Consider the following 72,089-nt stretch of genomic DNA (forward strand, 5'->3'; position numbering starts at 1 on the left):
CGCGTCGTAATGGCCGGGTGGGGAACAAATACCCATTTGACTCTGAATCTAAAGTGAGGCTGAATAAATCTTTGCATAAATTTTTGATGTTTGATGTAAACCAGCGCAATTGGATTCCAATTGACACCTTGGACATGTGAAATTTTAAACTTTTAACTTTCTCACCAGGCGATTGCTGATAAGAATTAACCCTTTTCTGCTTACTAATTATCATCATACTACTAATTAGATATGATAACACTATACATCAATTCATAAAGAAAAATTATTACAGTCTAATTTTTAGCTCACCTGACCTGAAAGGTCAAGTGAGCTTTTCTCATCACTTGGCGTCCGTCGTCCGTCGTCCTGCGTCCGTCGTCTGTCGTCCGTCGTCCGTCGTCCGTAAACTTTTACAAAAATCTTCTCCTCTGAAACTACTGGGCCAAATTTAACAAAACTTGGCCACAATCATCCTTTGGGTATCTAGTTTTAAAAATGTGTCCGGTGACCTGGCCATCCAACCAAGATGGCCGCCATGGCTAAAAATAGAACACAGGGGTAAAATGTATATTTTGGCTTATATCTTTGAAACCAAAACATTTAGAGCAAATCTGACATGGGGTAAAACTGTTGATCAGGTCAAGATCTATCTGCCCTGAAATTTTCAGACGAATTGGACAACTTGTTGTTGGGTTGCTGCCCCTGAATTGGTTATTTTAAGGAAATTTTGCAGTTTTTGGCTATTATCTTGAATACTATTATAGATAGAGATAAACTGTAAACAGCAATAATGTTCAGCAAAGTAAGACCTACAAATAAGTCAACATGACCAAAATTGTCAGTCAACCCCTCAAGGAGTTATTGCCCTTTATAGTCAATTTTTAACAACTTTTCGTCATTTTTTGTAACTTGTACAGAATCTTCTTCTCTGAAACTACATGGCCAAATTTAACCAAACTTGGCCACAATTATCATTGTGGTATATAGTTTAAAAAATGTGTCCGATGACCCCGCCTACCAAACAAAATGGCCGACATGGCTAAAATTAGAACATAGCGGTAAAATGCAGTTTTTGAATTATATCTTTGAAACTAAGACATTTAGGGCAAATCTTTCAAGATTTAAATGTCCATCAGAATAAGATCTTTCCCCTCACAAATTTTCAGATGAATCCGACAACTCGTTGTTGGGTTGCTGCCCTAAAATTGTTAATTTTAAGGAAATTTTGCAGTTTTTGGTTATTATCTTGAATACTATTATAGATAGAGATAAACTGTAAACAGCAATACTGTTCAGCAAAGTAAGATCTACAAATAAGTCAACATGATCAAAATTATTAGAGGACCCCTTTAGGAGTTATTGCCCTTTATAGTCAATATTGAACAACTTTTCGTCATTTTTGTAACTTGTACAAAAATCTTCCTTTCTGAAACTATGGGCCAAATTTAAACAAACTTGGCCACAATCATTACTAGGGTATCTATTTTAAAAAAGTGTCTAATGACCCCACCTACCAACCAAGATGACCGACATCAGTAAATACAGTAACAGGTGAGCGACACAGGCTCTTGAGAGCCTCTAGTTACTAATTGATGTTAAACAAGAATTGATTGGATACAGATGTAAAACAAACATTGAGGACAAAATTAGTATTAACCAATCATTGACAGGCAGTACATTGATACACGCCTGGCTATACTGAGAAGATTAGCCAGGACCCCAGGCTACCTATTCCCCCCTTCCCCCAAGACTGTACGTTCTTCCCACATGTAGAACTAGATCGGGATGAACAATCGGCTTGCGTCATCGGACCGATCTGATGAAATAAAATGCCCAAATTACATGTCTGTTATTAAACATAAACTGCTAACTGTTGGTCCCACCAACCATGATCAGCCATACTGTTTTTCCGGCCATCTCAGTCACAATTTTGTCTACTGTAGTCTGTATTATACCCCACTACACACAGTAGAGAAGTTTTACATGGCATGATGGTTTGATGTCCGTCCATACTTTCATCTGTAGTACCGTCCCATTAGTGGTATCCAGATGAAAACTTCAGAACGGATCAAAGATTTATATCGTTTGTTCCCATTTGTTTAAGCCCTAGTCCTACTAGACCACGATCGCCCTCCGCTCGCCGCGATCAAAAATAAATTCAGATCGTGGTGAGGTCGCGGTATGAGCGGCTTGAAATGTAAATTTTCGTTGCTTTCACGATATGCTTCTACGTCCTCATTAATACGCTTCTACAACGATCCCGCTACGATTAGACCTCGTTCTCCGCTCATTTTGCGATCTCTTCGCTTATCAAGATCTTTCTACGCTCATCACGTTCTCACTACGACCATACCACGAGTTATGCGATTGCAACACGATCTTACAACGCTTTTACTGCGATTATTACATACGTTCATACCGCGATCTTACTCTGTTATCTGTAATAACGCCAAACTCGTGTTCCATATCAACACCATTCCATTCCTTCTATTTCTGAATAATACATGTACATAGATTTCTTGGAAACAATTATACATTCATGCCACCAAAATGTCAAACTGAAAGAACACATTCAAACGGGAAAACCAACGGTATAATCTATTATATGGTTGAGCCATTAGAAAAAAGGGACAAGAACTACATACAGACAAACAAAACCTGGATATGTAATATTTTTATGTGCAAATGACAATGAGAATGATGGTCGTAGTATGAAAGTAGTCAGGTCGTATGGAGAGTGTGATGAGGACGACAAGGGCGTGCTAGAATCGTACTATGCCTTGTTTCTTAAAAAAGAGAGGATTTTGAAAATAAATAACTCAGCCTTGATAATCACACAAATAAATGGTTTGTTCTGTGGTTGTTTGAAAATAAATTACCTGACTTGCAATGTATTGTAAATAAATAACTCGGCAGGGTTTATCGAAAGTATGAGATGGCACAAGATTCTTCATAAATTCATCTTTTTACCCCAAAAAAAATCGGGAAACACTTCACAATTTTTTTTAACAATAAAAGTATAAATATTTCTTAAATATACTTGAAATGTCTGAAAATTGGTTTCTTTTAACTTGATTGTCTCAGGAAACCTTACCTCACTTTTATTCTAACAGGGCCGTAACTACATTGAGACAAATGCCTCATGTAGGAAATTTCAAAACGAAACGCTTGTCTCCATATCAAATTGTGTTCACGGCGAATGCCTTGCAAGAAGCAAGTTCTGTTTTCACTCAGACATAGCCCTGATTTTTCAGAATCAATGTTTCTTATTTTTTCAGTTTCAGGATCAATGTTTCTTATTTATTTGTCTTTTGTTCGTTGATTGCCCTTCTGCATTCTGTTGCATTCCTTTTTTAATCTAGTAATTTTGTTATGAACTTGATCATGAGTTTAAAAAAATAGCAGCCACAGACTTAACTATGTGAATTCCAATTTTGCTTAATCATGCACCTTGGTCTTTTTGTGTATTCTCTAGAAAGTCACTGAATTTATACATTTTGCTTTGAGACCAAAATATAGTAAAAAAATATTAAAACAAAACTTGCATTTTCAAATTATGAAAGGGTCTTCAGGACACCCAGAAAGCATGAATTTGCATCATTTGTTCTATAGCTTCTTGGGCCTTCAGTGGCTCCAAAACGCCTTAAAATATGTTGCCTCGCTCCGCTCGGCGAAATATCTTGGCCAATACTTTTAAAAGAAGCAAGTTACAACAACAAAAAAATTCTATGTACGTATGAAATACATGCATATGCAGTTGGGAATATAAAAGATTCATTTCTGCAGACGATGATGATTAAATGGTACATAGTGAATTGACTATACATGTATTATTTAATAAATAAATCATTTAAAAATTTGATGTTTTCGAATATTACAAATAAAGTTGTGAAAATGAACCATCAGTTCCTTGCTTTAATGAAAATGAAAAATCTTGCTTCAATAGTGCAGAAAATGAATAAACTTTCCTGTTAGTTTACAAAAAAAAAAATACCCCCCCCCCCCCAGGATATCTAATGGTCGTCCCCTAAGTCGAATCTTCATGAAAATTTGAACCGTACTTTGTATTTATCATAGCATGGCCTGACTAACAACTGTGTAAAAATTGGGGAGTCCAATCTAAAATGGACATGAGTGCCGAGCGGGACACATCTGTCTTCAAGACATTTCCTTGTTGCCATCAGTCTATAGATCGTGTTCAAAGTATCAGTAGGTAAATCCAGCTCTACATCCCCGGTGATTTTGGGAACTTGCTCAATATGAATATTGGTTTGGATTAGTGATATACTGAATGTTTGGTTGAAACTACTGTTCTGAAAAATCGAAAAGTTCAAGTCCTGTTTTTGGTCTCAATATGGAAAAGAACGGATATGGGTTAATGGCACGAAGACATCACATATTAATCATTAAATGCCACACAAAATATAAATCTAGAGCTGACAACACGAACTTCAATAGAGCAGGAGCTTCTCGCTTACAGACGACCATCTCTTGATGGCCTCAAACAAAACAAGAACAACCCAGCCCAAGGGCACATCAATGACTTAAATAGACCCTTTAAATATAAAAACGACCTCCGGCCTCTATGTTGGAAAAAACGACCTGCGACCTGTACATTTCCCTTAAAAACGACCTCGCGACCTTGCGACGAATTTATAAGCGACCTTGCGACCTGAGGGGGGTACCATGTGGGAGCCTCTCTTTTCTGTTCTAATCTATATATAGATTTTGAATTGAGCATGCAGAAAGTAATCGAATTACCTTAGTCGTATGTAATATGAACGGAGTTATTTCTTGAAGTATGTTATTACATCAACGTAATAATACAGACAGACACTTTTTATTTTACCCCGATACGTATACCCTGATACTTGACTTGATAAGTGTCGGACTTATGGGTCGTCGGGGTATTTGGCTTTCGGAGCAATGAGTTGTTGGACTATTGGGTTGTCGGACTAATGAGGTGTCGGACAAATGGGTGTCGGACTAATGGGCTGTCGAAATAATGGCGTGTAACTTCAACGTATATATCCAATTAAAAAAGACTGTTCTATCTTGAATATGAATAATTTGTACGGCGGAAACGGAAAACTGAACGGAGACGGAAACGGAAGAAATATTTATATGAACAGAACATAAGGGGTAAAATGGAAAGAACTATGAAAATGAATAACGACTGAGGTACAAATAAAATCACACAACAACTATCTTGACAATAGAATAGGAGCTATATATCAAAGACAATAGCAAACAGTTTTGGAAATACACAACATTGACAGCTAAAACCCAAAAATGCTATAAAGACCACGTGGCATTCTTCTGCTCTAGGTAGATGTGTTCAACAATGAGAACTCTTCAACATTGTAGACTTAAAAAGTTCATGATAAAAATCTCTCTACCTTCTCTAGTTTCAACCAAAAACACAAGAGAAGATGAAAAGTCGTCCGTCAGTAAAGGTCCATCATTACTCTGAAAAGTCTACTTACATGTATTATATCGGAAATATTAACTTGTTTGTAGATCTTGTCTTGCTGATCATTTTTGTTTGAATAGTTTCTAGAATACTGATCGCAAAAACAACGTAGTTATCTATCCTGGGCTCTTGTGTTTCAAAAACATAGTCTCAGTCAGCCTCTTGCCTTTGGTAGTCTTGTTAGATTTTTTGTTTTTGTTTTAATGGTCCACTTACGGTAAATGGGCATTATGAGTTCTGGACTGTGCGCCCGTCTGTTCGTTCGTTCGTCCGTCCGTCTCTTCGTCCGTTCCTTCCAGGTTAGAGCTTTTGGTCGATGTAGCTTTTGATGGAATAAGTTGATGTCCAATCAACTTGAAACACAGTACACATGTTCCCTGAACAAATCTTTCTAATTTAAATGCCAAATTATAGATCCCCCATTTTCTCGGTCCATTCAACATAGATAATGATAGTGCGGATGGGGCATCCGTGTACTGGGGACACATTCTTATTTGTGTATAATTCGGAGTTTAGTATGACGTCAATCATTACTGTAGTAGTATACATATTTGTTTAAGGGCCAACTGAAGTACGCCTCCGGGTGCGGGAGTTTATTGCTGCTTATAAGATCCATTGGTGGCCTTCGACTGTTGTCTTCTCTATGGTCGGTTTGTTGTCTCTTTGACACTTTCCCCTTGGTCATTTTCATCCATACCCTGCTTAACTTTTTCATTACTTTCTACTGGATGTCAACGAGTACTCGAGTACCAGAGTATTGATTACAAGGACCAAAATGATACTCGACTAAGGCAACAACCATTTTCTTATCGGGGGGGGGGGGGGGGGGGTGGGGGGGGGGGGGGTATGGGCTGGGATTTTTTGGAAACAAATATTTTGATGGCCTAGCTGAAAGAAAAAAAAATGTTTTGCACTGTAGCTGAAAAAAAATGCGTGCTTTCACCTGCTTGAAAAAAAAATGTACACTGCTGAATTTGAGAATAACAACAGTTATAAACATGAAATATGAAAAAAGAAGATGTGGTATGATTGACAATGAGACAACTATCCACAAAAGACTAAAATGACACAGACATTAACAACTATAGGTCACTGTACGGCCTTTAACAATGAGCAAAGCCCATACCGCATAGTCAGCTATAAAATAATGGTCCTTTTGTAACAGGGATAGATAAAGTAAAATAAGCAGTCTTTTAAAGGCCTTCGATTGTGTAGGACACATACTTGTATACCGGTTATTCGTTATACCTCTTTTTTAAATGGAATGTCCATTATCATAGTTGGAAACAGTGGATGTTTATAATTTGGAGCTACTCACTCTTTGCCATTACATATGGCAATGGTGGCCACTTCAATTGCAGTATTAAAATTCAAGGACTGAGGTTCCTGTAAGACGGACTCAGAGAATATCAATATGTAGAAAGTGGGTTAAAAAAACTACAGAGACAACAGCCAATGTCAGGATATAGATAGAGCCATGCACTTTACAATTTATATCAATTAAAAAATTAAAATGAATTCTATGTAAATTTTATGGTTTTGAGAGAAAAAAAATAAGTTTCTGTTCCACATGATAGGAAAAACATGTTTGCTTTCCTTCTCAAAAGAAAAAAATATTTTATCGAACGAAGGTTCTGAATTTTTTTTTATGAAAAAAATAAAAATTCGAATGTTATGTTTACGTAAAGCGATCATTAAAAATTCCTGCGACCAGAGGTACGTGTAGAATATATGGACAAGAGCATATTTCCAACGAATACGATTTCCAGCCCAATTAATCTTAGTCACTCCCCAACTTATGTACCGTTAGAGCATGTAAGTTCACCAGTAAAACTGTAAGTTACCCAATAAATTTTAGAAATTGCTACGTCCAAGAAAAGTTGGCAAGATAATATTTTTTAATTAGTACAAATTCGTTGCACCATGTATCGACCCTCAGAAAATAATCAATGACATTAGTTCTAATCAACCCTTTTTAGTATTTTTAGGGTAGCTGAGGGTGAAACAAACATTTTTTATTTTCAGAATCAAAAACAAATTATTTTTTTTCTCCCAAAACTGGAGAAAAACTTAAAAAATAAAAACCATAGCTCCCCCCCCCCCCCCCCCCCCCCTAGAAAATCAAATGGTTGCTGCCTTAAAATCCGTCACTAATTTTATATGAAAACGGAAACTGCCTTTCGTCATTATAGACTGAGATTTTCACATGCTGGATTTTATCAAGAGCAGATGTCAGTCTTTATTTTCGTTGCGGTTACAACTTCCTGTAATTGTCGCTATTAATCAGAGTATATGTTGACCTTTGATCCTTTTTTATTTTAAGAATGTGTTTACGTCAGCTTTTTTTTAGAAAGGAATGGCAATTGGTGTAATTTGTCATAATATTAGTTCACTGGCTACATATATCTATTTAGTATTTTACATTGTCTTTTCGAAATTGAAATTTCTTAGTGATGAACAAGTTGACAAGGGTTAATTAAGCTTATTGTGGCAATCTAAAACACAATGTATGGTCCCTACAACACATGAATTTGTGTGCTAAACTTATTTGCTTATCAGGTTTATAACCGTGTCTGAAATTAGAAAAAAAGGTTGCATATCAATTAAATTCATCCTTTCGTGCCATAAAAATTAACTTATATGCTCCGCCGATTGCCACTAAAATGCAGCCATTTCGGGATTTTTCATCAGTAAAACTAGTATTTATATATATTTTTTTAGGGGTCAACTGAAGGACGCCTCCGGGTGAGAGAATTTCTCGCTACACTGAAGACCTATTGGTGACCTTCTGCTGTTGTCTGTTCTATTGTTTGGTTGTTGTCTCTTTGACACAACCCCCATTTCCATTCTCAATTCTCTTTCCAACTAAAAAGCGTCCGGAAGCGCCCGAGAGCGCCCAGGAGAAGAAAAACCTCCCGGGGAAAGGAAAAAGCGCCCTTTCTAGTGGAAGGTAATTTGGCACCCGGGGGGGGGGGGGGTTAAAATAATAATATTTTATAACAATAATGTTTTTCCTTAAAAAAAATAATCATTGGTTGTTTTGTCCTTAATATAAATGTGGCCTATGATGCCTAAAATCTAATATGTTCGCAATTGCATGGAGAACACTTTTTTATGCAGATGCTGATATACATTTATTATAATTTTTTTTATGAAACTAAATGTTTCAATGGTATGCATACATTTTTTTTTGTTAAAATTGAAACATTCATACTTGTTTTATTACAAATGTCTATTATCTGAATTTGAAAATTCCTTGTCTAAAATTAATAAAAAATAATGTGCTTAACTTATTTCATCAACACAAAGTTGTCTCATGCCAGTAAAATATCTAAATACTTTTCCCCGGCGCATATTCTTTTCCGGGCGCTATTTTTTATTCCCCGGGCGTTCCCGGGCGCATTTTTGTAGGACCCTCAATTCTATGATTTTAGCATGACAACCGATCTTTCTGTTAGTTCAACATAGCGTATGGTTGATTTTACATTTTCTTCTTTTATTCTGTTCGGCAGCCATTTTCAAAATAAAAAAAAAAATGTTACGTCTATGTATTAGCGTCTAACACTTTTGTAAAGTTTTATGAAGTTTTGAGCATTTTGACATTTTTGCCTTGTGTCTATGGTAGCGGCAGTCATTTTAGAAAGTCGAATGCCACATATGTCACCTAACCTCACCTTTTCTCTTCATGCCGGTCGGCATTTATGGCCATTATACACTTTTCCATTTTACACGGTCTTTAGTGAGTTCATTTACGTTTTTTATTGAGCTAAGGCTTCCAATTGATATTTTTTCGTGTTTTTTTTTTTTATGTTGTGATGTTATAATACTATTGTTTTAGAAAATAAAGGAGAAGGTTTGGTTCCATAATCATTAAAACGTTTAATTCCGCTGCAAATGTTGGTGTGAGCCAAAATTTGTTCCTGTGAAAAAAGTGTCAGTGGAACTTATATCACAGGGAGTTTGTCCTGGGAGAACGTTTTTCATAAATAATTTTAAAATAATTTGTTCCATCTCTATAAAATAAGTTCCACACTTTACCTGGTGAAATAAGTACAGGGTTGGTGAAATTTGTTCCTTGCTTAGTGAAATATGTTCCAGGTTTTTGAGATGTGTTAATTACCTGGTGAAATTAGTTCTGGGTTTGTGAACTCACCTGGTAAAATAAGTTCCTAGTCTGTGAAATATGATCCACTGGTTAAACAGGTTTTGATTTGACGGTCCCAAATCTCCGTTTTACTGTCTCCGCTACGCGTCGCCAGTAAAACTGCATTTGCGATCATCAATATAAAAAATGATGTGGTATGATTGCCAATGAGACAACTATCCACAAAAGACCAAAATGAAACAAACATTAACAACTATAGGTCACCGTACGGCCTTCAACAATGAGCATACTGCATAGTCAGCTATAAAAGGCCCCGATGAGACAATTCAATAAAACAATAAAACAATTCAAACGAGAAAACTAACGGCCTTATTTATGTAAAAAAATGAACGAACAACAAATATGTAACACATAAAAAAACGACAACCACTGAATTACAGGATCCTGACTTGGGACAGGCACATACATTAGTAAATCTACAATTGACGATGGAAACTCTTCAACTACAGTACTGCTATTCCTTAAATGTAAATCGTCCAATTGGGACTGTGGACCTTAGCAAATGTTTCATCATATACGTTAAAAATATCAAAATGACAGTCCCACTTTTGAGACAGAAAAGACAAAAATAAGAAAAATCTTTCAGAAAAAAAAAATATAGTTCAAGATGAACATATGAACTAATTTAAAAGGACAAAATGATTGATCAATTATTCCAAAAGACATGAAGAAAAACAAGACACACTCTTTTGATTTTTTTCCATGACAAGTTTACTAGTATGCCTAAATACAGGGTCATGCCAGTAAACGGGAATGAGGAATATCACATAAAACATAGATACAAATTTTGGTCCATTTCTATCGATTTATCCTGTAGAACTTAACAGTCATGCCTACAATTGCACATGTATCTCATGCCAGTACACTCAATACATCATTTAGCTTGCATTATAAGTTAAGTGTACCAAGAAAATGTTTCGCTGTGCAATATGTTGCAAAGGTAATTATTTCGTGTTTCGTTTTCTTATATAGATAAGATCGTTGGTTTTCCCGTTTGAATAGTTTTAAACACTCGTACTTGTGTGGCCCTTTATAGCTTGTTGTTCGGTTTGAGCCAAGGCTTCGTGTTGAAGGCCGTGCCTTGACCTATAATTAATGGTTTACTTTTATAAATAGTTATTTGGATGGAGAGTTGTCGCATTGCCACTCATACCACAGCTTCCTATATCTATTTAGCTGCTATTCTTTCTTTAGTCCAGCTATTCCATCTGAGTGATGTTCTTTCACTCTCTTCAGTTCGTCTTCAGGGAGTTTTAAAAAAAATGCCACATCTGTATTTGCCAGTATACATTTCTGTAAAGTTTTATACATTTTTGAAGAATATTTATAATTTCGATATTTTTGAACAGTTTCCATGGCAACATTGTAGATCTGAGAATCTCAAAACCATTGTTTTAATTCATCTTTTTTTTTAAAACATGGACAACGACCTGTTCACGAGATGTTCCATTCAAAACAAACCCAGCTTTTAAAACAAATTGATTTTCGCAGCTGAACAACTTGAAGAGATCTTGCATGAAGAGATGACATTTGTCCCTGAATAAAAACTGGAACAAGACATTCCTTGTCTCCCCATCATTTGAGCAATGACGGTGACCTAACAGAGTCTGCACTTTATATAAGTATTCCATGTTTGCTTAAATGCTCTCAGTACATTGTGATGTAATGTTGCTTCGAGAGGTGGTGACTTGGCCATACCTTCTTCTTTTTCTGCTACAAGTCAAATTATCAATTAATTGAGACTAGAGAAATCTGCTGGTTTTGCTATGTATAAGGGCTAACAGCAAACTATTTAATACAAACCACAGTATATTCTACGTTTCTCTCTAAGAAAAACCCAACTTATAATCAAAGTACTGAAGTACTGAACATCGGATGACCACAAGTTCTTGTGGATTGTCAAAAGTAAATGTCACAGAAAAAGATCACATCTCTATACCTGAAATTGAGTTTAATGTACAGAGATACTTTTTTTCTGATACAAGTTCGTGCGTGGAAGATGCATAAATGACAGGAAATTTAACCGCACCGTAATAACTACATGCATGGTATTGTAGTGATACACATTAGTATATTTGGTACTATAATTATACTTATATAATAATAGTCCAAGAGAATTATACACTGGTTTGTTGTTATATACTATAGTAACATAACAGTTACATAGTTACATGTATATATAGTATATATAATTTTCATCCATTTGTATATATATCATTCTATTATACTATTATAACAATTAGTTTGCGTGCAAGTGCAAGTGCACGGTGGCAACTATCCTGAAAAAAAAAATCGATTTTTCAAAACGATTGGATATGATAAACCATTCATTTCCCCCCGAAAAAACAATAACAGAGTTACCGTTCATTACCGGGAGCCAGTTATATTATCTAAATTTCTTACTTTTATATACATTTCTTACGACAAAACATTTTCATATCATTAATTTGTGTTAAAATTTTTTTTTTTATGGGAGTATATCAATTGAAAAAATAAATTTAAAACAAGCGATAAGGAATGTTATTTTTCACTAGATAGGGTCCATGTGGACCCTTTGGCTAAAATGGCCGTATTTTCACATCACAATTCACTCTGTGTGCAGACAAACCTGTACTTCTAGAAAAGTTTTAAGACATAGCATGCCCTAGATAAATAAATTTCAAAAATAAAAACTTAACAGGATTTTGCAGTGCTCTTTTTTCATTTCTCCAGAAGGTACCAAAATAAACTAAGTTGAGAAAGAGATTTAAGATCTTCCCCACAGGTAATTATTGGATTGAACTGTTTTGTTTGAAATGGGCAATAGATGGACAATATATATGTACATTACATGACAATAATTGGTGACTTAACTGTGTACCGGAGTGGACCATATCAAGCAAAAAAAAGTACACTGCAAAATCCAGTTGAGTTATAAATTTTCTGAATTATACAATGCTTTTGAATTCTAGTTATCTAGGCATGCTTTGTATTCAAACTTTTCCAGATGCACAGGTTTGTCTGTACTAGTTCATAGTAAATTTTGAGGTGAAAATGCAGCCATTTTAGCCAAAAGGTCAACATGAACCATAGTGTCCGCATATCTATGATTTTTATAGATCGGTTGAAAACCCCCAAAAATCAGTCAAACTTCTCAGACTTGCTCCTGAGAACCTTATAAACTGTTCTTTCCTATACCGATCACTAACGATGTTGTACCATAAACCGATAAACGATGTGCAGCTTTGTTTGGAAGGGAAGGGGGCTGCTTCAATACTTAATTGATAGAGGGTTTCGCTAGAGCTCTGTTACCCCAACCTTTTTATATAATCTAAAACTGCAAGTTTTGATAATCTAAAATCGATTTTACATATATCCCTATTGGTCAATCAATTTTTCCAAAATTAAGTTAAGAGAGGGGGGTGTGGGGGTCAGTGAAAAAAACTATGTGAATTAAGTTTTTTATTCTTCATTGAACTTTTGATGTCATCCCTAAGACTGATCTACTATAACACATATAGTGTTATAGTAGTCTCATTATAAGACCATAATGAAATATAAATTCGATAAAAATATGAAAGAAGTTTAATAATCAACAAAAGGCATACTGAGAAAACACATATGGGGCGTATATACACTATGATGTATATAAACTGGTTGCGGGTGCAGGAATTTCTCGCTGCATTGAAGACCTGTTTGTGACCTTCTGCTGTTGTCTGTTCTATGGAGTTGTTGTCTCTTCAACACATTCCCCATTTCCATTCTCAATTTTATGGCAATAAGATAATATTTTGGAAAAATAGAGAATTTAATTTAAACTGTCAAATAATGTGTCATGCCTAGTATGCTAGTTTGTTTGTCGCAATGCGCTTCTTTCAGTCCGGAGAAGATTTCTCTTCCAAATATGGTGTCCATGCAGCGTCTTATTATAATTAATATTTTAAAAACTTGTGGTATCAGGTTTGCCACTCCCCGAACGTTTCGTGAATGATTCAGGCCTCATCTTGTTGGAAATAGAGCCAAGAGTTTCAAAAAAATAGGACTTACCTAAAGCTAAAGTCATTTATGCTTTAGTGAAAACTGTTGTCGTGTAACTTCGATTGGCGTGAACGGCGTCAACAATTTTATATAAAAAAGAAGATGTGGTATGATTGCCAATGAGACAACTCTCCACAAGAGACCAAAATGACACAGAAATTAACAATTATATGTAACCGTACGCTCTAAACGGCCCCGGAATGACAATGTAAAACAATTCAAACAAGGAAACTAACGGCCTTATTTATACAAAAAAATGAACGAAAAACAAATATGTAAAACATAAACAAACGACAGGCTCCTGACTTGGGACAGGCCGCACATTTATACATAATGTGGCGGGGTTAAACATGTTAGCGGGATCCCAGCTATCCCGACCTCTTACCTGGGACAGTGGTATAACAATACATCATAAGAACGAACTATAAAATTCAGTTGAAAAAGGCTTAACTCATCAGATGGACAAAAATACACGAGAACGTGGCCGGGTATTTGTACATCCCAACAACAAAAAGACACTAGGAACAGATCTGAAAGTACTCGCAGTTCACTGACAGGAACAGATCTGAGAGTACTCGCAGTTAACTGACAGCTAGTTCAAAGCCACTAACAAACAATAATCTGTTCATACTTTTAGTATCCGAAACAGAGTATCAAATTTACGGGTATAAAACATTTTTAGGAAAGAACCAGGACTATTTGTCCGGCCAGTACAATGCGCATGTCACTATTTGTGTGTGCGTGTAATATTATCTTCAGTAGCACCAGGGGGTAGCATATATGTTTGTAATCTTTATTGTAAGGGCCTTATCTTGTTACTGGTAATTGTAATAGTTTTTTCTTTCTTAATTTATATACTAGTACATAGTCCAATCTGGATTACGAATAATAAAAACAAATCATATATATTCCATATTTATTACTTCATCTATTTTATTTCCGTGATGTGGTCGAGGTGACACGGTGTGCTCTTTTTCCCAAATACCTCTTTTCTTTTTTCTCCAAACCCCACCTTTAATGTCCCCTATATGTCATAACCCACTTTTTATAATTATATATCCAACATCCCCACTTTTTGCACATGTATCCTCAAACCCCTCCCCTTAATATATATCCCATTCCAAGAGCTACTTGCAATATTCATTTTTGGAATATAATTATATTTTATTAAGTTAGACATGCCATTGTTAAGGCCTTTCTCAACAACTAGTACTCTTGATTTGAAAATCATTTCCACCATTCATTCGGCTGATTCGAGTCGAATTATTTAGTAAAACTATAGTTCTACGAGCAATTACATTTTATTTCCCATTTTCCTTGTGATTTCAATTATTTTTGAGTCTCTCTCTTTTTTTTTATAGATTTTATCATTCTTTGAAGTTCATACTTTCGTATGCCGTTGTCAAATTCTGAAAACTGCAAAATTTATCACAAACGTTGATATCGCCGAATTCAGTCGTGATCTTAAAATTGAAAATCAGTGATCGAATTAAGCGCGCCCCTCCTTGTGCTACTGAAGATAATATCACAAATGTCAAACGCACTCCCAAACGCACATAATATGCCATGCGCATTCCAATGGCCGGACAAATAGCCCTGGCATTATTCGTCCGGCTAGCTGGATAAATAGCCACTCCGTTTAGGAAACAATTGCGCTTTTTGGCGCATCTGTTAGTATGATTGACATGAAACTTTACATGAATTGTGGGATTAATATAGTGTTGCGTTATACTTTCTCAAAATGCGCGGAATACGCAAAACAATTTTCTACAAGTGAAAATTCTTCTTATTGTGTACCAAAAAAGGGAAGGGGTATTTTTAGAGATATAGTTTTTAATATTACATCAAATATGAATTTTCTCTACATTAATATCTTCCTTCGTTTATACAACTAATTTTTTGTTTGTATGTTTTTTTTTATCGATAAACAATAAAGTGTTATAGATATGATATTAAATTTTCAACTATAACCACCTACATTTGTATGTTTATATACATTAGGTACCTTCGGAAAACCGAAAATTTCATGAAAGTTGTCTTATTACAACATGTACAAATTGTTTACGACCCTCTCTAATAGAAAATATAGACATCTTCAATAGAGTGAGCATAATTTTATCCATATTATTGCGGTACAATACTCCGAATGTATGCATCTTTCCAGACATCATCCAATCAGGTTTGACATAAAACTCTCATATTACTGCAGTGGTGTTCGCATAACACGTGATATTTGTAACATTCAAAGCTACGTTGTTTTGAACACACGACAGTTAATTATTGATATTTGCTTTTTTGTGAGACTTTTATCCGAATATTTCTGAAATTTGTGTGAAAGTTAGAAGAAAAGGTTTTTGTGAATATCCAAAATGTGAGTATTTATTAATTTATCAATCCATTGTTCATTACTCTTCATTGGTTGCATAGTACACTATAAAACTATTTCACGAAATTGGTGAACCAATGTATCCTGGGCTCATAGATCAAACTGTATCACATTTATGCATTTTATTCTCTTTTGAATTTATTTTTCACTTAGACAAATTAGAGATGTTGTTTGTATGTGCCAATAAATAGCAGCACATGACCTACAAATATATGTTTTCGGATAGTTAAACACGATTCCTGCTTTTTAAAAGTTAACTTTTGAGAGAATTATAAGAACGGGTAGAAAAACATTTATTCAACATTTTAACAAAAGAGGCAGATACCTTTGTAAAGCAAGAAAGGTTCGTTCTATTGATACATGTAGTTGTTCTTAGTAGTGAAAATATAATGCGTAGAAATCTTAAAAGCTAGACACAGGACGCTAACACCACTCCTTTGAATTCTATAAACCACCCTCCAAGGGTGATAAAGAGACGTCAAACCTTAGTGATTCATTCACCATTCTACCATCTAAAATGGACACGACAAGGACGCGACTAGTGACCGTCAAAGGTAGACACGAATAGTCACGTCATATGATATCCTATTCATACCCGGAGCCAGGGGGGTTCGGTTCGTTCGGACGAACCCCCCCTTGAAAACAAATAAGCACTGTTAAAGTCGATGTTCTGTTCGAATTGTGACTGTTAAAGTCGAGTTTGTGAGTCAAACGAACCCCCCTTTGGAAATTCCTGGCTACGGGCCTGCTATTGCTGGAACATCCAAGTTGGGTGGACACCTTTGAAAGTTGACGTAAAAAAAACAAGTCATCGGGAATTTAGATAGCAGCTTCGTGGATTTATGAACTCCCTGACGACATCCCAGTGGTACGAGTTAACTTTTTTGGTACGAGTTAACTTGCTTCTGTTTAACATGTGTTCAGGCTCGTTCATTTCATGATCATTAAAATCGGAAAAAATGCCAGTTCGGATCGACCATCCTTCACGACGTTTGGCTCTGAAATTACGTACCAATTCATCATTTCCGACATCTCCTACCCCGTTGATATGCAAAGCCAAAGGGTCTAAGACCCATCACGCAAGTACTAGATTAGGTAATTCAATATGATGCTCATTAAAACATACGGATCTCCTGTAATTGGTGATCTTCTTCTTCTTCATTTTCTGATATACAGTTACAGCTTCATTATTATTGAAGATTACGAACTGTTGCATGCGCGGAGTATATGATATGAACAAAAAATTATCTTTTACTTAGTAGAATACTTGGTGATATTTACATGAAAGAAAACAACAAGTGATTAAAAATATGTACATTGTTATTTATAGAATTAAATTATGTTGTGGAGAACAGTTGGTGTCAACTGATCTCTGTAAATTTCAATGGTTTGACTTGCTACCACAACTTGTGGCAACATGTTCCATTGAATGATTGTTTGCGGAAAGAATGACCATTTGTAAATGTCTTTAGAGGTGGACATTTGCCGAAATGTTTGAGTATGGAATTTTCTTGTTCTAGTATCTGATGGTATGAGGACTAGTGATGGGATTCAGGGATCTCCATGGATGAAAATTGAACCATGGAGGAACTTTCACCATCATAAATTGTATCTACGCCGTACAGTGTAGCGGTATCGAAAGTATTTCATTCCTCCACATAAGGATAGGTGAACATGCTAATTCATTGCTTATTTAAATTATATTTTCATTATAAATACTATATAGAAGTATATGTATTTTCCATAATTGCCGTTTGTAACTCTTCAAAGGACAAGCCCTCATGCCCCCTCCCTTTCCCTTAGAATGACAAATAACTATCACAAAGGTCACCATGTAGTTTTCTTGCTTTTTTTGGTAATTGGTATGGGGGTAAAAAATCATGTGGAGATTATTTTTCACGGACACTGTCAAATTCAGAAGTCATGAAACCATTACCGGTATGGTTGATTTGCAGCAACGACAAAACGAGTCGTACGGGTTAAAAAAAATGTATTTTTTAACAAACGTTGTCAAATGAAAAGGTTTTTAATGACTTTATTTAGCAAATCCATGCTATGCAACATGCATCTTTCAAGTCTGAATAGAAACCGGAAATGCGGATGTATCATTTTCATTGTAAACTACGAAATGAATTCGGAATTACGATACGATATTTCTTTACAGGAAATATTAAAAGTTTATAATTTTTAACTTTTAAAGTAATTCTATATTATCGTTACAAAACAGCAGTATTCGAGCTATTTGAAATGAAATAATAATTACTGTTTTACGTTTTATTTTGTAAATTTTAAAAAGGGGGATGCTGATTGCGTAAGTCAAAACAAAAGCATGTGTTCGACTTGTTAAAATTTGTAACTGGATTATTAATTTATTTATTTAATCTAAATTATCATAAGCATTTGCAGAAACTTAGTTAAATAATTCGACAAATGAATCGTCTATCTTCAGATAATATTCTCCTTTCTGGTTTGTTGATCTACCTGTACAAGCTCATGTACAAATGATTAGCGATTTTAATCCCGATATCCCCTAGGCGTGAGAACTGTATTGGATTATACTATAAAAAAAAGCCTGAGTGTTATGCAATTACATGCATTTGATTAAAATTGCTACAAAAATGGCGTCAGGCTATAAAAACGACCACAGTTTCGAACGATGGCGGAAGACAATTGAACGATGGAGCAAGTCATTTGACCATGGCGGAAGACATTTGAACGATGGCGGGGCGCCATCGTTAAACAGGTCATGGAGATCCCTGGGATTGCAATGAGTCCATGGATGACCTTGTACAATGTAGAACATGATAAGTCTGGTTTTGAGACGGCGGTCACTGAGTGAGGGCCATTGTAGTTCATTTAACATGGATGTTACACTACTGGTGTTGTGGTAATTGTTACATACATATCGGGCCGCACACCTCTGTACCATTTCTAGCTTATTTTTATAATCTGCTGTGTGTGGATCCTATAGACTACAGGCATATTCAAGTTTTGGTCTCACTATTGATTGGTAAGCACGGGATTTGATACTGGAGTTAGAAATTTTTAAGTTTCGCCTAAGAAAGCCAAGAGATTTATTTGCATTTGATACGATGTTGTTGTAGTGAATGTTCCATTTTAAGTTAGACTGTAGGGTTACGCCAAGATATTTTGCAGATGTTACTAATTCTAAAGTATGGTTATGAAGGATGTAATCGTGTTTAAATGGTTGTTTTTGTTGTGTGATGGTTAAGATAGTGCATTTTCCAGGATGGAAAGCCATGAGCCAATCAGCCTCCCATTTCGCTGCTGCATTAAGATCTTTTTGTAAATTTGTGCAGTCTTGTTGACATGTAATTTCTCGGTATATAATACTGTCATCAGCGAAGAGTCGTAGTTTGCTGTGTTCCAGGTATTCTAGAAAATCATTAATGTATATTAAAAAGAGTATAGGCCCAAGGACAGTTCCTTGGACAGATCGCAATTGTGGTATACCTTGTATAATGTATATATAATATTGGTGCCAGTATCGTAACTTTAAAAAAACCATCTCAGAGCATTGCCAGACATCATTATTATTTCATGTATTTGGTCTAACTCTATCTGTATTTAATCCATACTGAAAATTGTAGTTTTTGGTAAGTACTATTTCTTGATACATTAAAATACATGTAGGTTTGACAGTGATAAACTAAATACTACAAATGAGTAATTACTTTGTAATTTGTAAGAATAGTACATGTATATATAATATTGATGAAAGGCAAGTTTTAATTCATGACATTTGTGGCAGGATTGCTTCCCTTAGAAAACGTAGTAGATACTTAGTCAGCCGTAAGCGGTTGAGCTAAGGAAGTACTTCTTTAGCTCAGTCGGTTAGCGCGCTGCCTTGTACCACAAATGTCCCGGATTCGAGTCCCGATGGAGACAAGCAATTTTGTAATGAAATTCGTGCTCTCCGGTTACACAATCAAAGATGATTTGACAAAGTTATTTTGTCTGTGACATGCTTCAAAAAGATAAGATCTTAATATTGCCTTAGACTATAAAATATATCTTTCAAATTATGAACCAAAGTTTATATTTCCCAGGTATTCATATGTTTTGCACACATTTTTTTTTACCCACCTACACTGTATGATAGAAGAGGGACATTATGTTTTCTCGTCTGTGGGACTGTTTATCCGTCTATTTGTTTGTCTATCCAGCTTAAGCCAAGTTCAGGTTAAAGTCACTGCTTCATACTTTGTTCATATGATGTCTCATGTTAAGAAGTTTCTGTCAGTCACATGTCCAATGTCCTTGACCTCATTTTCAGGATAACTATATTAGGCATGTGTGTACCTTGCAAGGTCCATGTCCATCAGACAGTTTTCACTTGACCTCAACCTCATTTCATGGAGCAGTGAACAAGGTTAAGTTTTGGTGGTCAAGTCTCATATCTCAGATACTTCAAGCAATATTTATAGTGTATTTGGTGTATGGAAGCACTGTAAGATGTACATGTCCAAATGACAGGTGCCATCTGACCTTGACCTCATTTTCATGGTTCAGTGGAATAATAGTTTTTGTGTTTTGGTCTGTTTTTCCTTTATGCAATAGGTCTACTATATTTGGTGAATGGAATGATGGTAAGGTGTACATGTCTAACTAGCAGTTGTCATCTAATCTTGACCTCATTTTCATGATGAAAGCTAAGTTTTAAAAAAAATGTCTTTTTTATAATACTGAAAATTACTATCATATAAAAAAGAAGATGTGGTATTATTGCCAATGAGACAACTATCCTCAAAAGACCAAAATGACACAAACATTAACAACTATAGGTAACTGTATGGCCTTCAACACTGAGCAAAGCCCATACCACATAGTCAGCTATAAAAGGCCCAGATAAGACAATGTAAAACAATTCAAACAAGAAAACTAACGGCACTTCATACTATATATATATCCAATAGGTCAACTGTATTTGGTGTATGGAAATATTTAAAGATCTCTATGTCCATGATGTCAGTCGTGTAGGTTTTATTTGACCTCGACCCCATTTTCACGGTTCATTGCTCATTGTTAAGTTTTTATAGAACTCCAAAAAATTTTTTGGATTGTATAATGGTATGATGTTGTGCGTCTGACTGTGTGGTCGCTGTCCGGAGACACATTGGTTTAATAACTTTAGTTTGAGTGAATAGATCTTCATGAAATTTTTTCAGAAGATTCAATACCACAAAAATATGTTGGAATTAGGGGCCAAAAAGAAGCATGTTTCTGGTTCCAAAACAATCAAGACAATAACTTGTGTTTTAAGTGTATGGATCTCTCTGAAATTGTACTACAAGGTTCAATCCTGCAATGGATTTTTACCATTTTTGAAGGGCTTCCTTTTTTTTAATTTTTTAAAATTTTGAACTTCGTTTTAAGAAGAAATCTTTAATTGTGCACATAGTTTTTTTTTAGATCTTTGACCACATAAATTTTGTGACAAAAACCTATATTATGTCAAAAATTTTATCACAATCCAAATTCAGACAGAATCAAGCTTGAATATTGTGACCAAATTTGCCCCAACTGTACAAGGTTCAACCACTGGGGTCTTATAAAGCTGTGCCCTGCGGAGCACCTGGTTGTCTTTTGGTCTGTTAAACTATAAGTAGTAGGTCAACTATATTTGTTGTTACTTGTATGGAGGAATTGTTAGCTGTAAATGCCTGTCTGGCATGGTTCATTTGACCTTGACCTCATTTTCATGGTTCATTTGTCAATGTTTGATTTTCTTGGTTGATGTTAAGTTTATGTGACAGTTGTAATAAAACCTTTATATTTATGACCATCAACATAATATCAGTGATTAGTTAAGAAGGAGAGACATTTCAATGTGTACATGTGCACTCTTGTATCATTTCATGATGGTCATTTGAGACTTTGAATTACCTATTTTTACAAGAATTGTAAACTTGTACAACACCTGCCCTGGGTGTATTAGTTGCTATAAAAGTCTTCTGAACTTAAAGGTAACTGACAGTGACACTATGTAAAAAGGTAATTGCTGTAAATTGAAACAACAGCTGCTAACATGGCTAATGCAAATATATCAAGAAATTTTCCAGAATTTTTCTTTTGTAATTTACAAAGTTTCATCGTAAGATTAAGCTGGTTATGCTTCATTTGTCATGTTTATATTTCTTTCCTGTAGTCATATAGCATTTAATAGTACCCTTAAGAATACTTGTTTTGATCAAGGAAGGCTGCACTATCATATGTGATGTTTTTTATGTACACCTAAAGGCATTGTAAAGTATTTGGTAATTTATGGGTGTTATTCTTATATCATAAACACAGAACCCAAAAGGCTATAAGCTACCAATGTACCCTATTGTTGCCTACATGAATAATTACTTCACTGTTAACCTAAATTTACTAATCTGTATCAGCTAGAATATTTTCTTTAACCTTTGGTTTAATAGATAAAATACATGAAATCTTTTGTTTTGTTGCCATCTAAGACATCGTTCAGCAGGTTTTGAGCTAATTTGGCACAAACTTAAACCCTCTACAACCCTATTAATGGTCAAAAGGCAAAGATGGAAGAGTCAAAATATTTACACTGTGAACAGAACCCACCTCCTCTTTGTTGAAAACTTTTAAACTAGCAATTACTTATTTTAAACATCAGTTAATTTATACCAAATATATTAAAAAAATCTTATACAAAGTTTCCTTATCTTTTGAGCTTCCAGCTTACCAATCGAAAGATTTTGCAATGTTTTATGACCAGTAAATGAAAATAGCACTCTCCATACAAGTCACAATTGGGCAAAGTAAAAAAAAATGGTTCCTTGCATATATAGCAATATTCATCAGCCATGCTGATAATTTGATTGTATTATTTGATTTCAAATGATGTGGCCTGATGTGTAGAAAATTCCTGCAAAATTTCTTTGGAAAATCTCAAGTATTAAAAAAGTTATGTTAAAAAAAGACGCCAAAATTGTCAGGAGTGCAACACTTTTTTGTGACATTATGAAAAAATACTTTTTTTTCAAGACACAGGAAATTGTTTTATGGAGTGATATGCCATAAATTCTTATTTCTTTGAAAACTGTTATATCTTAGCAATGAATTTAGCTCAAAATGAAGCTTTTCCATTGAACCATATTGATACAGATGTGTTTTGAAAAAAAAGTTGTGCCATGTCAGGAGTGCAACACAAAAATTAGTATTACTGAGGAATAGACTGAATTTTGAACAAATGACTCACACCTAAACATAAACAAAGGTCAATACTGTGAAACAAATATGTCCTTTCTAGAATAAATAGTTTATGTACCTGATTATTGATATAAATAATGTGTCAGAGTCAAGTAAATAAGGCCTCCCTATGAGTGTCAGGAGTGCAACTTCGAAGTTTAAAGACTCACACTTAAAAAATGCAAAAGCAAATATATGGTTCTGCTTTATTTTTCAAAAGATACTATACTAGATACAAGATTGCACCCAAAGAGAAGTCTGATAGACAAGGAACTTTTCTTTTAGAACCATTTCTTTGATGTCAGGAGTGCAACACTTTTAAAATACCATTTTCTTGGACTTACATTTTAAGATAATTTCACCTACTAGTGACTTATATGCATCTAAACATGTTTTCTAACTGTTTAGGTTACATGTTTGAGGTTTAATAAATTCTTAAAGGTAGGTTTCAAAGCAGGACTTAGATCCAAGAATTGTTTTTTGTCACAGACAAACATATTTTTATGCTAAATATTCATATAATTTTCAAATTATGGAAGGTAATTGTCTTAAACTTTGTCATTTGATTAGGAAATAACCATATTTCATTTTACAAGTTTTAGAATGGTTTCATGTAACACTTATTTAATTATTATAATTGATATAACAAACTATTAATTGTGTTGCACTCCTGACATGGATTTACCATAACAAACCATTTATCACATTCTGAGTTCAATTTTAAGACCCAACCTTTCAATGAATGAAAGATTGGAAAGATGGTTGTGAAACTAAGCTTTAGAGTAACATCAGACAGTCTAAGTGCTTACAAAGTCAACAACAACTTCAACTTTGAGGAGTAGAAAATTGAGAAAAACAATGAATTAAGATCCTAATCTGAAGGTTAATCTAGACAAATATAAACAAAGAAAGAATAAAGAAAACAAAACAATGTAACACTTCATTCAAAAGACTTTGACCAGAATTAAAACACATATGAGAAAAGGAAAACAAAACAGAGAAAGTGGTAACAAAAGAGAAGAAGAAACTTGACACAAGCTGAAAAAGTTGCAAACCAACAGAAAATTGTCCAGTCATGTAGCAAAAGTACAGATGGACTAACAATACCTAAAAAAATCAGAAAGAGAAGTCAAAGAAAAAGACATTATCTGCCTGACCATTCCAAATCTTGTGCTAAAACAATTGAGCATATCATATCCAAAGCTACACCAAGGTGGTTGTCAGAGTTAATGAGAACTGATGCCAGCTGAGTACAAGAAATTGATGAGTTTTAAAATGTTGAAGTATAATCAAAGATGAGGAACCCCTTAAATATCTGAAAACTGTTGAAAAGAAAATGACATTTTCAAAGAGTTCCTTTTAAGTTCTAAGTCTAAGTTTTTTTAGGTAGCCTCTATTCTTTTTGAAAATGCCAGTTTCTTTTCAAGTTTCCAAATCTATTAAGGATCTCTCAACTTTGTTTCCACTTCAGCACCCATCAACTTCTAGCACACTTCCATCAGTACTTTAGTTCTTTCTAACTACCTTGGTTTAGCTGTGGCTATGATGTATTCAATTGTTTTACAGGGCAAGATTTGTGTTTGTCAGGACAAATTTTTCCTAAACTAAGTCTTCTCTTTCTGTTTCTCTAGATGGTGTATCTTAACCTGTACTTTTACTTATCAACGGAATATTTTTCTGTGGGTTTGGATTTTTTTTGGATTGTGTAAATTTATTTTTCTCTTCTGTTGCCAATCTCTCTATTTTTTCTTCCATTTATTATAACTATGTTTTTTGATTTCAGGTTAAAGTCTTTGTATTTAAATTAAGTTTTACATTTCTTGTGCTTTCTTTGGTTATATAATGTCTAGTGTGTCCTTTAGGTGGATCTTCTTTCAGATTTTTTTCTCAATTTTCTGCTCATCAAAGTTATAGTCGATGTTGACTTTGATGGTGTGTTTTGGTCCCTTAGTCTGTCTGATTCTATTCTCAAGTAAGTTTAGTAAGTTTAGTTTCATCAACTATCTTTCCCATCTTTTATTTATTTTAAGGTTGGATAAGCAAGATGAACTCAAAATTTGAGAAACTTTCTAAGATAAAAATATTGAATATATATGCAAACACTTTTTGTTGGGGTAAATTCATGTCAGGAGTTCATAAAAATTAACTGTTTGTTATTACAGTTATAATAATTTAATTAGTATTTCATGAAACCATTATAAAACTTTTGAAACTGAAATATGGTTATTTCTCTTAAAAATGCACAGTTTATGAGAATCCTAAATTATATAAAAATTCAAGAATTTTTGATTAGGACAAATATACTTAAAACTAATAAATCTATAAGTCCTGCTTTGAAATTCTAAAAGAACATGTTTGTTATACAGGATTGCTATTTGTTTATATTTAGGTGTGAGCCATTTAAGCAAAATTCATCTTTTCCTCAGTAACATTATTTTTTGTGTTGCACTCCTGACATGGCACGACTCTTTTTCAAAACACATCTGTATCTAAAAGGTTCAATGGATAAGCTCCATTCTGAGCTGAAATCATCCCTATGACATTCTAGTTCTAATATACATAAGAATCTATGGCACATGTCATCATATTACAAGTTGCTGTGTCTTTCAAATAAAACATTTTTTTTCAAATGTCAAGAAAAAGTGTTGCACTCCTGACAATTTTGGCATTTTTTTTTAATGTAATTTGTCTAATGCTCAATATTTTACAAAGATATTTAGCAGGATTAATCTACACATCAAGCCACAACACTCAGCCCATTTTGACATTGCAATCACTGTTATTTAAAAAAATAGTAGAGAAATGTGATGAGATGTGAATTTATTTATACAATAAGTGATATGTATGATATAGCTAATAAAAATATTGTTTAAATGAAAATAAAATGTCAAATCTGAAAGGCACAAATGTATATAAACACTTAATCTAGAAAGCATGGTATGTTTTGATAATGGATAAACTATTTTGTTATGATATATATTGAATGTCAGGAGTGCAACAAGATAGGGTAAAATAAAGTACCTTATATAGGTAATAATTTAAAAAACAATAAGAGTTCAGAAAAATTTTGAAGATTGCAGATCTCTTTTTCAGCTGTCAAACAACAATTCTGATGGATATTTAATGGAATTTAGTTCATAGTTTGGTAACTTACCCTCAATTGTATAAGAATGTGTCAGAAAATCCAATTTAAATATGGTCTGAAGTGCATAAGATGCATAAGGTAAAACAGAAATTACATTCAAATGACAGATTTAGGTCCTTATAAACCATCAATGATTAAAAAATTTAAAAAATCATGAGCATTTTGTTCTAGTTTCTGTATTTTAGTTTGGTGTATAATATGTCAGGAGTGCAACAAAAACAGGGGAAATTGGATGTATTTTCTGTTAGATACATCTTTTTTCTTAAAAGATTTATCTATCATTTTTTTTTGTCATTGAATTTAAAAAAGGGTTAATTTTAATAAGGAGAAGGTTGTTTATCAACTAATTGATGAATTATTTTTTAATTAAAACTTTTTTAATCAACTTTAAATGAATTGATACAAAAAATAGCCAAAAACATTAAAAAAAATTATAATCAAAGATGAGATTATTAATTTTTGCATTTAAAGTAATGTTTGGATTTCTGCAATCAAATGGGGTGAAAAAAATATTAATATTTGATAGAATTTGTTTGAAATCATATTCCCAAAAGGTATACTTGATTTAATTTTTTTCAATTGGTTTATGTCAATAAAGTAACAGAACTTTTTTGTTTCTTTATACTTTTTAATATCCTTTTGGATTTATTAACTTAAATGTATATGTATCAAGATACTGTAAAAGAAAATGGACTAAAACTATGTTGAAATTTGACCAAAAAAAATAAATTTGGACCATTTTTTTTGACTTTGCCCAATTGTATTTGAAGTAAGGTTACCACAGGAAGATCTTCAACACAGAGCCCTGGCTCACATCAACAGTAATTAAGCTATACCAGGGCCCCAAAATGGAAAGTGTAAAAACTAGCTCTTTATGTCTGCTTACTAACAATTAATATATATACAAAATATGTGCCTATACATGAATATACATTGAAGTATTAAGCCTATCAATTAAATTTGTAGATTATGATAACTTATTGATTATTCCAGGGAAAGAAGAAGTACAAGATTAAATAACACAGCAAATCAGAATACTGTAAGTTTGATCATTTCACAATTTCTTTTCTAACTAAAATTGTGCCCACTTTTTGGCAATTCTTTAATTTTCTTATAATTAAAATTGGTTTTCAGCACACTTCCAGCTGACATTTAAGATTATCTGTGAATGAGTTTTTTGTATTCGTTTCTGGATAAAAGTAATGATTATCAAATGTTAAGTTCATTTTTTTCTGCCATTCTTGTCAGACTTTCTATTTGAAAGATATGCACATTGACAAAAAGTTGAACTTTCAAAATCTTTTAATGAATACTTGAAAGATCACTGACATTATGGAATTTCTGTTGATAAAATTGTGATCATGTAATCTTTTTAATGTAAAATTTGGTGCAAATGTCAAAAATAATTGTATTTATAGCATCTATGTCTAGAATCAGTGGAAATACCACATCAGAAAATGAAGAAAGATTAATTGGTTTGACAAATATATATGCCTTTCTAAAGGTGGTTTAACTGTATTTAAAATGTATACTGACATCTGATAAGTTTCAGATACTTATGCATGTTATGATAAAATCGAGCAATGGAAAAATTTCTCACCCTTTTCACAGTGTATCCTAAACTCTGTCAGACCGACAAAATGTCATACAAAAATCATTCGAAATTGCTATGACAATGTATGAGGATGGATATATAAAAAAAATCTTAAAATGCACAAAAGAGCTGCAAGTATTATTATACTTGATAGTACATGTATAGCATTTTCTTGGTTTTCGCACAATGACTTTAGTTTAAGTAAATAGAAATCTATGAAATTTTGACACAAGGTTTATGACCACAAAAGGAAGGTTGGTAGTAATTTGGGGAATTTTTGTCCTAACAGTTTAGGAATAAGGGGCCCAAAGGGTCCAAAATTAGACTTTGTTTGATTTCATCAACATTTGAATAATTGGGGTTGTTTGATATGCCAATTCTAACTGTGTATGTAAAATCTAAATGTTTGGTCCTGTTTTCAAATTGGTCTACATTAAGGTCCAAAGGGTCCAAAATTAAACTTAGTTTGATTTTGACAAAAAATGAAGCCTTGGGGTTCTTTAATATGCTGAAATCAAACATGTACTTAGATTTTTGATTATGGGCCCAGTTTTCAAGTTGGTCCAAATCATGATCCAAAATTATTATATTAAGTATTGTGCAATAGCAAGAAATTTTCAATTGCACAGTATTGCCCAATAGCAAGAAATCTTCAATTGCACAGTATTGTGCAATAGCAAGTATTTTCAATTGCACAGTATTGCGCAATAGCAAGAAATATCTAATTGCACAATATTGTGCAATAACAAGAAACTTCAAATTGAGTTATCTTTCTTTGTCCAGAATAGTAGTTGAATCAACTTAAATCATTGTTTTATACAATATACAATGTATATTCACCTTTACTACCAAATGATAAATTCAAACAATCTTTACCATTCAGTGATAACAAGCACTTTCTTTTACATTTTAATATTTTATGATGTATTTAAATGAGTAATTATTGTTGCAAACTCCATTAGAAATTTGAATTGAGATTGGTTTTGGAATAAAGGAAAGGGGGATGTAAAAAAAAATGGGGGGTCAATTTTACTCATTTGAAATTTCATAAATAAAAAGAAAATTTCTTCAAACATTTTTTTGAAAAGATTAATATTCAACAGCATAGTGAATTGCTCAAAGGTAAAACGAAAATTTTAAGTTCATTAGACCACATTCATTTTGTGTCAGAAACCTATGCTGTGTCAACTATTTAATCACAATCCAAATTTAGAGCTGAAACCTCTTTATTCTAGTGGACCAGTCTATTATGTTTTTTACATAAATGCATGTTAAAAATTATTTCTGTACAACATGTTTGCATTTTTTATCAGTTTTTGTTCTTGAATATTATTACTCACTTTAGTTTCCTGAAATTGACAATGAGCAACCTCAGTCTGATCTGTTTAGGAAATAATGGTTTAATTTCTTCTTTGTTCGTGGACACGATGTAATGCAATGTTTATGATAGCTGAGCAATAATATTTCATCTAAATAAAAATTTAAGAAATGTCATGAATTCAGAATAGCATATCAAACATTTTGTTAGAAAGGTGAAATATATATTTTTTGGAAGATTTTTTTTTCTTTTCTTTTTTGAACTGACCAACCTGAGTTTTTCATAGAAAAAATCTGTAAACCAAAAAATTTAAAAACCCTGGCCTTATTGTGCATTTACATTTGAAATTAGTCCATATGAAGCTTTGAAGAGTTAAAAATTAAACTTTGTTTGAATTCAACTAAATTTCAGGGCTGTAACTAGCCCCTTTTATTACTGAGGCAAAATATATTTGCCAAGCATGGTGAGGCGAAATTTTTTTGGTAAGGGGAAGCTCTGAGAAAAATAACTCAAAATCGTGTATTCTAAGCGTTTCCCTGACTCCTTCTTAAATAGAAATGCAAATCATTTTTAGTAATTTTTTCGACAATATTATGGTCTCAAAGCAAATAAAATAGATTCATTGTTATTCAAGACTTTAAAGTTTTACAGAAATTAAAAAAACATTAAAAGACTGATATGTAGGATAAAGCAAAAATCGTAATTTTCATAATCATTAATACTTTAATTTTATAGAATATTTGTTTTTATTTGAAGGTTGAGGAACAGCTTTGTAGAAATTTCTATTTCTAAACTATCTGATGAATAAAAAGCTTTTAATTCTCTCTCTTTTTATAGGAAACATTTCCTGAAAATCAGGCTGAACAATATATCAGGTTGAAGAAAGACAAAGACGGTTTTGTTGTAAGATATATAGATGATACAATTGGTAAGGATATATATTTTCATTGGTTGTAGTTATTAGCTCACCTTTCGTGAAAGGACTTGTGAGCTTTTTCAATCACTTGGTGTCCGTTGCCCTTGTCCATCATCCGTCCAGTGTTAACAATTTTAAAGACTTTCTCCTTTAAAAACTTCTGAACCAATTTTAACCAAACTTTAGTTAAATGATTCTTAGGGTATCTAGTTTAACTGTTTTGTCAAAAAGCATGGCAGTTATGGCTAAAAATAGAAGATAGGGGTAAAACTGATTTTTTTGGGGTATTGCCTTTGAATTGATAATTTTAGAAAGTTTTGCAGTTTTTAGTTATAATCTTGAATATTATTATAGATAAAGATGAACTGTAAACACCAAACATGTTCAGCAAAGTTAAGATCTACAAATAAGTCAGTATGAAACAAAATTGTTGATTAACATCTTAAGGAGTTATTGTACTTTTAAAGTAGATTATTTTTATGTTGCCTTGATGGAGTCTAAAAGTGAGACATAGGTATGCTGTTTCCAGCGTCAGCGGCGACGTAATGGTGTCAACAATGTATAAGTTTGTGATTTTAGTTTAGTTTATGAAGAACGGCAAGGGTTAGGTCAACCAAATTTGGTATGCAGTTGTATAAGCATTGGCATATCTCATTTCCATGGAGATTATTTGACCCTGCCCCCTCAGTTATGGTTTATTGACTTCAAAACTTTTGCTTATTTTACATGTACAAATGTATTAGTTAGTGATAAGGTCAGTTTATGGGGAACCACAAATGGTAGGTCAATGATATTTGGTATGCAGTTGTATACGCTTTGGCACATCTCATTTCCATGGAGAATATATGGCCTTGCCCCTCAGTCCAAGAATTTTGGAACTTATCTTAGTTTACATGTATTAGTTTGTGATAAGATCAGTTTAAGATACACTGCTGATGGATTTTTTTGCACCAAAGGGAGATAATTTAGAGCTTTTATCATGTTATAACATTTTAAAAGTCATCTAGGTCCAATTGATTCTTTTGGTTAATATTTGTTCCATATCATAAAGTTATTACTAATAGTGTAATAGATAAAATTTGTAATGAAAAAGAAATGTTTAGCTTTTTGCTGCAATTTTTGCACCCGCAAACCTCCTTAAGACAATTTTTCTTAATTTGAAAAAAAATGATGGAGTATAAGAAGGAAAATTAAATGTGAGCAATTCAGGCTCTTGAGAGCCTCTTGATTTCTTTTTACTGTAAGGTTGGTAACGGTTGAGATTTTATATATATTTTGTTAAACACTTGTTACCACTTAGTCATATTACCACCTTTACCTTATTTATCCTGTGTCAGAAACTATGCTGTGTAACTATATTCAGAGATATATCAAGCTTGGACAATTATTAGAGTCTGTACATTTTCTTTTTGTTCATTTATACCTCTAATGCTTAATCATTAAGGAACCTTTTGGATTTCCCTTTCTTAACACCTTTTCAATTCTATGGTTTTTAAACAGGAAAAGGGGTGTTTGCTGAAAGATCTTTTAGCAAAGGTGAATTTCTTTTGGAATATGATGGGGATCTTGTTTCGAACAAAGAGGGAACTAGGAGATTGGAGGAACACAGCAATACCTTTGGCTGCTATGTGTTTTTTTTCAAGTATGGAGGCAAAAGTTTAAGGTAGGTGTTTAGCCTTTTTTACTTTTAGCTTTCCTGAAAGGAAATGTGAGCTTTTGCCATCACTTGGCGTCCATGGAATTTACCTGTCGTCTGTCGAGTGTCAAACATCTCCTCTGCTACATGTGAGTCTACCATGATGAGTTACAGATAAAGTTTATGTTTTGTTCTGCTCTGATAAATTTTGCCAAATATGTAGGCTTTGTTTTGCTTTGAAGATTTTAACAGAAACTATGGGATTTAGACTGAAGTATATTTTGAAAAAATAGTTGTACATCCTTTTCCTGTAGGCCAACATAATTTAATTTGTATAAAGAATATTTCATTACATATTAAAGAAATAGTGTTTATCTGTTAGGTTTATTATTTAGCTAACAATTTGTTTCAATATGCAGTGATCATGGCAATCAGAAAACATAAAAAAACAGTATTTGAATAATGATACTCAGACACTTTATGCATGAAACTAGGGGTAAAAATGAGATTGAAATATTCACAATTTTACCGCAACCATTGTTAATCATGCATATATTTAGGAGCAGTGAAGACACCTTTATTTGAATTTGTTTTTGATTAGTCAGCAGGTCAAATGGTCATGGTCACACTTACTGGATGAAATACAATGTTTCTTTTGAAAATTTGTTTCAGATGCATAAGTTCTTTAAGCCTTTGTTACACAGCAAAATTGTTCTTGAATATTATGACATAAAGAAAACATCCCACTTACTATCATTCTTTTTCTATATAGTTCTTTTATGATATCACTGAATAAACTATGAATTACTTTGGGAAAGTTTAAGTAAACTACATGTAGTATGCTTTGTTCTGAATTCTTGCAATTGTTTTACTAGTCATTTAAGTTCATTCTCTTCATTAAAATGTTAAGCAGTCATAATTTTTTGCTTATCTTATTAGAAATGATTTTAGATACAAAAGTAGAATAGTTTAATTTTCAGTTCTAACAGTCTTCATCATGTTCATGGCTAATAAGAAAATTACATAGGCATGATAGGTGAAGACTTTTAGGTAGGGAAGAGGACTGTTGATTTTTGGATTTTGGTGTCAGTAGTTATATATAGGTCAAAGGTCAATGTCACCCATACTGACATACAAGTAGTCATCTGAAAATTTTGAATTTTACCTTGAAACAAACATTGTCATTTTTGTATCTCAATCATTATTTTAGCATAGATGCTACTTTTTCTAAACAAATGGGAAGGTTTGTTAATGATGGAGTTGGAGCAGATGAGAATGCTTTAATGAAAAGAATTGTTGTGGATGGGAGCCCACATTTAGTTTTATTTGCCAGAAGGGATATATATATAGGAGATGAAATCAGATATGACTATGGTGATGTTAGTCGAAACCTCCCATGGAGAAAGAGACCACTAACAGATGAAAAAAAAAATACGGTAATTTCAATTTAAATTGAAAAAAAACGGTCCCATATAAATATGTTTCTGTTACCGCCAAACAAAGATGAAGACTTACAGTCCTTTTATAATCATTTGTCATTCTTTTTTACATCATAAGTGGTGTAGATATTATATACAAATTGGTACTTAGGTTTCAGTTATAACAGACACACAGTTTTTGTCTACCCTGCAACTGTAGTTGCAAAAGCAAGACATAGCCATCCTACATTCCATTGTTGTCCACAAATATTCACTCTGTGGTGAAAGTTTTTTAAATTAAAATAACTTTTTTCAACTATCCAAGATTTCTACAAATCTTGCAGTAGGTGAGACACAGGGTTCATGGAACCCTTGTGGAACCCTTGTGATTTTTTTTATGAATTTATCTTTCTTTAAGTGTTAACTCTTAGATCGATTGTGATTTTTCTGAGAGTGAAAGTGTTATACTTAGATATAAAAATAAATCTAAATACAGTTGCGTTGGTATATATATTCTTCGAAATGACGGCCTTTTGGGGTTTCATCCATATTCTCAAATAATTTGGCAGAACTTGAAGATAAAAAACAAAGAAATATATTCCATGTTTTCATGTCATTTTTCTGAAAAGATAAATCCTGTTTCCCTTGTCTTCAATCAAAATATTATTTTCACATTTCTTTGGTTAATGACTTGTGACATGTGGGTATTATGTTTTCTGGTCTGTACGTCCGTTCCTCTGTCTGTCTGTTTGTCCGCTTCAGGTTAAAGTTTTTGGTTGAGGTAGTTTTTTATGTAGTTTAAGTCCAATCAACTTGAAACTTAGTACACATGCTCCCTATGATATGATCTTGCTAATGTTAATGCCAAATAAGAAATTTTCCCCTATTTTCACAGTCTGCTGAATATAGAAAATGATAGTGTGGATGGGACATCCTTGTACTGGGGACACATTCTTGTTTGTTATTGAAATTGTTAAACCTATCATTTTAAGATAAAATTGCAATGTTAAGGCACTAGTTCCCGATCTATCTTGATTGTTCAAATTTAAACGCAAGCTGTTTTTTTTAAAGATCAATTCAATTCAGAGCAAGTGATAACAGGCTCTAACATTTCTCCAATATGAATGTGTGTTAAGCAATCATCCATTTATTTATCTGCATTTGCTGTGTGGCAGAGTGATTTCATGTGTATTACAAAGTTACTTAAGTAAGACATAGTTCAATTCTTTACTTATACTCTCAGTTCTGCACTGTTAACAGGATTCTGAAAATGTGTGTTTACATTTTATTATTTCCCTATAATATGTGTCATTCTCATGCAAGCTGGGCTTTTTCAAAGTATGCAGGTATTCACTTGTATGAATTGTGTTATATCCCAACAAATGATACTTTGTTGATATTTACTTTATTTATGTGTAAACTTTGTAAACTTTGTAAAATTAAATGTATATCTTACAGACATTGAAAGAATGTTGTGTTTCAATAAGAAGACTGGAGATTAAAGATGATAGTCATAAAGTGGCATGTATGTTATATGAATTTGTATAGAAGTTCTGAGCTAAAGAATGTACTTGGGTGAAATTTAAAAAGTCTAGAATTTAGAATTGATAATATAAAGCAGAAGAGCATTAAACAAGGAACAAGACAATAGCAATCAAAACCAAGGAGTAAACAAAGACTCACAAAACCAAAGGACATTTAATAATAATTAAGAAAAAACACGATCTCCACTAAAAACGGAGAGTGAAATCAGGTGCTCTGGAAGGGTAGGCATTCCCTGTACCGTATATGGCACCTGTCATGTTATTTCTTTGTTCAGTTCGGTTATGATTGAAGGTTATTATGAAACATTACAATATAACAATATCAATATTTTTTTCCGAAGTACTGGCTACAAGGGTACTGGTGATAAATATTACAAAATGTAAAATTCTAACATACAAGTTTCACTGATGAGAAATCTAAAAGTTAATGAGTTACACATAACACATATTTTGCACATATTATTTATTTTGTTCTTAAAAAGAACTTCTAAGTTTGGTTAGGTTAAATTATATGTTGAGTAAAACAGCATGCATATATTGTTAATTCTTTCATAATCTCAATTATTCATAGGCAATAGAGAGGCATATACTGACAGTGATAGTGATATTGAGAACTTGACAAGGAAACAAAGAGGTATGTCTTTTATTATCATATACTTAGACTAAATAACATATGAATTTTACTGTATGATAATATCATTGAATTACCGTAAATTCCATATTTTTCAAATTGGTCCTTAGCGGGCTGATATGAAAAATAGGAAAATACACTTCAATGCTACGTTTTCATATCGAATGTACTAAATTTGGGGTCTGACGTCCGTGAACTTTTCAATCTTTAAACTTCTATTACAGAACCACGTATAAGGATCAATATACGAATCAGTTATTTTTTCTCCATGGTTGAAGCATATGATCAAAAGGTCATAAAACGTCATTTTGCCAATCGCATGTATTATCAGCCATCGGTCAATATCAGCCCTTGAGCCATGCAACTCTTGGGCTGATATTGAACCTAGGGCTGATAATACATGCGATATGAAAAATGATAAATCTGATAATACCACATTCCTTTTGAAATTGTATTCAATATCAATTCGCTATAGAACCAGGTTTGATCCAGCATTTTTTACATTTGAAAATGTCTGTACCAAGTCAGGAATATGACAGTTAGTGTGAGTTCGTGGTCTAGTGGTTAAGACCGATGGCTACAGTGCTGAAGGTCCCGAGTTCGATTCTCACTCGGGGTGCTAAAAATATCAGTACATTAGAAGGGTAATTTTCACCCTCTCACACACATCTCTGGTACTCAGACAGGAGATTAAACTAGAATGGGTACGTTGGGGGCCTCGGTTTGATGTTGTTGGGTTTCACTGTTTATTTTTCTTCGGAACCCAGCAGGAAAAGTCCTGTTTGCAATATTTTCTTCATACAGTTTACTACTGACCCGTACAAAACCATAGAGGATATTAAATCCGCCTGCCTCATCACCTATTTATTTTACTAACCCTCTTTGGATCTGTAGGGAGTCAGTAACAAACCATATAACTTATAATATTGGGACTGATAAGTGTGCTATCCTTGTTCAAGGCCACATTTATATTTGAATCTGGAGCCATGATTTATCATATGTCATTATATTTCTCCTGTTTAATTTTAGTATTGAATCAACCATCAGAAGATGAGGAAGTTGGTAGTAATATTGGGGTTAGAGAAGGTAATGTGAACTTTGTAAAAATCATGCGCAAATTTTATTTTGGGAACGATGAATTTTGTATTGCTATGCAATACTCTCAGTGTGCTGGATACTAACCATGCCATTCTGTTTCCACCCTGATTATCTTAAACATTATCATAGATGTAGATAAACTGTAAAACGCAAAAATGTTCAGCAAAGTATGATTTACAATTCAGTCAATATAACTTAAATTGTTAATTTGCCTTAAAGAGTTATTAGCGTTTAAAGACAATTTTAAACAATTTGTTCATCATGTTTGTTAACTTTAGATAATCTTCTCCTCTGAAACTACTGAACATATTGCAGCCAAACTTATTTTAAATGATCCTTAGGATGTTTCCTGTTTTATTTTAGTTTTGATACAACCATTAGAAGATGAGGAAGAGGGCAGTAATATTGAGGTTGAAGAAGGTAATGTGAACTGTTGTTCAGGTATATTTCCGATTGCTAATGGGTTTCGGACATTAATTGTCTAAATCAAGCCAGAGCTTTGTCCTTAGTATAAATTTGCTTGGCTGTATTTACTTTTTTTATGACTCTGTCACAAAGTGGTTTGGGCCATATAGTTTACCCTTGTCTGTCTTTCTGTCATTCAAACAGCAAACCATTATACTGGCTTTTAAGCTCAGGGGTCCATAATTTGACGTCTGTCGTCTTTGTCGTCTGTCATCGTAAACTATTTAAAAAATCTTCTTCTCTGGAACTACTGGGCCAAATACCTTCAAACCTTAAATAAATATTCCTTAGGGTATCTTGTTTGTAAATTGTATCCAAAGTTTTGATCCATCGACAAACATGGTTGTCATTGCTAAAAATAGAACATAAGTGTAAAATGCAGTTTTTGACTTATATCTCAAAAAAATTGATTTCACTGGCTGATATATTTTTTGGGGTTTATTTGAAGGAAAGATAAAGTTGGGTATTAAGAGTTGTAGCTCATATATATGGATAACAATAAAAAAAATATACTGGAAGACATGTACTCAAATTCATATGAAAATCAAACTTCAGATAAATTTAACTGCTAGTATACTGTTGACAATATATGCCAAAATTTCAGAACCTCACTTAAAAAACAATGATTGGTACATGTAGAGTTGTAAAGCCAGACTGTACAAAACATCACTTTAATGATCAATTGACATGGTAAAGGACAAATGCATGATGTTAGGTACTCACACTTCAAAGGCACGTGTTATTTTACAGAGTCATTTTACTATGTTTGATTTGTTCTTCATGAATTGAGATTATTCTAAGTGGCATTCCTTATTTTGTTTTCCAAAATTTTGTAAAACAATTATAGAAGCATTATCTATTTTTTCTTTTGTTATTTATTGCAGAAAAATCTGAAGGGGAAACTGAAAAGCTATTTGTATGTGCCCTATGTGATAAAAAACTAAGAAGTAGAGAATCATTTCTGAGCCATATGGGCGTGCATTTCACTGGTAAGAATTTGGTGTATTTAGATTTTTTTTATGCCCCACCTACGATAGTAGAGGGGCATTATGTTTTCTGGTCTGTGTGTCTGTTTGTTCATCAGTCTGTGCGTCCGTCCATCTGTCCCGCTTCAGGTTAAAGTTTTGCGTCAAGGTAGTTTTTGATGAAGTTGAAGTCCAATCAACTTGAAACTTAGTATACATGTGCCCTATGATATGATCTTTCTTATTTAAATGCCAAATTAGATTCTTAACCCCAATTTTACGGTTCACTGAACATAGAAAATGATAGTGCAAATTTCAGGTTAAAGTTTTTGGTCAAGGTAGTTTTTGATAAAGTAGAAGTCCAATCAACTTGAAACTTAGTGTACATGTTCCTTTGATAACATCAGTCAAATTTTAATGCCAAATTAGAGAATTTTTCCAATTTCATGGTCCACTAAACATAGAAAATGATAGTGTACGTGGGGCATACATGTACTGTGGACACATTTTTTTTTAATGTGAAATGAATTAAGAATTTAACGCTAGGTTTACTTTAAGTTGCAACTTGCACTGTCATTGATTTAATGTGAGAGTGGGACATTTATGATTTGAAAAATAAGAATAACTGAATTTTGCAAATTGGAACAAAAATGTATTTGATATTTGAGGTATGTGTGGAAGTTTAATATTTTATTAGAAAAATCAACATATGTTGACACTGGTGACAAAATGGAGGTCAAGTTCAGTATTGATGATTTTCACTATATGGTCAGGAGTTTTGGTTCTTGTGTTATTAAAAAATTTGGGGACTCAAATAAATGTAATAAAAGCCAGTTTATTGTCAGACAGCTCTTGTTTGAACTGTATACAGAACGTTATTCTTTAAAGTTTTTACATCAATAGGTATGAAGTTTTAGCCACTTTTACAAAAGTCTTTAATTTTAGACTCTTGTAAAAGTGACTCAATTAGATAATATTTCATTATGATAAACTAATTTAATACTGCTCATATAGGATATTTTACATTTCTTTGAAGCCCCTGAGGCCAATCTTGGTAAGGGTATAGAGTTAATTAAAGTTTGTAATATTCTTCTGAACATTAAGTCAATTGATATGTTGTGTAATGTCATGGTAACACAAATATTTCACTTCGGAAGCACCAACAAAAATGTATTATTTCCAATATTTGCACTGTTTTTATAGATACCCAACTTAGAGGGCCATGTCAGGAACCTTTAGTTGTATATTGGTATCATGTTGGCGGCGTCCTCGTCCGAAAACATTTGGTTTTCACACTCTAACTTTAGTTAAAGAAAATAGAAATCTATGAAATGTTAACACAAGGTTTATGACCATAAAAGGAAGGTTAGGATTGATTTTGGGTGTTTTGGTCCCAACAGTTTAGGAATTAGAGGCCAAAAACAGGTCCCAAATAAGCATTTTTCTTGGTTTTTGCACAATAACTTTAGTATAAGTCAATAGAAATCTATGAAACTTTAACACAAGGTTTATGACCATGAAAGGAGGGTTTGGATTGATTTTGGGAGTTTTGGTCCCAACGAATTAGGGGCCCAAAGGGTCCAAAATTAAACTTTTTTGTTTGATTTCATCAAAAAAATGAATTATTGGGGTTCTTATATATGCCAAATTTAACTGTGTGTTCAGATTGTTAATTTTTGGGGTTCTTTGTTATGCTAAATCTAAACATGTACTTAGATTTTTTATTATGAGCCCAGTTTTCAAGTTGGTCCAAATCATGGTCCAAAACTAATATGTTAAGTATTGTGCAATAGCAAAAAAAATTCAATTGCACAGTACTCAGCAATAACAAGAAATATCTAATTGCACAATATTGCGCAATAGCAAGAAATTTCTAAGAGCACAGTTTTGCTATATAGTAAGAAATATTCAATTGCACAGTATTGTCTCATTTTCAAATTGGTCTGCATAAGGTCCAAAGGGTAAAAAATTAAACTTTGTTGGATTTCAACAAAAATTGAATATATGGGGTTCTTCAATGTGCTTAATCTAACCATGTATTTAGATTTTTAATATTTGGGCCCAGATCAAATTGGTCCACATTGAGGACCTCAATTTGAGATCATTAGGGTCTAAAATAGAACATTATTTGATTTCATTAAAATTGAATTCTTAGGGTTTTATGATATGCTGAATCCAACCATGTGTTTAGATTTTGGATATTGGACTTAATAGGTAAATGTCCAATTTAAATTTTTTAAGTTTTTAAGTTTAAAGTTCTCAGACCACATTCATTTTGTGTCAGAAACCTATGTTGTGTCAACTTTTTAATCACAATCCAAATTCAGAGCTGTATCAAGCTTAAATGTTATGTTCATACATGCCCAAACTGTTCAGGGTTTTGACCTCTATGGTCGTATCAAGCTGCGCCCTGTGAAGCATCTGAATACTGTTTAGATTAGAGATGTTGTATCTTTGAAACATTTACTGTGGATTCATTTATTTTCGTGGGTACCAATTTTCGTGGATTGAGGAAAACTTTCATGTTCGTGGATATTTGATTTCCTGGTTTTGCCAAAGTCTGCACACAAGCCATAAGAAAATTTGTCATTCGTTGAACATTTAATTTCGTGGTTCAACTGTTCCCACGAAATCCATGGAAATTGGTATCCAACGAATAATAATGAATCCACAGTATCTGATTTCACTTTTTATTCTAAAGATAATAGTTTGTATGACAGCCGCTATCCTGGAAATAAGGCATTCAGCTTAAATCCTTAGCAATAAAGTAACACCTAGGCAGTGAGTTTATTGCCTACAAAATGTTAGGCATTAGTCTTAAATCCTGAAAAATATGTGCAGGCATATAACTCAATTCCTAGGTGTTAGCTTATTGACTAGGATTTAGGCTTCATACTTAAGATCACTTTTTGCCACTACCATATACATGTACAAAACAATAAATAACAATAGCTATTGATTTTATACTTCTATAGATAATGTAAAGAGAATGCTACCCAAATCAAATGATACTACAGAACACATACCTGCTCAAATTGAAATGAATAGTCAAGGGAAAGCCAGTTGCAGTGAAGGACCAAAAAAGGACAGAGGCCCACCACTTAAATCCTCTATGGGTATATTTATTTGAATCATTTTTTTATGTAGGGTTTGTAGAACATTAAGAGTAGATTTTAGTAATTATCTAAACTAGGCTTTTTTATGAAGTTAAGAATGTATTTTTTTCAGTGATCTGAATTTATGAATTTATTTAATGAATAATGTGAACAAGTCCAAATCTTTGTGTTCTTGAAATTTTATAACAAATTGACAACATATTGTTGGGTTACCGACCCTGTAATGATGATTATTTTACAGTTTCAATTATTGTCTTGAATTTATTTTAATACAGGAAAAGTGAAATTGAAAACAGTAAAAAAAAAATAAGCAATTAAAATCTACAAAAAAGTAAGAATGACTGAAATTGTCAACCATCTTTTTTAAGAGTTATTGCCCTTTAAAGAAGATAGTAAGACAATTTTTGGGTGTAATCCTAGTTTTTACAATTATTTGTGTAGCTTATTTGCAAAATTTCAGTGATTTATAATATTTTTTTTATGTCAGTTGGTTTAGATGCAGGAGATGCCAGTCAAAATGAAAGTTACAGTAAAGATGGAGGTAAACAAATTTATGCTTTTTTGTCAATTTTGCTGTGATTTCAATTGTATTGATTAATATTACCAGAGTTCCTTGAAAACTTTTTAGCTCACCTTTCCCTTAATATAATTAGACCGTTGGTTTTCCCTTTTGCATGGTTTTACATCAGTAATTTTGGGGCCCTATATAGCTTTTTGTTTATGTGAGCCAAGGCTCCGTGTTGAAGGCCATACATTGACATATAATGGTTTATTTTTATTAATTGTTATTTGGATGGAGAGTTGTCTCATTGGCACTCACACCACACCATCCTATATCTATTAAGTTTTTGCAATAACTTGGTGTCTTTTGTCGCTTCTGTTGTCCGTCCTTCAGTGTAGACTATTTCAAAGATCTTTTACTATCAAACTACTTTACCAATTAAAGCTGAATAATTTTTAATTGATTCGCTAATAGGGTCTTTGCATCGGAACTTAACACTTTTACTATAATATACCAGTTGTTGGCATGACACGGGTTATGTTCTTCTCATATATGTTATGATGGTATGATAATTGTGTGCAGTGGAAATGCACAAGTTCTTTCAAACTGACATAACATTTATTTTTTATTTTATAGAACATAGAATAAAAAACTGTTCTACTTATTTCAAGCAATCATATTTTCTTTTCTTTTAACTTTGATGTCACATCTATCTCTGAAACAATTTTAAATTGAATAAATCTATTGTTACAAAAAAGAATAGATTTTTACCACAGGGTGTGAAGAGCAGGGTTTCTCGAAACACTTGCTTCTACATCCAGAAAGTACAGTCCATTAATTGTTATTCATAACAATAAATTTTTTTTAATAGCATGAACAGAAGTGATTACTAGGATAGTGTTCATTACAATTGCATAAAACATTCAACAGCTATTTAGATTTGGATATTGGGCTCTGTTTTTAAGTTGATCCACATTAGGGTCCAAAGGGTCAAAATTAATATTGTGAGAGGCTATTTAATTTTGGGCCTGTTTTCAAATTGTCATCTTTGAGGTCCAACATACAAATGTCTTCTTTTAGAGAATCACTGAATGGAATTAAACCAAACATAGCAGGAATGTGCCTTATGAGGGTGACCAGATTATTTTTTTTTTATCTAGGACAATTAAAGTACCCCTTCCCCAAGTCACTTATTCTTAAAAATGTCAAATTGTTTTAAATGACAGTCAATGTCCAAAATATCTGTTTGATATATTTTTATTTTCATACAGATAATATTGAAAGAATATCACCTGCATTCAATGATACTTCAATACGCATACCTGCACAAAATAAGATGAATTGTCAGGAGACAGCCAGTTGCAGTGAAGGACCAAAGAAAGCTAGAGGCAGACCAGTGAAATCATCTACTGGTATATTTATTTCATTAGATTGGATGGTCTGTTTGCGAAGCAATAAATTTGAGATATTTGATATACTACAGAAATGAATTTGAAATTGATTACATATACTTTTATAGCCTATAATATGAACACAAAAAATATGTTGTAATGATGAAACAACCCTCCATCCAAGATCCAAAAGTAGTGAATATAAGCAATATAGATCATACTGACTTGGGACAGGTATAAAAAACCGCACAACAATACGCACAATATGCACAGTAAAACTAGTAAGAGAGGTCTGAATTTGATGTCAGAATATGAAACAAAAGAAAATAAACAAAATGACTTTAATATTTTTCCTTAATCTGTAGACTATCTGCCTTGTGAAATTAGCTTTCGTAATGATTATTTTACTTATCATTTTTTGGACCACAAGGGTTGTCCTGCCATTTTTGAAGTTATAAATGAATACTGTACACAATTGAGTAATTCACTTACAGAAAAAAGAGGGGGATGTCATGAACCATCATTCCAAATTTATATGTTGGGTCATAGTATGATAATTTGAAGTATGTATGTAATCTTTTATAAAAAATCTTCTTCTCTGAAACATCTGTGTCAAATTTATCCACAATTCTCATTAGGTTATTTGGTTTTAAAAATGTGTCGAATGACCCCACCTGTCAACAATAATGGTGGCCATAGCTAAGATCAGAACATAGGGGGAAAATGTAGATTTTAGTTTATCTCCAAAGCATTTAGAGTAAACACTGACCAGTTCTATAACACATTGTTTGGTTGCTGCCCCTGAGCTAGTAATTAACAGTAATTTTGTAGTTTTTTTAGCTCACCTGGCCCAAAATAATCTAAGGTTATCTTTTCCTGAAGGTAGAAAATCCTAAGTTAAACCTATCTTACTGTTAAGTGCAATGTCTTTGTTTTTGGTAAAAAAGCACATGCTCAACAATTATTTTTAAGCTTAGAAACAGTTTTATTTTTGTAGGCAGAATACAGTCCTCAGCACATCTCCTGCTTTCATTATTCCCTAAACAGACAAATTAAATTAAAGTCATGAGTGGCTCTCTTTTATTGAATGAGTTTTTATTAACTTGATTCTTTTAAATGTTTCTTTCAGGAGAAAAAAGCAAATCAACAAGGTCAAAACCTTACAGACCCTGCCCTTTCTGTGGTCTCCTTATGGCTAGATTGTCCAATCACATCCTTCGCAAACACAAAGATATTCCTGAGGTCAAAGTTTTAAAAAGGCTGCCCCATCAAGATCAAGTAAAGCAAATGGCTAACCTGAGGAAAGAAGGTATTTGGAAAGCTAATTTAGAACAGGTGAAAAAAATGGAGGATGAAGGATCTCAAGCAGAAGTAAAATATTTTAAAGAGAGGGAGCATGGAGCAGGTCAACTTGCTTACTGTTCTTTATGTAAAGGTTTTTTAACAAAGTCTTACTATAAGAGACACAGATCCACATGCACTGCAGTTGAATCTACAACAACTACAGCGAAAGCCTTAGATCCAGTGCATATTGCATCTCCAAAGTTTACTTCTTCATTTAACTTTGATGTTCTAGCAAAATTCCATAATTCTGAGGTAGGAAATTTATGTAGAACAGACAATCTTATAACATCATTTGGGCTGCAGATGTATAGAAATGTGGAGGCTAAGAAAAGTAAAAAAGAAGAAAAAAGAAAATCAGTTATGTCAGATATGAGGAGACTGGCCCATTTATTGTTAGAATTTAGAAAACAATGTGAGATAAATGGTGATGCTGAGGCTAAATCAGCTGTAAACATGTTTGACAGAGGCAATTTTCATTCGTTGGAGTCATCCATTTTAGCCCTAACAATAAATGAAGAAACTGGGCACACAAAAGCAGGGCTAAAAATCGGATATGGCTATCTCATAAAGAGAGTTATCAAATATCTCACTGGAGAATTTCTCATCCAAAAAAAAGATGCTGAAGTTGATGAGATTAAGCGCTTCGGAGATCTATTGGAATTTTGCTGGCCAGGTATATTTGGGGATGCAGAATATAAAATAACTGTACTAAGACAGAAAGAATTGAGGATGCCATCTCGCCTTCCAGATGAGGATGATGTTAAGATGTTGAAAGAATGGCTGGAAAATAAAATCAAAGACATTAAAACGAAATTCCAATTTATAACTTCTAATGAATATGCTGAGATTAGAGATTTACTTGTATGCAGATTAACACTATTTAATGCTCGAAGAGGAGGCGAACCTGCTAGGCTTTTACTATCAGAATGGGATGATGCAGAAAATGGGGTCTGGTTTTCGCAAGATTCAGTGGAAAAGGTGGAGGACCCCATTGAGCAAAAATTATTATGTGAATTAAAGATTGCATACCAAGCAGGAAAAAGAAAGCTTGTGTCACTGTTAATACCCCAGGATTGTTGGGATGCCATTAGAATCCTTGCAGATGAAAAAGTTCGAGATGATGCCGGCATTGGGAAAGGAAATAAATTTTTATTTCCCACAACTGCTGGTAAAGATGAACATGTAATTGGATGGAGTTGTGTAAAAAAATGTTGCAAAAAAGCCAGACTTAGCAAGGACATCACTGCTACTGATATGCGACACAGGGCTGCAACTTTATATGCTGCAATGGACATCCCAGAAAAAGAGCGCCGATTATTTTATTTACACATGGGGCACAGTGCAGACATGAATAGAGATGTATACCAGTGCCCTGAATCCGTGAGGATAACAACATCTGTTGGGAAAGCTCTTCAATGTTTAGACAGGGGTAAGTACATTGTTAAGGATCATAACCCTTGGCTAGCAAAGATGTAGTTGAGTTTTTGATGTCATATAATTACAATAGTTTTTATAATAACTCCCCTCCTTCATAAAATCAGTCTTGTCATTCATTCTATCCATGCACTCCATGAAACTTTGCATACAAGATTAGGCGTCGTATGTATAGATATAAGAAGCAAGACAATAATGGGGGTAAGTCCCAACATTAGAGTTTTACATGTTCATAAAAATAAAATGTGATATATTGTCAGTGAGACAACTCTCCATCCAACAACTGAAGTAGTAAATATAAACAATTAAAAGTCACAGTACAACCTTCAGCATGAGTCCTTGACTCACTTTGCTACAAATGGCCCTAAAATAACTTTTATAAAACAATTCAGGCAATACAAACACACAGTCAGATTTATTTAAAACGCCATAATGAAATATTATATGACACAATTAAACATAAGATATATATATATACATAAACTATAAAGGTCTAAAAATCAGAATTAAGAGATACAATATAACTGAAGATGCTGGAGCCAAAACAATCAATTTTAATGAAAACCTACTAGTTACACTTGTCAAATGATGAAGACAAATATATATCCTGAACCAAATTAAACCTATAGATGAAAAATAAGTGTCTTAAGATTTTTGCAAGCAGATGTGGTTCTCAACTCTGATTGAGGTTTGCCTTTGCGTTAAATGTTAATGCTGAAAGTTCAATTTTTTTTGCAGGAAACATGAAAGCTTCCTCATCAAAAGTTGCAGAGACTGGTCCAAAAAATCCAGAAATTACCTTCTCTCTAAAAGGTTAGTCAAATTTAATCAGTTAAATGGTACATACAGTACTGTGAAAGTACTTTAATTCTTGTGGTTTGAGAAACATTTACGTCTTCATTGGTTTTTAGATTCATTGATTTTAGTTTTCAAAAAAAAAAATGAAAAATTTAAGCCATTAGATATGAAGATTACAAATTGTCTGAATTGACAGAAACTGCAAAGTAAACATTGACCCATGTAAATCATAACAAACTCACTTAAACCCTGAGATCATGTGATCAACAGATTAAAGACCATCAAAGGTGTTTAAATTAGGTCACCTAAAGAAAACAGTAACATGAACTTTTGATATAAATGTATCTTGAATTTTAAAATAATTCTCATCAAAAGCAAGCCCAGGATAAAATTACTATTTCCCATATGTACGAGAACTATGAGGATATAAAATTAACACTTTATCGTACTAGCATCTCACTACCAGAAATCTGACTTTCATTTATCAAAATTTTGTTTTTTTAATAATTAAAAGATTAAAAGTTGCACAGTTTAGATTATTAAATATTAAATGGGTATCATTCTGCATGCAGTTGTAGTTCATAGTGTGTTTGCCCTGTGACTTTTTTTTTTATAATATTCTGTACTTTCACAGTTTACTAATTATATATGACCAAAAGTGATTTAGTTATAGTGTAAAGTGGTTTCCTTGCGTAAATTATGTTTTTTTTATTATGGTACATTATCAGAGGAGTGTTTAAATTTTATGTAATTTTCTTTTGTTATTCATATTTTTATATAGTATTTGTATTGTTGTGCTGACTGGTCTTTTCCATTTAGTTGCTCTCTAATATATCCTATTATGTCTTTTACTACTTATTATATATGAATTTCATTCAGTCTGCCTGTAGATGGATGTCTATCTGTTGGTCAATACATTTTTTTAGTGCAACCCTTTCTCACATTAACAATGTTTTGATGAAACTTAACCTTGGTACTGGCATAAAAATACAGATATTGTTTTAATTAATTTGCTGTTAGTCTGATATATGATTTGGAATTTATCTTAAAGGGAAATTAGCTGTCAAATTGAATTCATGTTCTCTGATTTGATTCCAAATTCTCATTTGGGATTTATAACTATGTAAAACATTTATCCAAATTATAAAAAGTCTAATTGCTGAAATACTTGCCATTGTTATTATCTAGCTGGATTTTATGTTATTTATAACTTATTGGACAGTTTTTCATACTTTTAATTCTGATTTACAAAAAATATGACAAGAAAAACCTTAAATGATCGTCGATTTTTCCAAAAGTTTTGAAGTTGCACATAGGAAGTAGAGCACATATGTAGTTTATTATCCCCTGAGCTTTTGGCTAAGATGTCAAAAACAAATGTATGAAATATTTAATCGCCGAAAATCTCTAAAGACAAATAGTTTAGATTTCCCTAATGGCAAAAGTTGAAGGAATCAAATGAATTATAAGGGGGTCTCTAGGGTAACTGTACACCATCCTGTTTGAGAACTTGGAAACATTTGAGATCCTCAACCCTAAACCATAATTATTCATGTATTGGACAATATACTAGTAACTAATCAAATGAAATATAGGGGGGTCCCTGGAGGTCACCCACTCCTCCTGTTTGAGAACTTCATAACCATCAAGATCCCCACCCCTACACCATATATATTCATGTATGGAACAATATAACAAATCATATTAAATATAGGGGAAGTCCCTGTGGTCACCCCATCCTTCCTGTTTGAGAACTTTAAAACAGTGGGAATCCCAACCTCTCAATTAAATTAAATATAGGGGGAGTCAATGCAGTCACCCCACCCCTCCTGATGGAGTTATTGGAAACAGTCAAGATCCCCAACTTTAAATTAAACCATATATATTCATGTATGAGAACTTATCAAATGAAATATAGGGAGAGTTCTTAGGGTCACCTTACCCTCTCCTGTTTGATAACTTAGAAACAGATGAGATCCCCATCCCATAACCATATATATTCATGCATTGGACAATATAACAAATCAATTGAAATATAGGGGAAGTCACTAGGATCACCCACTCATTCCTGTTTGAAAACTTGATAACAGTTGAGATCCCCACCCCAAACCATATTAATTCATATGACAAGATAAAAAAATAATTGAAATATAGGCGTAGTCCCTAGGATCACCCCACCCCCTCTTGTGTGTGTTTTGAGAACTTGTAAAAGATTGAAATACCAACTCCTAAACCATATTCATTCCTGTTTTTCATATCAAAAAAGACTGAATGACATACAAATGATAGTGCAAGTGGGGCATTCGTGTACTTTGGACACAATCTTGTTATAATTACCTGTCATTTTATTCCAAACTTACACATCATAGACTTGGGGTGAAGGTTGGGGTCATTTACATTTACTATGAACTGGTCAGTCAGACCTCACCTTTGATCCCTGTAGTAGTAAACATTTGTCTGATTTGTGTCTCATACCTTTTGTACTGTAGAACACAAACTCAGTTTTCTTTTCAGGAAAGCAAGTCCATTCATACTTTTACAAGCTCGTACTAAAGTCAAATTGAAATACTAACAGTCAACTTATATGAACATTAACTATAAACTAGAAGAACTGCAATCATTGGGAATTTGTACCACTGCAGACTCATGACAACGAAAAAAATATACTTGATATATGTGTTGCTTTTGAAAACCTTGATAAACTATGAATTTTTTGCATAAATGTACAATTATATATGAATGTTTAATGTTTGTTCTTTTAAATCTTTGAAAATAAATTGAAGCAATATTACCACAGTTTTCATAATTATGTTTGCCTTGGTTTTTGGTTATCTGCCTACAGTGCTTACAGCGGTTTTATTTGTGTACATAAGCCTAGATGCCACCTAAATAATTAACTGTTGAGTTGATCTTCAAATTATTCAAAATCAGTTGTATTAGTGTTTTGGTTTAAATATTTCAGCCTTGAACATCACTGAAGAGACATTATTTGTTGAAATGCACATCTGTTGCAATAAATTTGGTAGTTTATGTTATTTATATTATGCATTGTAAGTGATTATAATACATGTAATACTTAATGAGATGATCAACAGAAGTCACAAAAAAAAAGATCAGGAACCTTTAAATGTAAACAGTCATTTGTTGTAAATCTTTATACATTAATAAATAATGTGGTTTAAACAGATTTTTTTTCTTAACCACTGAATATGTACCCGTTTTTACAAACTGATTAGGTTGAGGAATGATAAAATAATAGTTTTTGTGACTGTCCTTGACATGATTAATGCTTGTAGTAATTGCCAGATTGCAATATCAGGTTCATTCATTGTCCATAGACAATAAGATCAAAAATATTATGTTGTTAATGAATAACAGAAATATTTAAATGTTGATTACTTTTGATTTCAGACTTTTTGAATGAACTGGTGGATGATAATGTTGCAGTAAGGGCAATATCAGGAAAAGGATTGATAGAGGAAGATGAAGTAGAACAAAGACCAGAAAAAATAAGAGCTGCAAGCTGCATGAAAGATCTGATGCTACAAGATGCAGCAAAAGAATACTTCACAGATGATGCTTGGCTGGCAGCTGAAACAGTTTTTGATTTACTTCCAGGTATGAAGAATGAAAATAATATGTTTCATGCAAAAATCTATTTTAAGCGCCTTCTATCCAATAGGTCAAGTTTCTTTTAATTTGGCGTCATCTTCTATATAAACATCCTTAATTTTTTTTTGTCCTCTCAAACTGGATAGTGGGACCTACTGAAAATTTGTATACTTCAATGTCAGGAGCTTCAGGACGTTTAATTTTGGTGCTTTTGGTGCTTTTTTTTAAATGGGCCTGTTTTTAATTGGAATATACATTATCTCCGTGATATGACATCTGTATTTATGTAGTCACCCTAGTAGTGCACATTTTTTGGGATGATCATGCATGCATAAATTTTTTCCAGTTAATTCCATTTGGGTAGTGTATAAGTCAATGGAGTAGTTAATCGTGCATGTGAATTTTGTGAGTGGGATTAGGAAGGTTAAACATTTCAGAAGGTGTAAGAGTCAATACTTTCTTTAAAAATCCATACATGTAAGTTGACAAAAAAATGTTAACTTTGCTTGGTAATTTGTATGCCCAAACTATAGCAGGGGGACATTTGATTTTACCCTTGTCTGAATGTACCTACGTACGTCTCAAAATTTGTTTCTGTTCTCTAACTTAAGTTTGCCTCAATCAAATGTTATGTAACTTGTACACAAGGTTTATTATCACAAAATACAGATCAAGTTTGAATGATGGTAGTGTCACTCTAACCATTACAGAGTTTTTTTATAAATGGAAAAATTACAAAATTTTAAACATAACTTTGCCTCTACCAAATGTTATGTACAATGTTTATTACACAAAACACAGAACAAGTATGACTTTTGGTGGTGTCACTTTTACCGTTCACAGTTATGGCCCTTTATAAATAGAAAAATAGCAAACATTTTAGTTTCTGTTTTCTGACTTGAGTTTGCTTAAACCAAACATTAGAAAACTTATTCACAATACTTTTTACCACAAACACAGATGAAATTTGGTTGCATCATTTGAATCAAAATCTGGTTAAAAATGGAAAAATTGCATAATTTTTAGTTTCCGTTCTATTACTTAAGTTTGTCCCTACCAAACATTATGAGACCTATACACAATTTACAATACTTGTTTGCCAAAAAAACCAGAACAAGTACATGTTTGGGTAGTGTCACTTTTCAAGTTCTTGAGTTATGTCCCTTTATAATTTTTAAACAGGGGCATCATTTATGGACACAACATGACAATCTCCATTTATTTGTGTTTATCTCCAATATGTTATTCTGAACATTTAGATATCAAACTGTTGGTGTTTTTTTTCAGACTGTAGTGATGATGAATCTGAGAGATCCCACATGGTAAATATCACCCTATAGCTAGTTAATAATACATGTTGTATTTTTGTCAGTACTTGATATTTACAAGGTACATAAATGTTTTATAGTGATTTTGAAAAAAAGATGGATCATACATAAACTGAGGAACCTTTTAAAAAAGCTTGTAGAATTTTAAAATATTTTTACTCATTAGATGACAAAATGGAGGTCATGCTTGATATGAAGGATTTTCACTTTCACTGTTCATGAGTTATGGTTCTTGAAAGATTGAAAAATGGCATATCCAGTTGTATTTGTGCATTTATTCATAAATCCTTCAAAGCAAAGCTTTTCAAATTTTAATATGTTGTTAGAGATGATAAAATGGAGGTCAATATAAAAATGAAGATGTGGTATGAGTGCCAATGGGACAACTGTCCACAAGGGACCAAATGACACAGACATCAACAAATATAGGTCACCATACAGCTATCAAAAATAAGCAAAGCCCCATACTTGATAGTCAGCTATAAAAGGGCCTGATAAGACAATGTAAAACAACTGTTTTGTATTGATGATTGTCACTATTCCTGTGCAGGATTTTGGTCCTTGTGATATTGAAAAATGCTGGGACCCAAATAGATGTAAAAAAAGTCTGGTTTCTTGTCATTCTGACAGCTGTTGTTTAAACATTCTTTCTTACATTTTATGTCAAGTTCAAAAGTATTAAGTATATTTGGATGTCTTGTATGCTATGAATCTTGAAAGTGGAGGCTTTACTGCAATTGCTATGTTTCAGAATACATACACACTTTCATAACAGATTTTGCAGGTTCTTCCATAAAATATTTTATACATCTTAAACAGGAAAGTTTTGAGAGTATTTAGATATTGGGAGATGTGATGTGAGTGCCAATAAGACAAATCACCATCCAAATAACAATTTATAAAAGTAAACCGTTATAGGTCAATGTACATCCTTTAAAAAGTAAAATCACAAAAATACTGAACTCAGAGGAAAAGGAAAATCAATTTGGAAAGTCCATAATCACATGGCAAAATCAAAAAACAAAACGCATCAAAAACGAATGGACAAGAACTGTCATATTCCTGACTTGGTACAGGCATTTTCAAATGTAGAAAATGGTGGATTAAACCTGGTTCTATAGCGCTAACCCTCTCACTTTAATGACAGTCTCATCAAATTCCGCTACATTTACATGATGCGTTAAATAAACAGTCACAATTAATAAAATAGTCAACAAGTCTTAAGTTTGTTTTCTGTTTAGATTTTAAATACAACAGATGTAAGTGATATAAGAGATTGTGAAGATGAACCATGTTCTTCAAATGATTCTTTGATATCTGGTGATACAGAGGAGCAAGTAGAGAGAAGAACAAACAAAAGTAAGTTTAAACTTAGAACAATGGCTGTCTTGTATAACTTGTTATTAATTTTTTTTAAATGAATGGGTAAATAATGTGATAGTGAGTCAAGCTGTGTTCTTGTAATCAATTTTGCTAATTTTCAATGTTGCACATCTAATTGGCCTATTTAAAGAACAAGTCCCTTGAACATCAGGTGCCAATGTTTTTAAATCCTGTCAGGTTGAACATCCGAAATACAAACTTTCCATGCAGCTCAACAGTTGTTTTGTTAAGTGTTTTGAAGTTTTACTTACACATGTATGTTCTAAATGGAAGTTAAACTAATTAACACTAATGAATTTGGAATAAGTTGCTAGGGACAAAATAGATTGTTGCTATATGGTAACTCAAATAAAGTTCTCCGACCACATTTATTGTGTCACGAGTCTATAGTAATGTATAACTAACTTGATCACATTCCAAATTCACACCATTTCAAGCTTTACAATTTTGTCCAATCTTGCTCCAACTGTTTAGGGTTTGACCTCAGCAGTAATATGAAAAACCTCAAGACGGAGCTTATTTCTTAAACATAGATAAGAAAGGAAGACAATAACAATCAAAACCAAGGAGTAAACAAAGACTCACAAAACCAAAGGACATTTACATCAACAGTTATAAATAATAATTAAGAAACAACATGAACTCCACTATAAACCGGGAATGAAATCAGGTGCTCTGGAAGGGTAAGCATTTCCTGCACCGTATACGACACCCATCGTGTTATTTCTTTGTTCAGTTCGGTAATGATGGAAAGTTCTTATGACTGAGAAAGAGTATTATAGATTGCATCATACTATATAGTTGAGTTATTGTTATTTTTAGGGAAAAGTTCAACATATGATGATAACAAGGCTGCAAAACTTCAGAAAGTTCCAACTGAACCTGAGGCAGAAAAGGGTAACTTTCTATAACTTTGACACTAAAGCTGCAATAATAATTTTATCTCATACAGTCAAACCTTAGTAAACTGACACTGAATAAACTGGTTTCCTGTTCATTCAGCTAAAACTAAAGTCCTATTTTTTTTACTTCAAAGTCTTTCTTAAAATACCCTTTGTAAAATGGACCCTGTGTATTCCAAATTCCTGTCTAATGATTTAGTCCCAATACTGTTATTTACATCAATTATTACTTGTCAAAACTAATCTCTTGTGTCACAACTCAGATAACACAAGGATTCTAATGCAAAAAGAAACAATGAACACAAAGGGAAAGTGTCAAATCAGAGACTGATGTTACAGAGGTCTATTTGACAAATTGATCACATTCCAAATTCACACCATTTCAAGCTTGAAAATTTTGTCCAATCTTGCTCCAACTGTTTAGAGTTTGACCTCAGCAGTAATATAAAAAAACCTCCAGATGGAGCTTATTTCTTAAACATAGATAAGAAAGGAAGACAATAACAATCAAAACCAAGGAGTAAACAAAGACTCACAAAACCAAAGGACATTTACATCAACAATTATAAATAATAATTAAGAAACAACATGAACTCCACTATAAACCGGGAGTGAAATCAGGTGCTCTAGAAGGGTAAGCATTTCCTGCACCGTATACGACACCCATCGTGTTATTTCTTTGTTCAGTTCGGTAATGATGGAAAGTTCTTATGACTGAGAAAGAGTATTATAGATTGCATCATACTATATAGTTGAGTTATTGTTATTTTTAGGGAAAAGTTCAACATATGATGATAACAAGGCTGCAAAACTTCAGAAAGTTCCAACTGAACCTGAGGCAGAAAAAGGTAAATTTCTATAACATTGACACTAAAGCTGCAATAATAATTTTATCTCATACAGTCAAACCTTAGTAAACTGACACTGAATAAACTGGTTTCCTGTTCATTCAGCTAAAACTAAAGTCCTATTTTTTTCACTTCAAAGTCTTTCTTAAAATACCCTTTGTAAAATGGACCCTGTGTATTCCAAATTCCTGTCTAATGATTCAGAAGAAGAAATCTTCAATTGCACAATATTGTGCAGTAGATTTGCAAGATCTTGACATTTGTTTTGTGGCAAAAACGCGTACTGTGGATTCATTTATTTTCGTTGGTATCAATTTTTGTGGATTGCTGAAAACTTGCAATTTCGTGGATATTTAATTTCTTGGTTTTGCCAATCTCTGTATACAGAGCCTAATGATAATATGAACATTGAAATTTGTGGTTCACCTGTACCCACAAAACCCACGAAAATTGGTATCTAACGAATAATAATGAATCCACAGTATTATGTTAACAATTTGACAAGTTTCCCTCTGTTTTAAACTTTTAAATTTTTCCTGTCAAATTTATTCAATTAGAACTTCTGTGGATGCATTATTATTTGTTGGATACAAATCATTGTGAATTTGGTGGGTACAGGTAATCCACAAAATCAAATGTTCAACAAATAAAAAAAAATCCATTAGTGTGAATGAAGACTTTGGCAAAACCATGAAATTAAATATCCATGAACATGTTAGTTTTCCTATTGGTTTCATCATTATTCATAGCAATTTTACAATTTTTCTGTTGATGCAATTTTTGAATAGCTGACCCATCTGATTTTCTATATATTACAATATCATTGATCTATGTTTCCCCCACATCAAATGATGTTGCAAGTTTCCCTGAACTGTTGAATTTACAATCATACACAAATTTTTTATCAAACTATAGGAAGTATCTTTCTTGTCAATGTTATGTGCCTGTACAAAATACCAAAGCCTGTTTTACATGAGAACATTAGCTGGCCTAATTTTTTCAAATCTAGCATGAAAACCCCTAGCCACTGGCCAGATAAAGGAATTGGCTATACATGGGAGGTACTTCTGCATATAATTGCAGAATTGTAAGCCTAACGTGGACCAATAAGGGAGGTGGCCGTTCTTGGGTGGGGCTGTTTCATAGAGGGACTACTGTAGTGATAATTAATATTGTATTGAATTTGTCTATGGAGCTGATGAACGATATGGATATACATTAGAATTTGAACATCAACATTTAATTATAAATTTTAATAAATATTTTGCAGGTTGTCAGAATTTATATTCATGGAAATTAAAAGGTTGATGTTCAAATTGTTATTTATTTCAAACCCAAAATCTATGGAGATTTTAGGTAACTTGATTTATGAGTGATTACAATTATTAAACAAGTAGCTTTGTAATTGAATATTTTATAGGAACAAAAAGAAAATATAAATTATGGACTGAAGAGAATACTAAAGTAGTGGATGTTTATTTTAAGAGATACATTACAGATACATCTAGCTTGGACAACAAAGGGTCATTGCCAGGTAAACTTTTGCATTATCGATTATCAAATACAAAACCTATACAGAAAAATGATCACTAAGCCAACTGCATTGCTCAACTGGACCAGGCCTCGACAATAACGCTTGTCCGATTGCCCGGTACCAGAGGTGAAAAAAGTCGGACAAGTAAAAGCTGTATCAAGCTTGTCCGTCGGGACAAGCACAATTATTCAGCAGAAAATAAATGTAATCCAACTTTGAAGAACAAAGTTATTATAAACAAAAAACACGAAAACAAATATTAATTTGACATGTTTCTGCATTCTGTTTATTTAAATGCAAAACTTTTTTCTTCAACATGTTTACTTGCAATTGATTATTTTCAACTGGTTCTTTGTCAGATACTTTTTAACAGGTGAAAGGTATTTACTGATCCGAATCAATGATGCGTTTTGTAGATCAGGTAACTTAACAGGACAGTTCGTCACCTCAAGTTTTAATAGACAGTTTGGCACTGAGAAAACATATTTAGTAGACATGATTGATAGACAGTTTGGCAAGGCAGGAGATATTTTGGGACCAAGACAAATCAGTACCTCATTTTGCTACATTATTCTGTTCCTTATAAGAAATACCATACCAGTAATTTTTTCACAAAAATATTTTTTTTAATTTACCATTAAATTCACAAACTCATATTTGATCATAAGTAGAAAAAAAACAATACTGACAATATGGTGACCTATAGTTTTCTGTGTCATTTGGTCTCTTGCAGGGAGTTGTCTCATTGGCAATCAGACCTTATCTTCTTTTTATTGATTGCATTTCAATAAACTTTTTTCAACTTAAAAAAAAACCAGGATACAAATCCAATGAGTGTACAGGCCTATCAGATGGTGCCTCTTGTTTAGAGTCTGATGAGACTGACATTGATGAAAAACTAGAACCTTAGTCCCGTGACATGACTAGATTTAGTTGTACTTGACTCGTATTTTTGAAAAGTATTTCAAATCAAAAGAAATACATCAAATCCTGTCTATTGTTTAAATTCGTTTTGTTCCTTTTCTCAACTAAAAATGTAAAAAGGTTATTTTTTTATAGAAATTTTTTGGACAAGTAACAATATCATTGGGACAAGTAAATTTTGGTAGGACAAGTTGAAAAAAGGGTATCGTAGAGGCCTGCTGGCCGCCAGTTGAACTAAGAGTTGAGGGCTAGCTGGCTATCAGTTGAGCAAATAGTTGAGGGCCAGTTGAGGGCTACCTGGATTTTTGCCATGCAAATTAGGTAGCCCTCAACTAGTAATGCTCAACTTTATGTAAATAAGTGAGCAACTTTAAGAAAATATCACAGTTGAGGACTAGGTGTCCAACAATTGAGCAATTAGAGTTGAGGGGTACCTTGGCCAACAGTTGAGGACCAGATCATTAAAAGTTGAGGGTTAGGTCTTAAAAAGTTGGGCATTATCTGGTAATTGCAAACTGAGGGCTACACATTGTAGATTAAATCAATTAAAATGGTGTATTTTTATAGCCAAAATTTTGCTAATAGATCTCAACTCACAACACACTAGATTAATACTTTAACCTTGCTTTTTGGATCTAGTAAATTAGAACGGATCTATAATTTTATACCAAATTCATCATATTAGAATATTCTTATTTTATTAGTAATACTTTTTAAAACAAATTATCTTAATAATAAAATAAATATGTCTCCTGTCTTACACATTTTGATAATATCTAAGTTAATGCATAAATATATTGTCTCAGTTTTTTCTTCACTCTTGAAAAATAAGAAGACATTTTAAATATCACTATTTTGAATTATAAGAGCATATACACTTATTCAATCTGGTGGAAATTTTAATCCAAGGTATTTACCAAAAGATGTTTCCAGGAATATATGTTAAAACATCAATATTCCTAAATCCAAGAGTCATGTCATCAGAAGAATATACTGCACTATTCAATGTCAATACAGTTATTTGTAACTTTTTTTATCTACATCCATTGTAAAATTCATATTTTATTCATGATAGCTTGAAGACATCTTTGTTTGCCATGTCTATGCTCAAACCAAGTTCAAATTTTAAATGTTTGAGGTTCTTTAGGGTACGGTGACAGTGTGATTTACCTCTAATAATAACTGTTATCCAAACCTTGAATATTTGATATATCTCATAATAAAGAAATACTGTTTGTTTTTTTATCTTTATTTCAAAGATTTTGTAAAATACAGAAAAACGATATAAATATGTGCTTCCCTTAATTTTGCCTCAAACTTTGTGTACATTTATAATAATACTTCCTGTCCATTTGCACCATACACAGAGAAAACAGATGGCTAATAACATTCATATCACCAGGTCATATTTCTAATTGCTCAACTTTTGCTCAACTATAAAAAAAAAAATCAAAGTCTGAACGCTCAACTTTTTCTCAGCTACAAAAAATTTCAAGTCTGAATGCTTAACTTTTGCTCAACTATATGAAAACCAAAGGCCAATTGCTCAACTTTTCCTCAACTTAATGTACAGCTTCAGTTGAGGGCAAGTTGAGCGACATCTATCAAACCTACAGTTCTTGTCCAGGTTTGAGTTGAGCTAAGATGCTCAACACCTAGCCCTCAACTATTTTTCTTATAGGTTGCACTCTGTTAATACAGCTGTTTCTCAAAACATGCCTCTTTTGGGGAGATCTTGAATACTTGTAGAAAATTAATTTTGCTTACATACTGGTTCCCAGTTGTGTTCTCTGTGATCCACCTCACAGAGACATAACTTGGGAATGTTAGCAGTAAATAAACATGTGCATATTGTTTACATTAAAATCTGTTGTAACCTGTCATTTGAGGTAGGGGTAGTTAAGAAAATTAGTGTTAGTTAAAACTCTGAAAAGTTCAGGGCAAAGAAAAGTTGAAAATATGCCGCACAGCTCTATATCTTGACCTTTGAAAAAAATTTTGGTGAATATTAACTTTCAATTCTAGGATAAACAAAACTTCATAGTAAAAGTGGTACAGTTTTAGCCGTAAAAGGAGTTCCTATGGGAAATTGCATTGTCAATATTTACAGAAATGCAACCTATAACAGCTAACCCTCAACTGTCCACCACATGGCCATCAACTGGCCCTCAACTTTTTTTTCCACAGGGGAAAGGCATGGATACCTTAGAACTAAATTACAACACTAAGAGATTGTAAAAGTAGCCCAAAGAATAAAAAAATAAAAATAAAGCAAAAAGGAGAAAAAAAGTAAACAAATATAACATCAAATATAAAAGTCAGCCACATTTCAATAGACACTGCCTTATCAAATGCACATTATGGGTAACTCTGTAAAATAAATTCCAGTAATTTTTTTTTTCTGTATGCTTAATGAATAACTATGCCAATGAACAAGATTGTTGTTTTTTTCAGGATCAAAAGATGTAAGAGAGTTTCTTCAGAAGCATCCAATCCTTCAAGATATTGAAATTAAAAAAAGGATAACAGCCATCAAGACAAAAATCTTCAATGATAGAAAAGTTTACAGAGAAAAAATTTCAAAGAAACTTAAGAAAACCCTCCAAAGTATGTGAGCATTCTGAATATCATGCATTCCATATAATAGATTGACTTGTAATAGGCCTCTTAATCTGTAATCATCCTCATCTCTCCACCAACAGCCAGTATCATGTAAACTGAATCTGCGTCATCATCTCTCCACCAACAGCCAGTCTTATGTTAACTGAATCGGCATCAACATCTCTCCACCAACAGCTAGTCATATGTTAACTGAATCGGCATCATCATCTATCTACCAACAGTCAGTCTTATGTTAACTGAATCGGCATTCTCATCTCTCCACCAACAGCCAGTCTTATGTTAACTGAATCGGCATCAACATCTCTCCACCAACAGCCAGTCTTATGTTAACTGAAACAGCATCAACATCTCTCCACCAACAGCCAGTCTTATGTAAACTGAAACAGCATCCTCATCTCTCCACCAACAGCCAGTCTTATGTAAACTGAATCGGCATCAACATCTCTCCACCAACAGCCAGATTTATGTAAACTGAATCGGCATCAACATCTCTCCTCCAACAGCCAGTCTTATGTAAACTGAAACAGCATCCTCATCTCTCCACCAACAGCCAGTCTTATGTAAATTGAATCGGCATCAACATCTCTCCACCAACAGCCAGTCTTATGTAAAGTGAATCATCATCAACATCTCTCCACCAACAGCCAGTCTTATGTAAACTGAATCGACATCAACATCTCTCCACCAACAGCCAGTCTTATGTAAACTGAATCATCATCAACATCTCTCCACCAACAGCCAGTCTTATGTAAACTGAATCATTATCAACATCTCTCCACCAACAGCCAGTCTTATGTAAACTGAATCATCATCATCATCTATCCACCAACAGCCAGTCTTATGTTAACTGAATCGGAATCAACATCTATCCACCAACAGCCAGTCTTATGTAAACTTAATCAGCATTCTCATCTCTCCACCAACAGTCAGTCTTATGTTATATGAAACAGCATTCTCATCTCTCCACCAACAGCCAGTCTTATGTAAACTGAATCTGCATCAACATCTCTCCACCAACAGTCAGTCTTATGTAAACTGAATCGGCATCATCATCTCTCCACCAACAGCAAGTCTTATGTAAACTGAATCGGCATCATCATCTCTCCACCAACAGCCAGTCTTATGTAAACTAAATCGGCATCATCATCTCTCCACCAACAGCCAGTCTTATGTAAACTGAATCAGCATCATCATCTATCCACCACCAGCCAGTCTTATGTAAACTAAATCAGCATTATCATCTCTCCACCAACAGCCAGTCTTATGTAAACTGAATCGGCATCATCATCTATCCACCAACAGCCAGTCTTATGTAAACTGAATCGGCATCATCATCTCTCCACCAACAGCCAGTCTTATGTAAACTAAATCAGCATCATCATCTCTCCACCAACAGCCAGTCTTATGTAAACTGAATCGGCATCATCATCTCTCCACCAACAGCCAGTCTTATGTAAACTGAATCGGCATCATCATCTCTCCACCAACAGCCAGTCTTATGTAAACTGAAAAGGCATCATCATCGTTCCACCAACTCCCAGTCTTATGTAAACTGAATCGGCATCATCATCTCTCCACCAACAGCCAGTCTTATGTAAACTGTATCAGCATCATCATCTCTCCACCAACAGCCAGTCTTATGTAAACTGAATCGGCATTATCATCTCTCCACCAACAGCCAGTCTTATGTAAACTGAATCGGCATCATCATCTCTCCACCAACAGCCAGTCTTATGTAAACTGAAAAGGCATCATCATCGTTCCACCAACTCCCAGTCTTATGTAAACTGAATCGGCATCATCATATCTCCACCAACAGCCAGTCTTATGTAAACTGAATCAGCATCATCATCTCTCCACCAACAGCCAGTCTTATCTGCATCATCATATCTCCACCAACAGTCAGTCTTATGTTAACTGAATCAGCATCATCATCTCTCTACCAACAGCCAGTCTTATGTCAACTGAATCAGCATCATCATCTCTCCACCAGCAGCCAGTCTTATATCAACTGAATCAGCATCATCATCTATCCACCAACCTACAGTCTTCTGTCAACTGAAACGGCATCATCATCTCTCCACCAACAGCCAGTCTTATGTAAACTGAATCAGCATTATCATCTCACCACCAACAGCCAGTCTTATGTAAACTGAATCGGCATCATTATCGCTCCACAAACATACAGTCTTCTGTAAACTAAACTGTCATATCATCTCTCCACCAACAGTCAGTCTTATGTTAACTGAATCGGCAACATCATCTCTCCACCAACAGCCAGTCTTATGTAAACTGAATCAGCATCATCATCTCTCCATCAACATACAGTCTTCTGTCAACTGAATCGGCATCATCATCTCTCCACCAACAGTCAGTCTTATGTTAAATTAATCGGCATCATCATCTCTCCACCAACAGACAGTCTCATTTAAACTGAATCAGCACCATCATATCTCCACCAACAGTCAGTCTTCTGTAAACTGAATCGGCATCATCATCTCTCCACCAACAGACAGTCTCATTAAAACTGAATCAGCATCATCATCTCTCCACCAACAGCAGTCTTATGTAAACTGAATCGGCATCATCATCTCTCCACCAACAGCCAGTCTCATGTAAACTGAATCAGCATCATCATCTCTCCACCAACAGCCAGTCTTATGTAAACTGAATTGGCATCATCAACTCTCCACCAACAGCCAGTCTTATGTAAACTGAATCATGCAGCATCATCATCTTTCCGCCAACAGACAGTCTTATGTAAACTGAATCGGCATCATCATCTCTCCACCAACAGCCAGTCTTATGTAAACTGAATCGGCATCATCATGTTAACTGAATCAGCATCATCATCTCTTCACCAACAGCCAGTCTTCTGTAACCTGAATTGGAATCATCATCTCTCAACCAACCTGCTGGCTTATACTGAATTATTATCCTCATCTCGCAACCAACAAACAGTCTGGCATATACTGAATTAGCATCATCCTATCTCAACCAACGAACGGTCTGGCATATATTGAACTAGCATCATCATATCTCTACCAACAAACAGTCTGGCAGATACTGAATAAGCATCATCATCTCTCTACCAACAAACAGTCTGGCATATACTGAATAAGGAACATCATCTCTCAACCAACGAACAGCCTGGCATGTACTGAACTACAATCCTCATCTCTCAACCAAAAGTCTGGCATTAACTGAATCAGCATCATCATCTCTCTACCAAAAAAAAGCATAGTGTGTACTGAATTACAATCCTCATCTCTCAACCAACAATCACTCTGGCATATACTGAATAAGGAACATCATCTTTCAACCAACAAACAGTCTGGCATATACTGAATTAGCATCCTCATTTCTTAACCAACAACAGTCTGGCATATACCGAATTACCATCATCATCTCTCTACCAACCAACAGTCTGGCATATACTGAATTAGCATCATCATCTTTCAACCAACAAACGGTCTGGCATATACTGAATAAGCATCATCATAATTCAACCAACAAACAGTCTGGCATTTATTTAACTAGCATCATCATCTCTCTACAAACAAACGGTCTGGCATATACTGAATAAAGCATCTTCATATCTCAACCAACAAACAGTCTGGCATATGTTTAACTAGCATCATTATCTCTCTACCAACAAACAGTCTGGCATATACTGAATTAGCATCATCATCTCTCTACCAACAAACAGTCTGACATATACTGAATTAGCATCATCATCTCTCAACCAACAAACAGTCTAGCATATACTGAATTAGCATCATCATATCTCTACCAACAAACAGTCTGGCATATACTTAATTAGTATCATTATCTCTCAACCAATAAACAGTCTGGCATATACTGAATTAGCATCATCATCTCAGAACCAACGAACAACCTGGCATATACTGAATTACCATCCTCATCTCTTAACCAACAGTCTGGCATATACTGAATTAGCATCATCATCTCTCAACCAACAAACAGCATAGTGTGTAGTAAATCAGCATCCTCATCTCTAAACCAACTAGCAGTCTGGCATATATTGAAATAAAGCATCATCATCTCTCTACCAACAAACAGTCTGGCATTTATTGAACTAGCATCATGATCTTTCAACCAACAAACAGTCTAGCATATACTGAATTAGCATCATCATCTCTCTACCAACAAACAGTCTGGCATATACTGAATTAGTATCATTATCTCTAAACCAATAAACAGTCTGGCATATACTGAATTACCATTCTCATCTCTTAACCAACAGTGTGTCATTTACTGAATTAGCATCATCATCTCTCTACCAGTCAACAGCCTAGTGTGTACTGAATTACAATCCTCATCTCTCAACCAACATACAGTCTGGCCTAAACTGAATAAAGAACATCATATCTCAACCAACAAACAGTCTGGCATATATTTAACTAGCATCATTATCTCTCTACCAACAAACAGTCTGGCATCTTTTGAACTAGCATCATCATCTCTCAACCAAGAAACAGTCTGGCATATACTGAATTAGCATCATCATCTCTCTACCAACAAACAGTCTGGCATCTTTTGAACTAGCATCATCATCTCTCAACCAAGAAACAGTCTGGCATATACTGAATTAGCATCAACATCTCTCTACCAACAAACAGTCTGGCATATACTGAATTAGTATCATTATCTCTCAACCAATAAACAGTCTGGCATATACTGAATTATCATCATCATCTCAGAACCAACGAACAACCTGGCATATACTGAATTACCATCCTCATCTCTTAACCAACAGTCTGGCATATACTGAATTAGCACCATCATCTCTCAACCAAAAAACAGCATAGTGTGTAGTGAATCAGCATCCTCATCTCTAAACCAACTAGCAGTCTGGCATATATTGAATTAGCATCGTCTTCTCTCTACCAACAAACAGTCTGGCATATACTGAATAAAGCGTCATCATCTCTCTACCAACAAACAGTCTGGCATTTATTGAACTAGCATCATCATCTCTCAACCAACAAACAGTCTAGCATATACTGAATTAGCATCATCATCTCTCTACCAACAAACAGTCTGGCATATACTGAAGTAGTATCATCATCTCTTAACCAATAAACGGTCTGGCATATACTGAATTTACCATCCTTATCTCTTAACCAACAGTGTGGCATTTACTGAATTAGCATCATCATCTCTCTACCAGTCAACAGCCTAGTGTGGACTGAATTACAATCCTCATCTCTCAACCAACATACAGTCTGGCCTATACTGAATAAAGCATCATCATATCTCAACCAACAAACAGTCTGGCATATATTTAACTAGCATCATTATCTCTCTACCAACAAACAGTCTGGCATATACTGAATCAGCATCATCATCTCTCCACCAGCAGCCAGTCTTATATCAACTGAATCAGCATCATCATCTATCCACCAACCTACAGTCTTCTGTCAACTGAAACGGCATCATCATCTCTCCACCAACAGCCAGTCTTATGTAAACTGAATCAGCATTATCATCTCGCCACCAACAGCCAGTCTTATGTAAACTGAATCGGCATCATTATCGCTCCACAAACATACAGTCTTCTGTAAACTAAACTGTCATATCATCTCTCCACCAACAGTCAGTCTTATGTTAACTGAATCGGCAACATCATCTCTCCACCAACAGCCAGTCTTATGTAAACTGAATCAGCATCATCATCTCTCCATCAACATACAGTCTTCTGTCAACTGAATCGGCATCATCATCTCTCCACCAACAGTCAGTCTTATGTTAAATTAATCGGCATCATCATCTCTCCACCAACAGACAGTCTCATTTAAACTGAATCAGCACCATCATATCTCCACCAACAGTCAGTCTTCTGTAAACTGAATCGGCATCATCATCTCTCCACCAACAGACAGTCTCATTAAAACTGAATCAGCATCATCATCTCTCCACCAACAGCAGTCTTATGTAAACTGAATCGGCATCATCATCTCTCCACCAACAGCCAGTCTCATGTAAACTGAATCAGCATCATCATCTCTCCACCAACAGCCAGTCTTATGTAAACTGAATCGGCATCATCAACTCTCCACCAACAGCCAGTCTTATGTAAACTGAATCATGCAGCATCATCATCTTTCCGCCAACAGACAGTCTTATGTAAACTGAATCGGCATCATCATCTCTCCACCAACAGCCAGTCTTATGTAAACTGAATCGGCATCATCATGTTAACTGAATCAGCATCATCATCTCTTCACCAACAGCCAGTCTTCTGTAACCTGAATTGGAATCATCATCTCTCAACCAACCTGCTGGCTTATACTGAATTATTATCCTCATCTCGCAACCAACAAACAGTCTGGCATATACTGAATTAGCATCATCCTATCTCAACCAACGAACGGTCTGGCATATATTGAACTAGCATCATCATATCTCTACCAACAAACAGTCTGGCAGATACTGAATAAGCATCATCATCTCTCTACCAACAAACAGTCTGGCATATACTGAATAAGGAACATCATCTCTCAACCAACGAACAGCCTGGCATGTACTGAACTACAATCCTCATCTCTCAACCAAAAGTCTGGCATTAACTGAATCAGCATCATCATCTCTCTACCAAAAAAAAGCATAGTGTGTACTGAATTACAATCCTCATCTCTCAACCAACAATCACTCTGGCATATACTGAATAAGGAACATCATCTTTCAACCAACAAACAGTCTGGCATATACTGAATTAGCATCCTCATTTCTTAACCAACAACAGTCTGGCATATACCGAATTACCATCATCATCTCTCTACCAACCAACAGTCTGGCATATACTGAATTAGCATCATCATCTTTCAACCAACAAACGGTCTGGCATATACTGAATAAGCATCATCATAATTCAACCAACAAACAGTCTGGCATTTATTTAACTAGCATCATCATCTCTCTACAAACAAACGGTCTGGCATATACTGAATAAAGCATCTTCATATCTCAACCAACAAACAGTCTGGCATATGTTTAACTAGCATCATTATCTCTCTACCAACAAACAGTCTGGCATATACTGAATTAGCATCATCATCTCTCTACCAACAAACAGTCTGACATATACTGAATTAGCATCATCATCTCTCAACCAACAAACAGTCTAGCATATACTGAATTAGCATCATCATATCTCTACCAACAAACAGTCTGGCATATACTTAATTAGTATCATTATCTCTCAACCAATAAACAGTCTGGCATATACTGAATTAGCATCATCATCTCAGAACCAACGAACAACCTGGCATATACTGAATTACCATCCTCATCTCTTAACCAACAGTCTGGCATATACTGAATTAGCATCATCATCTCTCAACCAACAAACAGCATAGTGTGTAGTAAATCAGCATCCTCATCTCTAAACCAACTAGCAGTCTGGCATATATTGAAATAAAGCATCATCATCTCTCTACCAACAAACAGTCTGGCATTTATTGAACTAGCATCATGATCTTTCAACCAACAAACAGTCTAGCATATACTGAATTAGCATCATCATCTCTCTACCAACAAACAGTCTGGCATATACTGAATTAGTATCATTATCTCTAAACCAATAAACAGTCTGGCATATACTGAATTACCATTCTCATCTCTTAACCAACAGTGTGTCATTTACTGAATTAGCATCATCATCTCTCTACCAGTCAACAGCCTAGTGTGTACTGAATTACAATCCTCATCTCTCAACCAACATACAGTCTGGCCTAAACTGAATAAAGAACATCATATCTCAACCAACAAACAGTCTGGCATATATTTAACTAGCATCATTATCTCTCTACCAACAAACAGTCTGGCATCTTTTGAACTAGCATCATCATCTCTCAACCAAGAAACAGTCTGGCATATACTGAATTAGCATCATCATCTCTCTACCAACAAACAGTCTGGCATCTTTTGAACTAGCATCATCATCTCTCAACCAAGAAACAGTCTGGCATATACTGAATTAGCATCAACATCTCTCTACCAACAAACAGTCTGGCATATACTGAATTAGTATCATTATCTCTCAACCAATAAACAGTCTGGCATATACTGAATTATCATCATCATCTCAGAACCAACGAACAACCTGGCATATACTGAATTACCATCCTCATCTCTTAACCAACAGTCTGGCATATACTGAATTAGCACCATCATCTCTCAACCAAAAAACAGCATAGTGTGTAGTGAATCAGCATCCTCATCTCTAAACCAACTAGCAGTCTGGCATATATTGAATTAGCATCGTCTTCTCTCTACCAACAAACAGTCTGGCATATACTGAATAAAGCGTCATCCTCTCTCTACCAACAAACAGTCTGGCATTTATTGAACTAGCATCATCATCTCTCAACCAACAAACAGTCTAGCATATACTGAATTAGCATCATCATCTCTCTACCAACAAACAGTCTGGCATATACTGAAGTAGTATCATCATCTCTTAACCAATAAACGGTCTGGCATATACTGAATTTACCATCCTTATCTCTTAACCAACAGTGTGGCATTTACTGAATTAGCATCATCATCTCTCTACCAGTCAACAGCCTAGTGTGGACTGAATTACAATCCTCATCTCTCAACCAACATACAGTCTGGCCTATACTGAATAAAGCATCATCATATCTCAACCAACAAACAGTCTGGCATATATTTAACTAGCATCATTATCTCTCTACCAACAAACAGTCTGGCATATACTGAATTAGCATCATCATCTCTCTACCAACAAACAGTCTGGCATTTATTGAACTAGCATCATCATCTCTCAACCAAGAAACAGTCTAAGCATATACTGAATTAGCATCATCATCTCAGAACCAACAAACAACCTGGCATATACTGAGTTACCATCCTCATCTCTTAACCAACATTCTGGCATATACTGAACTAGCATCATCATCTCTCAACCAACAAACAGCATAGTGTGTAGTGAATCAGCATCCTCATCTCTAAACCAACTAGCTGTCTGGCATATATTGAACTAGCATCGTCTTCTCTCTGCCAACAAACAGTCTGGCATTTATTGAACTAGCATCATCATCTCTCAACCAACAAACAGCCTAGCATATACTGAATTAGCATCATCATCTCTCTACCAACAAACAGTCTGGCAAATACTGAATTAGCATCATCATCTCAGAACCAACAAACAGTCTGGCATATATTTAACTAGCATCATTATCTCTCTACCAACAAACAGTCTGGCATATACTGAATTAGCATCATCATCTCTCTACCAACAAACAGTCTGGCATTTATTGAACTAGAATCATCATCTCTCAACCAAGAAACAGTTTAGCATATACTTAATTAGCATCATCATCTCTCTACCAACAAACAGTCTTGCATATACTGAATTAGTATCATTATCTCTCAACCAATAAACAGTCTGGCATATACTGTATTAGCATCATCATCTCAGAACCAACAAACAACCTGGCATATACTGAATTACCATCCTCATCTCTTAACCAACAGTCTGGCATATACTGAATTAGCATCATCATCTCTCAACCAACAACCAGCATAGTGTGTAGTGAATCAGGATCCTCATCTCTAAACCAACTAGCAGTCTGGCATATATTTAACTAGCATCGTCTTCTCTCTACCAACAATCAATCTGGCATAAACTGAATTAGCATAATAATCTCTCTACCAACAAACAGGCTTGCTTATACTGAATTACCATCTTCATCTCTCAACCAACAAATAGTCTGGCATATACTGAATTAGCAACATTATCTTTCAACCAACAAACAGTCTGGCATATACTGAATAAGCTGTTTCTTTGCCAACAGTTACTGACAGTTTGGTGTGTACTAAATAAGCATCATAACTTATCTACAAACAGATAGCATGGTCTGTACTGAATCAGCATCATCATCTCTGCATTTATAGACATTCTGGTGTGTATTGAATCAGCCTGTTCATCTCTCATCCAACATAAAGACTGGTGTGTATTGAATTATAATTATTATCCAGATTTCTCAACCAACAGACAGTCTGGTGTCTACTGAATCAGCATCTGCTGTCCACAACATACAGCCTTGTTTATACTGAATCAGCTTCATCATCTCTCCACAACTGACAATTTGGAGTAAAATAATATTCTTTCAACCAACAAACAGCCTAGTGTGTACTGAATCAGCCTCTTAAACTCTCAACCAACAGAAACCTGGTGTGAGCCAAATTAGCCACCTCTTCCCTCCTTAAACTCACAGTCTGGTTGTTATGGATCATCATCATCATATGTCTACTAACATACAGCTTGGTGGGTACTGAATCAACATCATGATCTCTTAAGCAACAAACAGCCTAATGTGTACTGAATTAGCATCATCATGTCTCCACCTACTGACAGCATGGTGTGATCTGAATCAACATTAGCACATCTCATTATTAGACATCTTTGTGTGAACTGAATCAGCCTTCTCATCTCTCCATAACAGATAACCATGTTTAAAATTCATCAGCATCATCATCTCTCAGCCAACAGACAATCTAGTATCTACTGAATAAGCCTCCACATCTCTCCACCAACAGACAGCCTGGTCTATACTGACACAGCCTTTTAATCTCAAAACTAACAGCCAGCCTGGTCTGTACTGAATCAGTATTTCATCTCTCCATTTACAGATAGCCTGGTGTGTACTGATACAGACCTCCTTATTTCGTGATCAACAGATGTCATGGTGTGTACTGAAACAGCTTTTCATCTCTCAACCAACAAACAGCTGGTGTGTTATGAATCAGCATCATCATCCCTCCACCAACAGAAAGACAGGTGTGTATTTAATCAGACTACTGATTTCTCAACCAACAGACAGTTTTAATTTTAAGTATCCGAGTTGTGGGGCTTTATTCATTTAAAAAAGGGGGATTTTCCAGTTTAGGAACAATATCTCAAAAATGCCTTAAGCAGTTCTCATTAAACTTGGTTTAATTGATTATTCTATTGATTAAAGCTCCTTTTTGATTTTCACCAATTGACATTGAGAAGTAATCAAACGTTATTCTTTGAAAATATGACAGGTGTATCATATGCTAACGGCGCAGCTGTGTATTTAACATTCTTTATCAATCAGATTTGCCCTAGGTTTTGTGGTTTCTAAGCTATTAAGGGTGCTGGTCTTAATCGATTTTTTTTATCTAATATAGGATTTCGATATATTTTTCTATAAATGAACTTTGTCTTATACTTAATAGAAAAATGAAATAAAAAAATGGGGTCACCGTTCATTTACGCTCACAATCTCCCTTCGAAAGAAGCATACATTTTTGTAAATGTCCTTTTTTTCTGTTGAACTTATAGGAGAAATAGCGGTAATATCGAAATAAAAAAAGAACTAAATTACAGAAATCACTTAGATTTTACAATTATTTAGTCTTTGTACAGCTTATTCGAAAACATCATCATGTCTCCACCTACTGACAGCATGGTGTGATCTGAATCAACATAAGCACATCTCATTATTAGACATCTTTGTGTGAACTGAATCAGCCTCCTCATCTCTCCATAACAGATAACCATGTTTAAAATTCATCATCATCATCATCTCTCAGCCAACAGACAATCTTTAGTATCTACTGAATAAGCCTCTACATCTCTCCACCAACAGACAGCCTGGTCTATACTGAAACAGCCTTTTAATCTCAAAACTAACAGCCAGCCTGGTCTGTACTGAATCAGCATCTTCATCTCTCAATTTACAGATAGCCTGGTGTGTACTGATACAGACCTCCTTATCTCGTGATCAACAGATGTCATGGTGTGTACTGAAACAGCTTTTCATCTCTCAACCAACAAACAGCGTGGTGTGTTATGAATCAGCATCATCATCCCTCCACCAACAGAAAGACAGGTGTGTATTTAATCAGACTACTGATTTCTCAACCAACAGACAGTTTTAATTTTAAGTATCCAAGAAGTGGGGCTTTATTCATTTAAAAAAGGGGGATTTTCCAGTTTAGGAACAATATCTCAAAAATGCCTTAAGCCTTAGGTTTTGTGGTTTCTAAGCTAATAATGGGGCTCGCTGGTCTAAATCGATTTTTGTCGAGCCTGCAACTATTGTTGCAGAAAGCTCGACATAGGGATAGTGATCCGGTGGCGGTAGCGTTAGCTAACTTCTTAAAAGGTTTATATTTTAGAAGGTGGACAGGAAGACCTGTATGCTTATACTTTGTATATAGATGCGTCATGTTACGAAGTTTCCGTCAGTCACATGACCAATGTCCTTGACCTCATTTACATGGTTCAGTGACAACTTGAAAAAAAAGTTCAGAATTTTTGTAATGTTGAATTCTCTCTTATTATAAGTAATAGG

At 34.0% G+C, this 72,089-nt stretch overlaps 1 protein-coding gene across 1 annotated transcript; it reads left to right on the forward strand.

Annotated features, from left to right (window-relative positions):
• Positions 1-15,892: 15,892 nt before the first annotated feature.
• LOC134717898 (uncharacterized) lies at positions 15,893-59,840 on the forward strand. Its single transcript, XM_063580395.1, has 22 exons — positions 15,893-16,008; positions 27,386-27,431; positions 30,142-30,232; positions 31,721-31,883; positions 33,067-33,292; positions 34,733-34,799; positions 35,390-35,452; positions 36,479-36,535; positions 36,911-36,967; positions 37,897-38,001; positions 40,953-41,093; positions 41,581-41,634; positions 42,867-43,007; positions 44,116-45,759; positions 46,503-46,577; positions 49,974-50,180; positions 51,462-51,496; positions 52,744-52,861; positions 53,708-53,782; positions 54,561-54,635; positions 56,056-56,169; positions 59,548-59,840. Coding segments are annotated over exons 1-22 (3,717 nt in total). The 5' UTR covers positions 15,893-16,006; the 3' UTR covers positions 59,709-59,840.
• Positions 59,841-72,089: the final 12,249 nt, after the last annotated feature.

The sequence above is a fragment of the Mytilus trossulus genome, chromosome 5, assembly GCF_036588685.1.
Source record: "Mytilus trossulus isolate FHL-02 chromosome 5, PNRI_Mtr1.1.1.hap1, whole genome shotgun sequence".
In the NCBI taxonomy this organism is placed as follows: domain Eukaryota; kingdom Metazoa; phylum Mollusca; class Bivalvia; order Mytilida; family Mytilidae; genus Mytilus; species Mytilus trossulus.

Coding starts and splice junctions, on each gene's coding strand:
- LOC134717898 (XM_063580395.1), top strand. Junction 41,094..41,580: donor ACCACTTAAATCCTCTATGG/GTATATTTATTT, acceptor TTTTTATGTCAG/TTGGTTTAGATGCAGGAGAT. Junction 53,783..54,560: donor TGAACCTGAGGCAGAAAAGG/GTAACTTTCTAT, acceptor TGTTATTTTTAG/GGAAAAGTTCAACATATGAT.